The sequence below is a fragment of the Miscanthus floridulus genome, chromosome 5, assembly GCF_019320115.1.
Source record: "Miscanthus floridulus cultivar M001 chromosome 5, ASM1932011v1, whole genome shotgun sequence".
NCBI lineage: Eukaryota > Viridiplantae > Streptophyta > Magnoliopsida > Poales > Poaceae > Miscanthus > Miscanthus floridulus.
Genome location: NC_089584.1, coordinates 19,137,919 through 19,209,383, shown reverse-complemented (window position 1 = coordinate 19,209,383; position 71,465 = coordinate 19,137,919). Strand labels below are relative to the sequence as shown.

At 45.5% G+C, this 71,465-nt stretch overlaps 3 protein-coding genes and 2 pseudogenes across 5 annotated transcripts in view; 3 read left to right on the top strand and 2 right to left on the bottom strand.

Moving 5' to 3' along the window:
* LOC136449617 (LEAF RUST 10 DISEASE-RESISTANCE LOCUS RECEPTOR-LIKE PROTEIN KINASE-like 2.5) overlaps positions 1-1,557 on the top strand; it is a 2,574-nt gene extending 1,017 nt beyond the window's left edge. Inside the window, exons 2-3 of the mRNA XM_066449723.1 lie at positions 1-30; positions 159-1,557. The exon at positions 1-30 is cut by the window's left edge and continues 3 nt beyond it. Of these exons, the coding sequence (XP_066305820.1) occupies positions 1-30; positions 159-1,261 (1,133 nt within the window). The 3' untranslated portion in view covers positions 1,262-1,557. The remainder of the gene's footprint in view (positions 31-158) is intronic.
* A 13,208-nt stretch (positions 1,558-14,765) lies between these two features.
* Positions 14,766-20,945, bottom strand: LOC136449614 (putative receptor protein kinase ZmPK1; annotated as a pseudogene).
* Positions 20,946-25,685: 4,740 nt separating this feature from the next.
* LOC136449618 (PR5-like receptor kinase) lies at positions 25,686-50,054 on the top strand (annotated as a pseudogene).
* On the bottom strand, positions 26,021-34,304 carry LOC136449613 (uncharacterized). Of its 3 annotated transcripts, none has more exons than XM_066449714.1 (3): positions 32,068-34,304; positions 30,387-31,966; positions 26,021-29,525 (listed from the first exon to the last, which is right to left on the bottom strand). In XM_066449714.1, exons 1-3 carry the CDS (start codon positions 32,959-32,961, stop codon positions 29,324-29,326), a joined length of 2,676 nt encoding a protein of 891 aa, XP_066305811.1. In that variant the 5' UTR covers positions 32,962-34,304; the 3' UTR covers positions 26,021-29,323. The 3 variants fall into 3 exon arrangements, with proteins under 3 accessions (XP_066305811.1, XP_066305812.1, XP_066305813.1); XM_066449715.1 differs by having other exon boundaries at positions 26,021-29,519; XM_066449716.1 differs by having other exon boundaries at positions 26,021-29,531; positions 30,825-31,966; positions 32,068-34,303.
* Positions 40,291-41,809, top strand: LOC136451169 (COP1-interactive protein 1-like). The gene is made up of 5 exons (XM_066451926.1): positions 40,291-40,403; positions 40,487-40,880; positions 40,965-41,187; positions 41,265-41,350; positions 41,426-41,809. The coding sequence occupies exons 1-5, from the start codon at positions 40,291-40,293 to the stop codon at positions 41,807-41,809; spliced, it is 1,200 nt and encodes a 399-aa protein (XP_066308023.1).
* Positions 50,055-71,465: the final 21,411 nt, after the last annotated feature.

The following is a 71,465-nucleotide window of genomic DNA, read 5'->3' as shown; positions in this document are numbered from 1 at the left end:
GAAAGCGCACGCGCAAGTTAGCTCTGATTGGTAAGTATATTGCTGCAACATACGAAGTTTATAATCTATATCAAATGTATATGATCTAGTGGCTTCATGCTCAGTTGCTCTGTTTTTTGCTGAATCTTTTTTTTTTCCTAAAAAATGTATATTTTCAGTGTCGATGTCTATCGCGGCTGCTACCTTGGTTTTCATTTGTCTAGCTTGGCTGATTTACCGTCGGAAGCAAAAATTCAGATCAGGTTTCTGGCGAGCCTACTCTGCCGACCAATCAAATGAAGAAGAAGTGATAAAAAGGTGTGGTTCTCTTGCTCCACAAAGGTACAAGTACTCGGAGCTTAAGAAAATAACCAAATCTTTCAAGGAAAAGCTGGGAGAAGGAGGTTATGGAGTGGTATTCAAGGGAAGCCTTCGAGATGGCCGGATCGTTGCTGTGAAGCTCTTAAAAAGTTCCAAAGGCAATGGAGAGGATTTTGTAAACGAAGTTATGAGCATCAGTCAGACATCTCATATAAACATTGTTAACCTGCTTGGGTATTGTTTAGAAGGATCAAAGCGGGCGCTTGTCTACGAGTACATGCCCAATGGTTCTTTGGAGAAGCATATTTGTTCAGAGCTGGTGATTGGATGGGAAATGCTGCTCAAAATCGCCATTGGCATTGCACGAGGATTGGAGTATTTACACCAAGGGTGCAACACTCGCATAATCCATTTCGACATCAAACCTCACAACATCCTTCTGGATAATGAGTTCTGTCCGAAGATTTCAGATTTCGGTCTGGCAAAGCTATGCCGCCTCAATGGAAGCATCCTTTCGACGGCAGAAGCAAGAGGGACTGTTGGTTTCATTGCACCAGAAGTGTTCTCTAGAGCTTTTGGGGCTGTCTCAACAAAATCAGATGTTTATAGCTACGGAATGATGCTCCTGGAAATGGTCCGGGGGAAAACCAACATGAAAGGATCTGCAGACAACTCAAGTGAAGCATTTTTTCCACATTTGCTTTACGATCATCTCGCGGGGGACATGCAGGGTTGCCAAGTTGAAGATGGAACTGAAGAGGTTGCAAGAAAACTGACCTCGGTTGGTTTATTTTGCATACAAATGGCACCTGATGACCGCCCTTCCATGAGCAGAGTTATAGAGATGTTGGAGAAGAGCGCCAGCGAGTTCGAGATGCCACCGAAGCCATTCCTCTACTCCCCATTTCAGTCAGCAAATGCTTCAACCATTACAACAGTCATGGTATCGATGTCTTCGTGATGATATGGTTGTCGTGGCATAAAATTGACATCAGGATAGTCTGGTTGTTGACTTGTTGTGGCATAAAATTGACAGCAGGACAGTTCTAGTTCTCTTTATTACTTTGTTACCGGGTGGTGCATGTGGTGGATATGTGTAACTTCAACTTTTTCCCTGTTTCATGGCTGTACTCTAAGCCCTCGTTTAGCTGCCCCGAATCGGCGGTGGGTAGTGCACTGCAGCGCACTGTAGTGCACTGTACCATTCGTTTGTATTTGGTAATAATTGTTCAATCGTTGACTAATTAGGCTCAAAACGTTCGTCTCGCAAAGTACAACCAAATTGTGCAATTAGTTTTTGATTTCGTAAACATTTAGTACTCCATGCATGTACCGCAAGTTTGATGTGACGGAGAATCTTTTTTTTGCATAGTGCCAAAGTTAGGATTTTGGAGTAACTAAACACCCCTAAGATGCACATTGGAGCGAACGGGTAGGTAGCCTACTTGTGACTTGTCACAGGAGTCTTAGTAGCACTTATGCGAGCGGATTTAAACATGTCTGGGTTCACCCTGGGCATTCGGTCAGACCGAACCGATCGGTTCGGTTCCTCGGTCATTCGGTCAGTTCGGTCATCAGAAACCTGGGACCGATCAGTCTTTGCAAAAAACGAAGACCGAGGAAGTTCGGTCTCGGTTAGTTCGGTTCGGTCTCGGTCACGACCGAACTAACCGGACCTGAGTAGCAGCCACAAATAATAGCAGAATCTATAGCAATTTTCAACAGCATGCTTGCTATTTGAAGGCAAAAAAATAACAACACAATATATAAAACAAACCACACATTATTATGACAAGTTATAGCACACAACTTTCTCAGTTCTCACAAATCACAATCACACATTACGAACGAAGTCTACAGAACTACGGTCAGTTCGGTCACTTCGGTTAACCGACACATATGACCGAACTTCTATCGGTTACTTCGGTTAGTTGGGAGCCAGGACCGAACTCATGACCGAACTTTTCGGTCTCGGTCTTTTCGGTCTCGGTCTCGGTCTTTTCGGTTCGGTCTTCAGTCTTCGGTTAATTATGCCCAGAGTGAGTCTGGGTTACAAAAACACCTCTTGTCAGCTGTGTTTTCTTGTGTTATACATGTAACCGCCATTGCCGCTTTTAGCGAGATGTACATGACCGTAGGCATGTATCCTGGATGCTCGGTGGCGAATGGCGATCATATACATCTACAGAAATAGTAGGAGCATTGCCCTTCACTAATTCAGTTTAGGGATAGTTCATCTACTATAATAGTCGATTTTAAAGTTCAACAACATCGACGATGTACTGCGACTGCGACAGGTATAGTCAACTGGAGCAGCAGAAAGGAAAATAAAGATGTATATACTCCCTCTATTCCAAAAGTTTAAAGTTCAACTATCTAAAGTTTGACCCAATTATACACTAAAATACTAATATTTATTACCAAATAAGTATCAATGAATTTATCACATATTTTTATAATATACCTATTTAGTGTCATAAATATTAACAAATTTCTCTATAGATACGATTAAATTTAAGATAGTTTGATTTAAGACAAAACTTAAAAGTTTTCTTTTTTTTTTTCTGACCGAAGGAGCAACAGATGTGAACTCTTGCCGTGTTCCTTCGCGTGCCAGGCCTGTGCACTGAAAATCTGTCACGTGGCTCTGTTCAGCTGCTCGTAAAATCGCTTGTGCTGATTTATACGGTTAATTTATTGGAAGAGAAAAATACCGTATTATAGCTTATAAGCCGATTTATAATGGTAATAATGGTAGCCGAACACTCCCACGTTATCACCGCGCTCCTTCTAGACGTTCCACTAAACCTACATATGCCCCCGCTGTTCGTTGGGCCACAGCTACTGTGGTGTACAATCAGCTCACCAAGTTTGACCTGACCCTGGTGTGTATGTTGGTCAAGATTCTATGGCAAGTTGATAATCAAAATTGCACAGCGGCAACTAACATCTTGTCTCGTTCGGCGGATTACCATGACTCAGCTACTGATATGCGAAGACTGAAGAACGTCTTTTGGTGTCAGCAGTTCTTTTTTCTACGGAAATCTTTACTTGTATAGAAGTCGGTCGTTGTCTCTTGCCTCTTGGTGAACTTTTGATGGTTATCACGGCTGCTCTCTCTCGATCTCTCTCGATTCGTCCTAGGCTTCTTGAATCGGATTGTTCTAGTTAGCCGTGAACTTGCCTGTTAATCTCTTTAAAAGGACTAGCGTCGGGACGTGCGGCCGCTGGAGACGTCCGAACGCTGCTCCTGTCCAATTGCATCCACCGCGCCCCGTCCTGTCCATGCGTAATAGAAGCGCTCCCGCCTGTTCTCCGTAACAGAAGCACGCTCATAACCCAGCAGCTGCGTCGTAACCGACATGAGCGCGCTGGCCTCACTCCGCCTGCGGATACGCGCCGCGGAGGCGTCTGATGGCCTCATGCGCTCGCACGGTGATCTACGGTGGCGTTTCAGCAGCAGCAGCAGCAGCAACATGGTGGATCACATTGCAATATGTGTAATATCTTATCTACTTTTGAAATATCTAGATGCAATAATTGCAATATATGTCTGAAGACAGATAAAACACTTAAAACATACGTCTGAAACACTTAAAAAGCATTTGAAAACCATTGTAGAACATATGCAACATCCAAATAAAACACTTGCAACATATGTGTAAAACATATACATCATCCAAATAAACACACTTGCAACGTATGTATGAAAAAACAGATGAAACATTGGAAATATAAGTTTGCAACAGACGTATACAACCATTGCAACATATGCAGCATCCCGATCTACTTTTGCAACATCCATAGAAAATAATTGCAACATACCTTTAAAACATCTGAAACACTTGAAACATATACTTGCAATATGCGCTTTAGCAAAACATGACAGACAAGCAGAGCATTGCAGAGCGAGATCTAGCGCTAGGCTGCGGTGAAGAAGGAAGATGTCAGTAGGTAAGCGGTTGCGTGGCCCTGACGAGCGGCACCCGCAGTGGAGGTGGCAACTACGATCGGGCATGTGTGGCCTCATGTGGCGAGGCGTCCTCGTGTTGAAGAAGGTCGCGGCGGGCGGGTGTTGTGCCCGGGGAGGCGCCCCTGCGTTGGAAAAGGCAGTGGTGAGCGACAATCATGCTAGAGAAGACGAGCGGGAAGCAAGCGGTGGGGAATGCCGCGACGGGTGTGCGAGTTGGGAAATGTCGCTGTCTTATTTTTTTTTCTTTTTTTGAGAAGTCGTGAAGGAAGGTAGAGGGGAGCAGGCCTGTTGGGCTGGTAGGGCTTAGGCCTCGGAAGCGCGGTGTTTAGACAGACGAACGCCCGCACACCACAGCATTTCCGTATTCTCTTTGCTTAATAAATGAGTTAATTAATTTGTCATAAACGCGTTTGGCTGGGCTCCGGCGGCTTCGGCTCCTGCCTGTCGGCCGCTGGGCGGCCGACACCCGGCACTGTTCACCGGAGCCGCTTTTCTCTCCCCTCCTTTTCCTCTCTCACAGACGCTCACGTCGACAGCCGGAGGCGGAGAAGCTCGTTTTCGTGGCTCCGTGGCTCCGGCTCCTGCCTCCTGTCGGCCGCCCAGCGGCCGACACCCTGCTACAGTGGTCGGAGCCGGAGCCGACCGGAGCCCTACCAAACGCGTCCTAAATGCTTCTCTGGATGCATCCGTGAAACGTTTGCACTCCGCGCATCACACACACCATCCTCATTCGTCAGTCATACTATCGCTGAATCATGCTATAAACTGATTGTGACTACAAATAAATTCAGGTATCTTAGGAGAGTTCTACACTACACCCAGATTTAATATGTTTTGAAATTTGAGTATTTTAGATGAGCTCTACCTAATTTTTTACTATTTGATTTTTTTGAAGAAAATTTATGTTTGGTCCCCTAAGAGACTTAAACTTATCTTTGGACCCTGGGGTCGACGCCATGAGTCCTGGCGCCGAGGTAACACGTCTGGAATTATGATTTCTTTCTTGGAATGATGGCATAGGTGCAAGTATTCAAATGACCAGGCCAAGCAGTCCTGGAGTGTACTATTTTTTATGAAGCCATACCGTTTTTTATGAATCAAGGAAGGGATGACTGTTTGCAGCCTGTTGGCAAGAATTTTGGTGATTATTTTCATGGAGCAATTGAGGTGGGAAATGGTCTGAAATCAAAGACACAAGAAAAGCTACCAACTTTAGGTACAAGAGTGATGAAGGAAGAATTGATGCTTTGGAGACAGACATTGTTACCGTGAAAGGCCCAGCACAGTTCATAGAAATCAATCTTTATGGTTGGCCAGCATTTCTTTATGAATTCATTACTGAACCCATCTGGACTAGTGGATTTATCATTGGAGAGCTTCTTAGGCCCTGTTTGGTTGGGCTTTTGGCTTTGGCTTTTGGCCCCAAAAGCCAAAAGCCCAACCAAAGGAGCTGTTTTTGGAGGGTGCTTTTTCAGAAGCAGCTGCTTTTCCGTAGTTTATTTTTGAAAGCTGGTTTGACCCTGCTTTTGGCTTTTGGCTTTCTGCTTTTCGAAATTGGTGGAATAAAAAGCTCTTCCATAGTTGTTTCAAGAGAGATAAAGATAAAAGGTATATTTTATACTTGTTTAACCAAACAGCTTTCAGCTTTTCTACAGCTCACAGCCCACAGCAGCTTTTCCACAGCTCACAGCCCACAGCAGCTTTTTCCCACAGCCACAGCCCAACCAAACAGGGCCTTAATGATGTCACCAATTTCATCAGTTGAAAATTCATGTTCAAGGGAATCCAAACCCTGAGTTGGGCAGATGAAGGAAGGCAGGTCAAAGAGGATGTCCCTATATTCGGTTTGTCCCAATCTTTGTTTAAATGTCTCCCAAATAATGAGTTCCTTATCAGCATGCTCAGTTTTGAAGTTGCCGGCTTCATCTTTGATTTTTGTTATTAGGTTGTTTCTATGTCTAATGGTGGCATTGGCATGGAAGAATTTTGTGCCAGCATCTCCCAAGGTCACCCATTTCAAATTACCCCTTTGCCTCCAATAAGTTCTTTGTTGTTCAAGCAGGGAAACCATTTTTTCTTTGAGGATACTCCTAAAATTCCACTCTTCTAGACTTAAATATCTATATTCCTCAATAATGTCAAGCCGTTGGATGGTTGTGGAAACATTATCAATATTAGATTTTAGATTAGAAATTCTGGAACTCCAGGCTCTAAGAGCACCTCTCAAAGACTTAAACTTTTTTATAAGGTTTCTAGCTTTATCATTCAGTGAAGGGTAGTTGTTCCAATTTCTAACAGAAGCTCATTGAAGCCCTGCCTCTGTAGCCAAAAAGTTTCAAATCTAAAAATTTAGGCTTTAGGAATGGAGGTTGAAATAGAGATTACTAGGGGGTTGTGGTCAGAAGTTTCCCTGACAAGAGCTTTGCAAGAAGTGTTTGGGAAGGCCAGAGTCCAAGAAGCATTTGTGAATACCTAGTGAATTTTCTCAAGGAGGGGGAGACTGCATATTGGTCCATGTGTATTTCTTCCCTTGGAGTGGAATTTCAATAAGACCTAAGTGATTGATGGTACTATTGAAAAGGAACATGTTTGCATGATCTGCCCCTGGTCTGTTTCTGTTCTCTAGGTGTCTGTACATATTGAAGTCCCCAAGTAAAATCCAGTCCTCCTCTTGATTGAAATCAACTGATTTTAACCAGTCTGTGAACTCTCCTTTGCCATCATGGGTAATAGGAACGGGGGTTCCGATCTTTCGTTAGGTAGAGGTAACTATCGTTGTGGTGGAGAATGACAAACCGATCCGGCTTTAGATCAAAAGATCGAACCCTGCAATCTTAGCACCACAACTCCTCTGGTTATCAACCGAGACACGCATCCGGTTGACCTCGCCAAGAAGGCTAATCCTTGCCTGCGCAACGAAGAACACAAGCAAGAACAAGAAAGAAAGCAACCAAATTGCAGATGATTGATTAATCTCACGAAGTTGGGGTCTCACAAACCGATGAACGACGAAACTGTTCTTGACAGATTAATCTAAGCAAAATCCAAAACCTAATGACGGCAGCGGCGTATGATTATAATGGTCTTAGGGTCGTCGCCTACCCTGGATGCGCCCCTAATGGGCCCAAACACGATACACGGTCCAACGGACTAAAAGACGGTGTCGCAGCACCCTAGCAGATTCTGGACGCTGACTTGTTTCAACGATTCCTATTGATTATGAAGTCCTTTTGACGTTAGACCACTTGAATTGGCTTCCTTATCAAATTAGCTTTACAACCATATGTGGATCGTCGAAAACGGAGTCCGGATGCGTCCTGGGTGACCAGTTTAAGGCAGACTAGTCCTAGAGGCTGAGTCTGACTCAAACTTGAGTTGCTTTGGGCCTCCACCTCGGGGACTCAAACCGAATTAGCCTCGGGCATCCTTCTTGACTTGGACACCCTTGCTGGCCTCCTACCCCTCCATACCATGTGCCAAATATGGTCATATGCATGGGTGTCATGTCCTCATCATCCTCCCCTTCTTGACGAAAAGTCGTCCTCGGCGTCGATTGTGTTGAAACTGATCCTGCACAACATAAAGGAGAACGGGGTTGTGAAGACAAAGGGAACTGAAATAAGTGTGAGAAGGAACGTGTCCATGTTTCCAAGAAATTTCAGCAAGCATGTAAACTCCATGATCCGAATGCACACGATGTATGTCAGCATTATCCTACAAAAGATTAGAACTAACCAAAGACAATGCAGGAATAGATGGTCTAGCAGAAATAGGTAGCCACCAACAATGCTCCCTTTCTTGGAAGTGAACTTGTTTCTTTGAGGAACATGAGAAAATGTTTGTATTATTATGGCTGCCCTCTAAACGATCATAACCTTGTACAACAAAAGGAAAATTCATATTACTACGAATGTATACTCGATGTATCATATATTGTCCCTTTTATTATATTTGCCAATAACATGATATGTGTGTTTAGAAAACCAAGGCAAATCAGCATATTTAAAAAAGGCTCTCCTCCAAACAATCTAGGTTACACAAAATATCAAATTCAATGTAACCCAAAGTATGTAATGAAGACAACAGTTTAAACTCATCAGTTTTATTAGCAATATGAATAACATGTTTATTTTCAGCACAAGTGACTGGTTCCAAAACATGTAAAACTAAAGCATCATCAACCAATTCATCTTTATCACAAGGAACTTCAAGCAGATTATCATGGGACAGAGATAAATCAAGAGAGGGTTCCACTAACAATTGCTCTATGATAACATGGTTTGTGGAAAAATTTAGTACATTAAAATATTTCTCACCTTCCGTGAGTGTAGCACCATGAGCATTACCTGTGTTCTCAGCAGGAGTAATAGGTGCATTGTGAAGTGATGGTTCTGAATTTGCATATGAGGTTGTGAGCTCCTCATTTTCTTCCATGTCATCCTCTCGCTTATGGACATTATCCTACAGAAGGCTAGTCATAGCAAGAGGAATAACAACAGACCCTTCCTCTAAATGGTGCATCTCAGCATATGAAGTCAAAATAGAAGGTGGATTAAGAAAGGTTTCTCGCATAAGGAGTTTCATATCATTCCAAGTTTGAGGTTTATCAGAAGGATCTAAAGACTCCCACCAAGATAAAGCAGAATGTCACAAAACACTAGCTGTATTTTTTACCTTCCTCCTTGACACATAAAACGAGTAGCAAATATGTTATCTATGGTAATTTCCCACTCCATGTACTCATCAGCACCTATACCATCATAAGTCGGTGGATACGAACAACCTGTCATTGTTAGAAGACAGCAAAAGATAACATAAAAGTATTATCCCTATCAAATGACTATGTGGTTGTCGTGGTGTCACTTTTCACAGCAAGTGGAAGCGTCTTATCAAGCTCTTATAGAGTTCTTACCAACACAAGCAGTGAACGGTACAACCGACGGCTGGTTCGTGATACTTGTGAGGCAGTGATACCGAGATTGCAAGGCCCTTTTTCTGTACTAATCTGAAGAGTTTGTGGAGCTTGGAAGGCACACAAAGAATAATATATCTGGCACACAAGTTAGTAACAGAAAGTAATACTGAATTATAGTCCAAAGTACTTGTTCTCGTTGCTGGTCTAAAATGTTCCAAGTAACAGGTGTGTAATAAACAAGTATGGTGGATAGCAAGATGACAGGGGTGTGAAAAACAAGTATGGTGGATGGCAACAGCAACACAAATAAGAAACCAGACAGCACACGCTAACACAGCTTACTTTGGCCTTCTCTATTTGCTCCTCTAGATATTGTTCCTCTTTTGCCCCTCTCTTTTTCTATTTTTTTTGCTGTCGTTATTTTTTTGGGAAATCTTGACTTTTTCTTTTTCTTTTTTTGATATTTTTCCTTCATATAGGAGCACAAAAGAAGTAACCACAGAAAATATGAGCCTAAACAAGTGAAAGGTGTGGAATGTGGAAATTTCAGAAGACGTGCTCAAAAACGATAAAAAGCTTTTGACCAAGAAAAGAGGATCTTGTGACCAGTTTTTGACCAAAATAAAAATTTTCGACCCCAACAACGTGGGGGATGGACGGATCCAAAAAAAATTTCTGATCGATTTTGATATATGGAACGTCGAAATCGGAGTTCGTATGCGAAAACTAGACCAGTTTTAAGAACGGACTCCGAATTAGAGGACAAAACGGGAACAATGCGTGCAAAATTGGTCACGCCAGCAATAATTTGATGGAAACAATGGGGGAAAACACACGAACTGGACTCTAACATGACCTAACCAGCAACAGGACCTCGATCAGGACACAAACTCAACCCGACGAACTCTGAAACTGAAATATGCAAAGGCTACGACGCGGAAGGTTCTAGGACAGGAAAAAACAAGTATGGCACTAGACGATGGGACGAATGTGAAACACTCAAAACTAGGGAATAAATGTGAACCTGACGGTATACCTTAGCTCTGATTACCACTTAATGGGAATTGGGGTCCCGATCTTCTGTCAGGTAGAGGTAACTATCATTGTGGCGGAGAATAACACACCGATCCGGCTTCAGATCAAAAGATCGAACCCTGCAATCTTAGCACCACAACTCCTCTGGTTATCAACCGAGACACGAATCCGGTTGACCTCGCCAAGAAGGCTAATCCTTGCCTACTCAATAAAAAACACAAACAAGAACAAGAAAGAAAGTAACCAAATTGCAGATGATTGATTAATCTCACGAAGTTGGGGTCTCACAAACCGATGAACGACGAAACTGTTCTTGACAGATTAATCTAAGCAAAACCCAAAACTTAATGACGGCAGCGGCGTATGATTATAATGGTCTTAGGGTCGTCGCCTACCCTAGATGCGCCCCCTAATGGGCCCAAACACGATACACGGTCCAACGGACCAAAAGACGGTGTCGCAGCACCCTAGCAGATTCTAGACGCTGACTTGTTTCAACGATTCCCGTTGATTATGAAGTCCTTTTGATGTTAGACCACTTGGATTGGCTTACTTATCAAATTAGCTTTCCAACCATATGTGGATCGTTGAAAACGGAGTCCGGATACGTCCTGGGTGATCAGTTTAAGGCAGACTGGTTCTGGAGGCTGAGGCTGACTCGAACTTGAGTTGCTTTGGGCCTCCACCTCAGGGACTCGAACCGAATTAGCCTCGGGCCTCCTTCTTGACTTGGACACCCTTACTGGCCTCCTACCCCTCCATATCATGTGCCAAACATGGTCATATGCTTGGGTGTAATGTCCTCATCAAACCATAAATATTTGTCAAGTTCCAACTATAGCCATTGTGTTTAGAGGTGAACTGAATCATCAATGCAAATCTATTTGAGAATTTTAAGATACCTCCAAACAGGGCTGACTTCCAAGCTACTAACAAACCTCTAGAGGCACCTTTAGAGGGAACGAAGAGGAAGTTATCAAAACTGGCCAGGAGGATTTTCCTGATGAAAGTTGGTTGGAAAGAGACCTTTTTGGTTTCCTGAAAGCAAGCTATTTCACGGTTGGCATCTGTTACTTTGTTTCTGACAGAATCCCATTTTCTAGCAGCATTTAACCCTCTAACGTTCCAACATAGGACACTCCAAGATCTATTTAGATGTGTGCTCATGATTAAAACTTATAAGTAACTGGTAAATTCCCAACCATGTGGGCTTTAATTGAAGATCCACGGTCTGACAAGTTTCAGCCAACTTACAACAAAGGTTCTTAGATGACATTACATCCAAAATAAACTGATAGCAACAGGGATCCACCAGCCTACATGACACGTTACAGGTGGGATTAGAGTACACAAAAGATGCTTCAGGCTTCTTTGTCATTTGTCATCTTTAAGCTTCATTTCCAGAAGCTTGCTGGTCCTGGTGATCCTCCAATAGCTGGAGTAGGGCATGGGTTCCTTCTTCTGCTGCTTGCTCTTCTTCGTGGTTGTTCCTTGAGCCCTCATCTGCATGCTGGCTCTAGTTGGGCTGCTGCACCACGATCCTTGCTCTTGCAATTGGGTGGGTTTTCTTCCTCTTTGACTGCAAAAGGCCATCACTGATTTCAGCTTCATCCAAATTACAGAAGTCAAAGGCTGACTTTTTTATTACTTCATTTTTAATAATAGGAGGGTCTGATGCATAGGCCTGACATTTTTTTGTCTATGTAGCCATTTGATTTGAAACCTTTATTTGCATCTTTCAGCCTTGTACTTCTTCTTACCTGTGTTTCAACAACTGTTGTTCCCCTTTTACTTGCTCTCTTCCTTGTGTTGGGGGTGAGGAAAGATCCTTCAGCCTCCACTGCCTGGTCTTCCTCTTGCAGGGGATGGTTTTCAGCTGTCAAACAGGAGAAGTCATTTTTGGGGCAAGTGGAAGGAATGTCAAAGAGTATACTGCCACTGTCATTTTGTAGAATTTGTGGTATTTTTGCGGATATGATTTTTTATGAATTGAAAATTACTAGAAGACAGGAGCTGAACTTTGAAAAAAGTTTGCGCAAGAACTTGGAATTTGAACTTGAAGTGCATGGTTAATACTTGAAAAATATTTTGCCCAAAGCCTTGTAGCTTCTACATCCTTGGCTCTATTCCAAACAGGGTTCAGTTCTTCCATTCTTATCAGAGCCATCCCAATCTGAATGTTATTGTTGTGTTGGTTGGGTGGGTGTAGCTGAACTTCATCGATCATCATTGCCTGCTGAACTACACCCTCATCAGGTATGTTCTGCTCCAAGGGCTCATCTGGTTCTACTTCATCCTGTTGATTCTGGATGTACTAATCAGCTTCCTATTGATCTTGCATCAGCTGTCCTACTAAGAATGGTTCTGCTAGAGCATGTTCAGCTTCAAGAAACTCCTCTTCTCCAAGCTCAATCAATTGATCAAGTGGTATTTCATCCACTTGGAGGTTGACAAGAGAATGGGGGAGTGCAGAGACATTAAGTAGTAACTCTTGTTCCCCTTCCTGCTGCTGTTCAACTGTTGCTTGCATCAGTCCTTCTTTAAAAGGGTTCATCATGTATACCTCATTCTCTAGTTATAACAGGTGCTGCTCCATCACATTCTGCTGCTGTTCATTCAGATCAATGAGTTCATCTCCTTGAGGTTGCACAACCGGGTTGATGATAATAGGATGAAGATCAAGGTTCAAAGGTGGGGGTTGGTTCAGATCAATAGGTTCCTCCATATTTGGCAGCTCATTGAGGTTCTGAATTTGGATTGGGCCATGCCTGTTGCATTGGTTGATCTTGGGCTTGAATTTGAGCAGGCCACTGATCCCAGGCATCTTCCCGCTCTTGGTCCTCCTGAAGGTTTGGTCCATTGACTAGCTGCCCCAGACTAAAGAAATCAAAGGGCACTGCATCTTCCATATCAATGTTCTCAGGGATTGGGTTCTCCACTGGTGGTTCATGCATATTGGGGTGCTGAAGCATTACTTGACACTAAACCATCCATGACTCCACATCCACAGTGTCTGGGTCAGCATAGACTATGAACTGAGGAACTTTCTGCAAGTCTATGACCCTTGCCCTTACCAGCAACCTAGACAGAAACCTTTCATCAGCTTCCCAGAGCAACACTCTGGCGAACTCCCCCACCACACTATGGATATGCCTTTCTGTCCAATAGTCATTGGGAAGACCCAGCAGCAGTAACCAGCATTCATGGTTAAATTCCGCCCTTCTCCAATTTCTGCCTTGATCATGCTGACAGACTGATACAGTGACTTTGTCAAAGGGGATAGGGCTTTGACGAATCAAATTATCACGATCATAAGCATGACCAAACTTGACTAAAGCTTGACCCAAAGGAGTAGGCTGGATATCTCTATAGGCTACTCTCATCTCTAAGTTGAGGAAATCTCTAACAACCGCCCTAACAGCTGCAAAGTTCATGGCATTACCAGTTAGGGGGTCGAAGGTGATGATGCCGAGGTTTTCATTTGCCGCCAGAGGCCGGACTGGTGCCACCGCACGCACCATGAACAAACGGCTGGGAACATGTTGATACTGACAACCTTGAGGCACAAAAGGAAGCGGGTCTGCGCGCTGGAAGGCCATGGAAGATGGCAAAGGTTGAGGTTGCAGCGATTGAGCACCGCTGCAATGGAGTGAAGTGCCACTGCAATGGAGTGGAGGAGAGGGGTTTGCTTTGGCTACAGTTGCCGCACAAGGAGTATGGCAGGAAGGTGAAGAGGCATGGAGCTGCCAGGAGGCTGGGTCTACTTCAAGGGCAGAGGTGGGCTGCAGTTGCCAAGGAATAACTGCGGCCGGCAAAACTTCCTTGTTGGCCCAAGAAGCGAATTAGGCCTTGAACATTTCTCCAGACGAATTAAAGACAGACGGTCTTATTAGTTGCACCGGATTCAAGAAACCAGCCTGGTTTGGAGATTACAGCAGCTTTTTCCTTAATGTTGCCGGAATCGTGTCTCGATTTGAATCGAATGTGAGAGGGACACGCCGCGGCAACATGCCCCCAATTCCTGCACGCGTGACATTTAATTGGGGCGCGACAGTTGACACGGAGATGACCACTCGCCAGGCAGAAGCTACAGATATGTGTTGCTCTATGAAAGATCTTGTCCGAAGGCCGGTTGAAATGCAGGGCCTGCGATTGGCCAGACAATTGGCGATCAAAGACAGAGCGGGGACCTGGTTGAGGGTACTCCGAGGAGAAAATTCAAGACGCTCAAAAGCAGAACGTCTATGAGCAGGGGCTTTAGGTTGCCAAGGTTTGTGCTTGCCGATGGGGATCAAATTAGCACCAGAGAGAGATGGAGATTTAACCGCATCGGCATAAGACTTATGAGTTGTTTTGGCAGACGTCCAAGCATTTTCTTCGAATTCAGTCCCTCTCCTCTCCATTCTTCCGCTTAAGTACTAAACTAACAGACAGGCCACTCTGGGCCACTAATATTGGAATTGGGCTTTCGAGTCCTCATAGGCCGGATAGCTGGGCTCGGCTGCTCTTCTTCATCCGCTTCCTTGCTCGAGTGGTCACAACTCACGACCGGTAGGCCGGGTGCTCGTCCTCGTCGTCACACGCCGTGAGAAGCTTGGCAATGTCGTCCATCGTCGGCCTGTTGCTGCTCCTCTCCTCCATGCATAACAAGGAAATACGAACCATTTCCATGGCCTGCCGGGGATTGAACTGCCCCTGCAACCTCCCATCCACCAAGGGCACGACTTCCCCGGTATCAACCACCTGCCTCAGCAGCTGAGCGATCTGCGACATCTCCAGCCGCTCACCATTGGCTGTCGTCTGGTCGTAGATCCTTCTCCCGATCACGATCTCAAGAAGCACGATGCCGTAGCTGTACACGTCAACCTTGGCATTGATGGGCACGTTCAGCGCCCACTCCGGCGCCATGTACCCCGTCGTCCCTCTCATGTGGGAGAGTAGCATGCTGCCGCCGGGGCCGGGGCCGTCCCTCTTGAACAGCTTGGCCAACCCGAAATCGGCGATCTTGGCGTCAAACTCCCTCGTCAGCAGGATGTTCTCCGGCTTCACGTCGCAGTGGATGACCTACTCGAGGCACTCATGGTGGAGGTAGGCGAGGCCCCTGGCCATGCCCAGCGCGATCCGGTATCGCTCGCGCCACGGCAGCGTCCTGCTGCTGTCCGTGTCGAACAGGTGCCTGTCCAGCGACTCGTTCTCCACGTACTCGTATACCAGCAGCTTGTGCTTGCCGTCGGAGCAGAACCCCCAGATCCGGACCAGGTTGATGTGGTTGATCCGCCCGATCACCGTCATCTCCGCCCATAACTCCTCGCCGCCCCGGACCAAGTTCGTCATCAGCTTCTTCACGGCCACCTTCTTCCCTTTGTCGAGCACGCCGCTGTACACGACACTAGAGCCTCCCCGACCGAGCTCTTCCTTGAAGTTCCCCGTCGCGTCCTTGAGCTCTCGGTACGTGAACCTCCTGAACTGGCCGGTGACCATCATCCTGTATCCTGCCTCCAGTGAGCTGGGTATGCTCTGCTTGCTGGAGAGGAACCAGCACCCAGTCAGGATGAAGATCAAATCGATAACTCCCAGTGCTCCGGCGAACGCAAACAAGTACACCCACTTGGCGTCGTTTCCGTGTCTCGGGATCGTGGTGACGTTAGGATTGCAGGCGATGCCTGCGATGGTGCTCCGCCGTGCGGCCTGGATCAGAGGCGCCGAGGCGTTGAAATCGATAGGTACTTTGAGGTAGATGGTCCCGGGGAACGATGAAGACGTATAGCCATTGAACAGCATGCTTTTAGGGTAGCAGATGCCTTGGCCTTGAGGTTTGTAGGAGAAGCCGACGCACGAGCACCTCTCCGAGCAGAGTTCCTTGCAATACTCGAACGTGACGGATTGGTTTGATCCCATATCGTAGCCGTAGAAATCAGTGTGCGGCATCTTGATGAACTTATACTGCTGCTGCTCCGGCAGCAGGCTGCAGTTGTTGACGCTAACATCGGCTTGCAGCCTTTTCGCCAGTCCCGCGTGTCCACCATCATGTACCCCGGAGCGCACGAACATCTGAGGCTCGGCTGGTAGATCGCATTCTGGCCACACACACACCGTGCACGGAGCACGGCTGCGCCAGCGCCGCCCATGTCACCGTCCAGCCCCCTGTCGACGCGTTCATGCTGTAGATCCTCAGGTTGCCATCCTGCTCGATGGTCAGCCGTCTCTTGACGCCGGGTTGTCCTAGGTCGGAGGCACGGACCACCAGGTTGTCACTAGAGAGAAACACGCCGGTGTCGTCGAGGACACCGACCCTCGACCTGTTGTATGTTGTCCGGCCGTTCTTGAGTGGGCCGTTGTCCGGATTTGGCCAGTAGATGCTCGATGTGTCGAGGCCGTCATAGAGGAGCCGCAGCACGTTGTCGTTGTCGTAGTACAGGCTGAAGTAGGCAGCGACCAGCTTGTTGTGCTCGGTGAGCGGCTGCGACGGGACTAGCGTGTCCGTCGGCCAGTCGAAGCTCTGCCACACGTCGCAACCGCCGTTCGAGATGACGAGGTTGCCGGTGTCGAGGAGAGATATGGTCAAGGAACCACCACCGCCGCTCGTCTTGCTCTCCCACACCGTGCTCCCGTTGGCGTCGTCGAGGGCAAGGCCCCCGTCGCGGCGGAACGAGATCCTGGAGCGCCGGCCGTTCTCGGGGGCGCCGGGGTTCGCCGTCCAGATGGCGGTCTTCTCCGCGGCTTGGGCGTACCAGACGGAGAAGGAGAAGGCGTTGTCGCCGGCCTCCTGGAAGCCGCAGGAGAATGTGCCGTCCGGGGAAGTCAGGAACGGACTCCCGTGGTCTTCCACTGACAGAGAGGAGCCGGCGCCTATATCTGGGCATCGGGCGGCACGGCACGATGGCTATCGGGCCAAGGAGGCACGCCGTGCCCTGCGGGCCGTGCTTTATCGGCCTGCGGGCTTGGCCTTCGGCCCAGGCACGGGCCTGTGGGCCATTTTTCGTGCCGTGTTCGCCCGTGAGGCACGGCAAAAATAGCAGGCCGTGCCAGCCCACAGCCCGTTAAATCTAAAACACCTCCAAATAAACATCTCAATCCATTTTTTTCAACCATAAACACATAAGTATGAATTTTGACCAACACAATTTTTTCACACTTAGCCATTTAGGACATTTAGGCAATAAACAACAGCAACAGCAAGATGAAGACAACAGATTTAAATATCAAAAAGAGCTGTTTTGTGCAATGCTGCCTCATTAAAAACCTACCTAGATAAAACTCATCCTTGTGAGAAACCTTAGGCAGGAAAAAAGAGTACAGCCAGCTCCAAATGTCTTAATCTTACATAGTTATTACAGACCATTGTTCAAATGTTCAAATGAAAACTAAGCAAGTGAGTGAGGGACACATCCACTCTTAACTCACACGAAAGTACTCCAACACTCCCAGCCAACCAATGCCACTCTCGGCCACCAAATACATCATCTTCACCTTCTGGTTCATCCAGGAACAGATTCTCGAATGCATCTTCAATTTTCTTGGTATCAGCAGCTTCATGTTGTTCCCTCTTCTCTCCTAGCTCCCAGTCCTTCAACAAGGTCAACATCTCAACATGTTCTGGTTTCAAGCTCCGGCGCCGTTCTTCTAGGATCCTCCCTGCTAAGCTGAAACAAGACTCTGAAGAACAAGTGGAAACAGGAACTGACATGATATCTCTGGCCATAATAGCCAGGATGGGATAGGTTAGTTTGTGGTCCTTCCACCACAGAAGAATGTCAAAACCATCCTCATAAGCAGTTATGCAGTCGCTGTCCAAATAGCTTGAAAGTTCAGAAGCAGTAGAGTGAGAAGAAGAACAGGCAGTGCCACTGGAAGGAACAGGCAGACCTGATCCTCCAAAAATTACCCCCCAAGCCTGTTTTCTCTTACCAGTGGGTGGGGTAGGACCAACAACCCTTTGTGACCTGGTTGCACCAAACTTTCTCAAATATTTCTCAAACATTTTATGCAACTCAGTTTTCAAATCAGCATAGTAAGTAGTGTAATCAGTACCAGTATATTCAATAAGTAAATGGAAGACCCTTTGCATACCTCTGAGCTTAGCTCTAGGGTCAAGAATGAATGCAAATGAGTATAAGAGAGGAATATCCTTTCAATACTTAAGAAATTTATGCTGCATAGGGTACACAAAGGGTCTAAGATTAACATCCCTTTCACATGCATGCAAATGGGTTGCAATCTCCAGAACATGGTGCAGCATAAGAGGACTGGTAGGATAATAAACACCAGACAGTGTAACAGTAGAGTCATAAAATACTTCTAGGAACTCCAATATTTTCCCAGCCACGTGCCAATGGGCTGGAGACAACAGTGCAGAACCATAATTTGAATTTATGAACACAGAAAATACTTCACTGTAAGGAACCAAGTGTTTTAGCATGAGATAAGTAGCATTCCATCTAACATCCATGTCTAAGCCAAATTTTCTAGGTCTCATACCTTTAGCTTCATAGTAGTTTCTAAACATAGCAATTCTTTGATTAGAGGAGTTCAAGAAATTAATTGCAGTTCTAAAATCCTCTATATAAGGTTTGATTCTTTTTAGTCCAGATTTGACTATCAGATTAATAATGTGACAAGCACAGCGTTGATGCACAAGATTGTAACCAGGTGCAGGATCATCAGGTGCAGGATCACAACCAAGATAACCAGCAAACATGGGTATTAAAGTTTCCATAGCCTTAGCATTAGAAGATGCATTATCTAAAGTGATAGAAAAGATTTTATCAACCAAGCCATACTCCTCAACAACAGATGCAATGGAAGCAGAAATGTTTTCACCAGAATGCTTAACTTGAATCAACCTAAGACCAACAATCTTCTTTTGCAATTCCCGATCAGCATTCACATAGTGAGCAACAACAGATATGTAATCCTCTTTGGCATTACTAGACCATATGTCAGAAGTCAAAGCAACAGATGCAGAAGCATGCACACAGTTCCTAATCATAGCACGACGTTCAGCAAATAACTTATCCAGATCTCTAGTGGTGGTTCTTCTAGATGATCTAACAAATCCTGGGTTATGAGAATTTTTAATATATTCCTCAAATGCATCAGTGTCACCAAAACCAAGAGGAAGATCAAGCCTAGCAATCAATCTACACAGTTCAGTTCTAGCAACAGCAGGATCATAGTTCCAATTATGCAAAGACCCATCAGCATTAAAAGCTAGTCGAGACTGAACCCTAGAAGCATTATCAAGTTTCTGTTTGCAAAATTTTTGGTGCCTAAGAATATGACCAGTACCAGCAGCAGATCTAGCACTCAACATAGTTCTACACATCTTACATATAGCTCTAACACGCACATCGACACCATTAATCTTCTCATAAACCTCCTCAAAGTCACCCCAGCACTTAGACTTGCGCTTACCAAGTCCAAAAACAGCACCAGAGGAAGGAGTACGAGTACCATTACCATCAGCATTACCATTAACACCAATGCTGTTGGAGTGGGTGTTGGAGTCCACCGTCCCTGTCCCCGTTGCCCCTGCATCAACGGCATCGACGTCGATCGCCGGCTGTGTCCCACGGGTGGTGTCATCAAACACCGCAAAGGGGTCACGGCCGTCGTTGTCGTGCTCCGGGGACAGCCCAGCCGCGACCAAGTCATTGTCGCCAGTCACAGGGAACATGGCATCATCGCCCTGCGGGTCACACGTCTTGGGGCCCTCGGCCGCGGACGGCTAAACTCCAGCACCGTTCCTCAACGGTGCGCGGCTACGGCTTGGCCGCGGTGCCATTGCCCGTCGTCCGTCTACGCCAAGGCTAGTTGATGACGAGGCATCGGCAGCAGACCTGCAAAGAAAAAGAACACGAAAAGAAGAAAAGGATGAGAAAATGATCCCAAAAACAGAATCAAAACACTAAGAAACGTATAGATCTAGGGGCTAGGGTTAGGGTTACGAATGGGGATGGACTTGCCTGCGCAACCGGAGCCTGGCGCCGGAGAAGACGAGGGCCACACAAGGGCAAGATGGGATTAAGAAGGACGGCGAGCGACGGCGGAAGAGAGACGGGGAGGCGGACTCACATGTTCATCGACAAACAGAGGAGAAGGAGTAAAAAGGAAGACGGAGAGGGACTGAGGGAGCAGGGAACTCAAGGAGAGGTGATGGAGCGGCGGCGATATCACCGGATCCAAGGACGACGGTCGCACCGGCGGCGAAGATGGATCGACGAGAGGAGGCGAGTGGCGACGAGCGAGAGCGACGAGCGACCGAGCGGGTGTCGAGTGCGGCGGCGGTTGGGAGGGGAATGGGGTTAGGGTTAGGGTGGGGGTGGGGGCCGGGGGGGGTCGCGGTTTATATATGGGGAGGAGGGGGGAGTTCTTGGGCCGCCGGCCGCCGGCCTGCTTGCCGTTGGGCCACTACGGGCCTGCCGTTATTTTGCGGGCCGTGCCGTGCCGGCCTGTGGGCCTAGGGTGCGGCCCAAGCACGGCCTGCACCCCCGTGCCGTGCCAGCCCGGGCCCATTGACCTTCGGGCCGGGCCGGGCTAGGGCCGGGCCTAAATAGCGGGCTCCGTGCCGGGCTCATGGGCTCGGGCTTTGTGCCCAGATATACTGGCGCCTAGCGTGTGCTGCGCCGACGCCGACGAGCACAACAAAGGAGAGAGCAGCAGAGTAATCAGGACGGCAAGACAGGTGGATTTTCCCAGCATTGTACACTGTTTTGCTGGCATTATTGAAACTCCATAACATAGGTATGTTAGCCAGGAGGTGAATGCATGGCCAGCCATCTGGTCGGTCAGGGGTGTTTTATCGTTAGGCGAACCTTGCTAGTTGCTCGTACAAAAGGATTAGCGACCTTCGAGCTACTTTCCGTGCCTAACTAAATTCCATATTGTAATAATGTTCACTTACTACTATTACACGTGACTTTATACTGATGTGCGTGGGCCCGCGTGCCAGAGAGTTAGGTGAGGTGGTCAAGGTCAATGTCCTTTTTCTCTAGGTATAAGTGCACTTCTAGGTATGAAACCACCTAACTCTAGTTGTCTTTTTCTTTTCTTTCCTTCCAAAGTGCAATGATCATATTTTTATAGCGGTGTATATGTATTTTTTCACTAATATTGATTTCTTCACTAAAACTCTAGAAGTGTGTTCATTTTGGGACGAGGAGTACTTTCTAAAAAAACAACTTGATCAGATAGGAAATGCATGAACTTTCGTTATAGGACTCATGACGAAGCAAAAAAAAAAAATCTCAAAATACCATGATTCTTTTTTGGGCTGCCGGGCGAAAGCGAAACTCTAGGACTGGTCAAAATTGGCCTCATATGAAAGCGATACATTTTGACTGACTAGTGTTGAAGAAGACTGGTCAACAACCGGCCAATCTGGCGCATCCGTACCGAAACCGCATAGCGAATTTTCCAAAAAAAATAATACGGAGTAAAATAAAATTGCGTAAGGGCACGTAGAGCCGTCTGTATGCCACCAGTTTTGCAGAAAGACCCCCGGTGGAGCTAAGAGACAGGGAGGCCGTCGTCTCACAAGAGGATGACTTCGGCTCGTGCTCCGAGAAGAAATTTTCGCCTGGAGTAGACGGCCTCGATCTCGTGCGGCGGGAGGGAGCAAGGATGGCTCCAATCTTCAGCGCCAAACTGCTCCTTTCTCATCTCGTTCCCTGGCTGCCGAAAGCACGCCGAGGACCTCTGACTAGCCGTGATCCTCACGTGGGCGAGATCCGCCTGGCTGTTGCGAGCCGCCCGCCGCGCCGGTGAGCTCTGCCGCAAGCTTCGCGTGGGCGACCTCCGCCCCACCGCCGAGAGCCACACAGTTGAGGAGGCGTTGAAGAAGAGAAGTGTTTTTTTGCGGTTGAAGTTGACTAGTCGAGTATTCAAAGGATAAGAATGTGCAGCGCAGTACGTACCACTGCACTAGGAGGAGCATATGAAGTGCAGAGAGTGCCGTACAACTTTTCAGTTTCTACAGACTATAGTGGAGAGAGCAAACAACATGTACTAGGAGTAGTAGGCTAGTGTGTGTTTGCATTTTTTTTTGAAAAGTGGAGAGTTTGCATTCTGTTTGCAATGCAATTTAACTGTTAATACGTAGTTGTATTATGTTTTATTTGATTTATGAAATTTTTGTTCTATTATGTTTTATATTAATATATCATTTATATTTATGATTCTCAAAAATATTGTAACCATGATCATTTTATTTATGCTGGATCTTTTTATTATCAACAAGCAACACAATGGTTACATGAATCATATTCATGCTTGATCATGGCTACATACAAGTATTAAAGAATTAACAGATAGATAAACATACAACCTATTGTATGTGCTGTCTATTTAGCCATCTGTATAGAATATGACATTATCATACAGACAACAAGCTGTTCATGGGTAGTACATGCCCTAATGAGTTAACGACAGCGTTCCATATCCTTTTCCACTCTTTGCCCTGCTCGTTCAAAAATCTTCGCCTTTGCCATCATTTGTGCGTACTGTAGCCTTCATGCAAGATCTATCGATAGCTACGAGCCTATGGCCCAAACGCAGCATGATTATCAGGGCCATTAGGCCATTCCTCATAAGCAAAGCCAATAAAGAGCTTCTTCAATCTTCCCACGGCCTACTGATCATCTATGTTTTCTATTCATTGATTCGATAATGGTTTAAGGTACTATTTGGTAGAGCTCCACCAATTCTAGATTCATCTAAACTAGTTATAGATCTATTTTTTTTTTCAGCTAAACGCTTTTGAAACCAGTAGCTCCAGCAAGGTTCTACTCCATCAAAATGGTGGATCTGCCCCAAGATTCACCAAATTGGTGGGGCAACTCAGAGGTGACCACTCGTTACATGCAAATAGCAGGTTCGCTCGTGTCTTTTCTTTTCTCCTGAAGCCCGACGCACCGGCAATCTCGCCGAGCTCGCCTCAACCATAGCCGCACCCTCGTCGGCCGGCCCCTAAAGTAGCCCCAACATATTAGTATGTGGCAGAACCTTCCAATTTAATTTAATTCTTAATGTACTCATCAGCCATTTGATACTAATTACGTTGTTTTGTCCTCTGTACTGCTGCGGAGACATCCCATTCCCGGCCTTTGTGCCATTGTGCTCACTGCTCACGTGCGACCGTGGGCTGCCATGTGTAACGGGTTCCGTTTTGAGTGGCCGACGGTGCGAGACTGCGTGGCGTCAATGCGTGCAGGCTAGCTGGCACAACTTCCGTTCATGTGCTTCTGCTCTGAATCTCACGTATATATGCATGTACACTAATAAACATACATTAGAATATCTTGAAAAGACGTCCTGCCCTTACGAGCACTCTTAAAGGACTTGAGTTTATTTGAGATTAACAGAGCCACCGAAGGTACGGAAGTTGATGGGCACAGGTGCCAGTCAAAAAACTATTACTGTTAATTCATAATAAATTTAGAAAAATATAAACACCTATTTCAATGACTTAAATATCAATAAACAAGTTCCATCATGAAAAATCTAACATGTTGAACTACGTGCGTCCAGTGTAACGAGATCACTCTCTGATTTACCGAGAATTCAAGACCGACAAACGAGGATCTAATAGGGAATAGGCATAGCAGTGCATTTGGACTAGTCAAGGTTTTTTTGGGACTAGTCAGAGTGCATTTGGACTCTTCGTTGCTAAGCGGAGACTTTTAGACACTGTCTAACCCGAGCAACCTTTTCTTGCTTACGTTCCAGTCCTGCTGGTTGCTGCCGCTGGACTGGAACGTTCCAAGGTCGTCAATGTGCAACCTTTTCTTGCTGGTTGCTTACGTTCCAGGACCTTGGCAAGAATGTGCGTACACGCACCGGCCACGCAGCAACCCCGGGTAAACGCGCGTGTGTGGTTCCGGAGCCGTGGAGTGCACGAGCCGGGCCTGGTGTCTGTCTGGTGAGCGTCACCTTCACTTCACCTGCCATTATTTAGCTCTCCAGTCCTCTTCGCCTATGATTGTTCTCGCTAGTGCTCCGACGCATCAACGAAGAATATGAATACTTCACTGAAACTTTTTTTTTGAAACATTACTTAACTGAAACTTTGGTGGCTCTGTCGTCATCAGTAAGTTGCGCAGCGCCACTGATCGGCGAACATTAGCTAGGGAATCCAGCGAAACACTTGTTTCTATTTTGGGACTGCTACGTTCATACCTCCATTTTGGTGTTCAACGATAGTTCTGCTCTTATCTTTAAAAAAAAAAAATTATGATCTTTCCCCTGCTATTTGAAATTGAAAATTCAGTTTACTCGTATTCTGTTAAGAGCATATAACGGTGTCAATTTAGCTTTAGAAAGACCATTTTCCCCAGATTTGAACTTGCTCATGAGAGCTTTGTGTCTTTACCACCATTTTAATATCATGTTTTGAATAGGACTAAAAGTATTTCGAAAAATTCAAATCTAAACACATCGCTATTCATAATTTTCACAGATTTTTTTAACCTGTACGAACCGGGCATAGACAAAATGGTCAAATTGACAGAAACTTGTTCAGAGCGCGTTCAGGCGTGAGACGGATGAGTCAAGGTGGGGGGAGACGAAGGTGGTGGTGCTATCATGGCCGAGGCAGAGGCGAGGCGAGGCGGCGGCAGTGCATATGTTGGTGCGCAAAGGCGCTGGGAGGGTCCAGGGTCGAATGGATAAAAATGGGAGAGAAAGAGAAGAAAAGAGAATTAAGAGGCGCAAAAAAAGGAAGAAAAAGAGAAAAAAAGTAATGATATTATAAATATTATCCTTTTATCTATTTTAAACAATAGAAGAAACCGTTTCATTGAACATTTTCCAATGAGATAAATTTGAGAAAAAATATTTCTCCAAAAAAGCTGCAGCCAAAGCCATTTTTGAGAAGGTACCTAGAGCCCTACTAAACACAAGTACACAACATTTGTTGTGTGCTGAAAGATGTTCTACAAATGCAGTGGTCAAGAAATAGTCAGACAATCCCGTACAAGTCCACTAAGTCATTGTCCTTCACCTATTTCCGTGGAACTCGTCGCTCTTTAACTCTTCCTTCCTCTGTAGTGCAATCATAGAAACCGTGTTACACTTACACACACACAAAAAAAAACCACGCTCCCATGGCTCCAAGCTTGTTGCTCTTCTTCATCTCCCACTCATGATCTCCCATCATCGATTCTGAATCACCTTCACCACTTGTGAATTGTGATGCTCCCATGGCTGTGGCTCCGTCCTTGTCGTGGCTCTCCCTCGTCTCCTCGCTCTGGACGGCATGGGCGTGGTGGTCGGTGCCTGTGATGCTCGCGACGGCGGCACCGACGACGGCAGCGGACCGGCAAGGAGGAGAGCTCTGCTCGCCCGCGCTATGCGGCGGCATGAACATCTCCTTCCCGTTCGGGATCGTCGCCGATCACGCAACGGAGACCAACTGTGGGATGATCGGGTTCCATTTCCAGGTTCTCTGCTCTAACAACACCCCATACTTCGGGCCGAGTACATATTCGCCACGGATTCTCGACATCGTCTACGACAAATCCTCCGTGCTCATCGCCGATCTCCACAAGCTTGAAGACTTCCATAGCTCCGCCTCCAAGCCCTGCCACTCCCCGCCGAACAACAGCTCCACCTTCTTGATCAGCCCAGTTAACCAGAACATGATCTTCTACGACTGCGTGGAGCCGCCGACGCAGGCAGAGCCGCGGGCTTGTGGACACGGCATGCGGGAACAAGACGTTGGTTGGCATCACCAAGGGTCCCGATGTGTCCGGCAGCTACTTCCTGGAGGGTTGCACCGCTACCGTCGTGCCGATGCTTGCGAGGTCCGGCGAGGTGAACCCAGCAAACTACATGGAGCTCATCAGTGAGGGATTCCTCTTGACATGGCAATTGTCGCCGTCACCGTTGTCACCACGGGCAGGTAAGTTTATATTTGGAACAATAGCATAGAGAGAATTGCATTCGTTGTGCACTGGGTAGCGAGGCGCCAGACCGTCACACCTAACACCACACACACCACAAGAACATGAGCCTCCTCAGGATAGATCGAAAAGCACCGACCTGGCAACACAAACCACCAAGCAGCTTGTTTATCCACTGATTTGACAGGGGCATAGCGAAACGCCTGTTGTCGTTCCCAACCGCGGTGGCCGGTACTCCCTCCGTGTCCATAAATAAAGTCGTTTCAGACATCGACACGGTCTCAAAAACAACTTTGACCACTATTTTTTGCTATAAAATATTTATAAACTATAGTCAACATATACTTTTATAAAACTACATTTCGAGATGAATCTACTTACATCACTTTCATATCTTTAAACTCAACTAAAAAGAATTTATTTGTAGTTAAAGTTTAAAATATTTGACTTGATAACCTCAAAACGACTTTCTTTAGGAATGTAGAGGGAGCAGGCGTTTAGTCTAGCTGCCGCCACTTCACTGTCCGGAGTCGGCAGCACAGAAGTTAATGAGATATCATGCTATACTCGTATTAAAGAAATTCAGAAAGAGAGAGAAAAGAAAACGAGACTAATCAAACACTTGGAGGGCACGTGGAGCCGTGGACCGTCGACCTGTCAAAGTTGTCATCATCAATTCATCATAAGATCCCTGATCCGTCCCGTCCGGCCGTCCCTCGTTCCATTCCCTTCCTTGTTCACTGTCCGGGTCCGGAGGTGAGAGGTCCCTCACTACCTGACCGAACTCTGAAATCCAAGCCACTCTGCTGCTGACACCCGCTCCATCCCCAATCCGCTATGCAACCACTCCTCCTGCTACTCGCTTCCTTCCTCCTCCCGCTGCAGGGGGCCAGCGCGGCAGAGTCGTCTGGCTGCTGGCCCAAGACATGCGGGGACCTCAACATCACCTACCCGTTCTGGCTTGAGGAGCCCGGCAAGCCACCTTACGGACCGCCGTCCTTCCAGCTCAAATGCAACAACAACCGCACGTTCTTGACCAAATCCGTGTACCAGGCGTATGAGGTGCTCAGTATCTTCCCCCAACAACTCCTCCTTCCATGTGGTGGACCACAACCTCCCCCTACGCAGCGGCTGCCCAGCGCCAACGATGAACATCTCGCTCTTCTCGCCCGCATTCGTGTTCAGCAAAACCAACAAAGAATTGCTCTTCCTTGGGGTGTGCATGGGGTTACCACCGGTGAATTCGTCGGGGTTTCACAGACTGCCTTGCAACAACCGTGGTGGCTCTTCCTCCGTCCGGCTCGGCGACGGCCGGAATTTCTCAAGCCACAGCATCCAGGGAGGGATTCCGCCAGGCTGCCTCTTCACTGTCGTGCCGTTTCTCGGGTTTCCCGATGGAAATGGCGACGACTACATCACCAGCATGAAGAATGGGCTTCTCGTGGAGTGGAAAGGGGTGCCAGATGATTGCCCAAGTGCATGGCATGGGGCGGGGAATGCAGGTACTACGGTGTGAGACCTAGGGAACGAGGCCCAACACTGTAGCAACCGATCTTTAGTACATATCGAAAGTTGAAGAGCTGAACCAAGTTAAAAGCCAGCACTTGGGAGGCTGTTAACTCCGGATCGATCCTTTTGCGCGAAGCGAAAACGAAAGCACAAGAGAGTTAATTAGCAGGTGTGGTTCATTCAACGTGTAGAGTGGGCCTTAGCCGTCTTCCTGGGTCGGGGTGTTACAAATGGTAATCAGATCCAACTCTCACGGTTTTACGGTTGCGTATGGTCTGAAAGCCTAGACATGTTGTGCATGGCTACTGTGAGGGTATGACACTTGGGTCGGAGAACTGGAAATACGAGGACGTCGAATTTCCTAAATGGGGGAGTATGTGAGACCCCGGGGAATGAGGCCCAACACTGTAGTGACCGAACTTTAGTACCACATCAGAAGTTGATGAAGAGCTGAACCAAGTTAAAAGCCTGGACCTGGGAGGCAGTTAACTCTAGATCCATCCTTTTGTGCGAAGCGAGGACGAAAGCGCTAGAGAGTTAATTAGCAGATGTGATTCATTCAACGTATAGAGTGCCGTCTTTCCGAGTCGGGCGATACATATGGCGACAACGGCACAAAGTTCGCCTGTGATTGCTCCGGTGACAAGTGCGGTGAGTTAAGGAAATTTAAAACGCACATCAATTTCACCTAGTTTTTTTTTGGTTGGAAGTAGCATTAGTTTGCTATCTGGAAGTAGAAGTAAAGTTGGCCTACGCCAAATTCTAAGAGATGGCAGAACACTCAAAACACACATTTTTTTTAAGAATAGGAGGCCGAAAAATATATGGAGATCAAGCTAAAGTAACAACGTTTTGCTTTATACTCCGCACTCATTTTATTTGTGAATTCTTATTAGATCATGTATTGAAAACTAGGCAAGTGGCGTAGTACTAGTAACGGATTCAAATATCAATTCCATGGTATCTGTTTGGTTGGCAATTATGGTCCTACTAGTGACATATAGTCGCTATCAAGAATAATTGAACACGTCGCCTTTGTTACAGTTAAGAAGAATCGATTTCGTCATTATTCCAGTCTTCAACCTATCCAAACCAGCGGCCTATATACACTCATATAAACATACCATACACCAATCAACTTTAGACAGTAGCATATAGTACAGGTCAGCACAAGGGAGTTGCATGTTTCAAATTTCATATGCAAAATATTGAATCGTTTAATATCATTCCTTCCTTTTACAAAAACAATCATTATACCACTACTTATTTAATTGGGGCTATTGCGTTCTTGCCCCAATTTTGACGTCCAATTGTGATTTTACCCCTGTTTCTGTCATCGTTGTGATTTTACCCCTATTATTTGAAAACGAAGCTTAAGTATACCCCTACTCTGGTAACAGCAAGTAACGGTGTTAAATGGGCTCAGTAAGGACAAGTTTGCCCATGCGAAATTGCCCCTACTTATCTGAATACATTGTGATTTTACCCCTGTTTTCTAAAAAATTTGACAGCATAATTACACAACTTGTTACCTATGATTCCACACAACATGCAAATATAGATAGATAATATCACATCAAATAAAAGTGTAGCAAAAGTATCCATACAATACAAAGCCTCATCCAACATACAAGTCCAACAAAAGCGGTAGCTAATAGTGAGATATTACATGTTCAGTGTCATACATCACATTCATGCATCTATTCCCAACAGTGCACCCAACCTCCCTCCTCTTCCTCTTCCTCTTCCTCTTCCTCTTCCTTCTGTTCCAGCCCCTTCTGCTCCTTCTGTTCCAGGTCCTACACTTGCACTTCCTCTTCCTCTTCCTCTTCCCCTTCTCCTTCCCCTTCCCCTTCCCCTTCCCCTTGCACTTGCACTTGCACTTGCACTTGCACTTGCACTTCACATGAATGGAGAAAAATGGTTCAGTAAACAAGTTGACTAAATAAGCATTTTTTTCAAACAATAATAACTTTGTAATAGAAATTCTCTACTATGAAACTTTGTAAAACACTGAAACATCAAAACAAGCACAAGTTACAAATGACACATAAACAACCTAAAGATATGACAAGGTAAACCATCAACACTTAGAGCACTGAATGATCACTTCAAAACAATCATAGGCACTGAAGGTAGCTCGGTGTGGCAATTTGACTGTCAGGCCTTGTATCAAGGCAGTCCAGCGGCAACTGAGGACCAGGGCCAGACGGGTTTGGCCCAAGCTTCTATCTTGCAGCCTGGGAAACGGTCAAGAATAGCATCATGTGCTTCATGGATGCCTTTCACAGAGAAGAAGTGCAACTGGAAAGGGTGAACAGATCATACATGGTATTGTTGCCAAAAAAGCCTGGATTGCTAGCCCTGATCATACCTGACTACAAGGCTGCAGTCACAAATCAAGAAGCTTGTTGATCTAGACCAGACTGGATTCATCCAAGGTCGATCCACACTGCTCGATCAGTTTGCAAACGCCACTGGACAGCAAATCAACTATAACAAGAGTACAGCTGTGCCCATTCACATGGATGAAGAGACTGCTGGCTCTACTGCTATGCAAACAAGGCCGACTAACCATCAACATTTAAGCTGGGCTGGTTTTAGTTGGTACTTCTATTATTGATTTAAATTCAAGAAATACTTGCAATTGAATAAAAATCTACAGCTGTAATGATCTTTTGAGTAGTCATTTAAATATGACAAGCAACAGACACTAATGAAATCCTCTTTTGAAATACAAATGAGCATGACTCACATTGTTTGTGAAGATGGTTCATTTTGAGAAGATGAGCGATTTCTCTTTTGACTAGCAGTTGGACCTCCTTGGCAATGCTTCGCTATATGGCCTAGTTCATTACATTCAGAACATGGTCTCCTTTTCTTACTGGTGGTGGCCTCATCATAGGACTTGATCCTAGAATTTCTTGGTCTTCCTGGTTTCCTTCTCAGTTTAGGCTTCTTGATTTTATAGGCCAAATCAACATGTGGCCAATTATCCTTGGATGTCATTGGATTGAAAGAACATGCATATGCCTTTTTTAACCGATCAACAGAGAAGTATTCATGCACAAAGTCATCCATTCGTACCTCTCTACTAATCTTAGAAATGAAAGCTAAAGCATGGGTGCAGGGCTGTCCAGTTACTTGCCAAGCCCTACAACTACATGTTTTTTGTCCTAAGTTGATTGCGTACCTGAATCTGTTCACAGTTACTTCAGCTGTTCCAGCCCCACATATCAATACCTCATGGCCCTTGATACTCTTGGCTTTAGCATTTAGAGCATTGGTCACAGCTGGAATGATTGTGCCTGACATTTTACTAGCAAGCTTGGCTCTCAAAACAAATTTCTCAATGATCATTTGTCTTATCTTGTCATGCATATCCACAATTTGAAAATTCTTGGTTTTGGATACCCAATTGTTAAAGCTTTCAGAGAGGTTGTTGTTGATGTAATCTACCTTGCATTCTTCCCCAAATTTGCTTCTACTCCACACAAATGGATGGTTGTCATCCAACCAGGATAGTGCACTAGGATCCTTCTCCTCTATGTTTCGCATGAAGTACTTGAACTTGTCATTTGTGAAGCTCTTGGCAGCTGCCCACATATTCTTACCATAAAGCTCACCACTGTACCCATTCTTCTTCATGTTCTTCCACAAGTGCCTCATGCATTCTCTATGTTCCACTCCTGGGTACACATCATGTACAGCCACCTCAAGTCCTTTGCCCGCATCTGTACTAATGACCAAGCCTGTAGGAGTACCAATAGCCTTCTTTAAGTTTGTCACAAACCAAGTCCAACTTTCTTTAGACTCGGTCTCAATCACACCATAAGCCACTGGAAATAAGCAGTTTTGACCATCCACTGCAACAGCTGCTGCTAACTGACCCCTTCCCCTTCCAGTCAAGTGTGTGGCATCCATGGCAATGTAAGGCCTACATCCTTGCAAGAACCCATCAATGCATGGTTTAAGAGCAACAAAGAACCTACTGAAACACAAATCACCATTGTCATCTTCTTCAGTGTCTATGTCAACTATGCTGCCAGGTACTACTTTTAGAAGCTCAGCTTGATAAGTTGGTAGCAAGTTATAGCTATCATTCCACTTCCCATATATGATGTCCATTGCCCTTAGCTTGCCTCTGAAAACTCTATCGTATGGAACTTCTATCGAGTACTTCTTCTTGAGCCTATCTTGCAACTCCTTTGGTGTCATTTCAGGGTCTTCCCGCAGTAAATCGACAACTCTTTTAGCTACCCATTTATTGGAGGCCATTGTTTCACCACAATTGTTGAATGAACCACAAGTATGCTTTGGACCACTAGTCTTAACCTGCAACAAAAAACAGCAAGAAAAGAACCATTTTATTAGTAAATTGCTACACACTAATACTTCTTACTTGATGCTGAATGTTACAAAATTTTTGAAATCACCTTGCACCCAATGTACTTTTTACTTGTAGATGCAAAAAACTTCCAGTTGCAACCCTGATTTGCTCTCTTGCATATGGCTCTAAATCTGCTCTTGTCCTTTTTCACAATATCAAAAGCATGATCATTCAAGATGGCATGATGTGTAACTGCAGATTTGCACTGATCCACGTCTGGAAACACCACATTTACATCAATACATGGATTATCAACATCGTATGAGAAGGGTGGAGGGTCATATTCATCATCATCATCAACAACTGGTTCATCGGGATTAAACTCAGGGTCAGAGCAATCATCACAAGAATCAGAGGATGCAGCCAAGTCACTATCATAGCTGCTATCACTTGCTGCCACAAGTGAATCAGTGTCAGAATATATGCCCTCCTCATCAACTCCTACACCCTCATCATGATGTGCACCTTTTGCTTTGGATTTGGTGGCTCTCTCTTTTTTGGTGGCTCTCTCTTTTTTGTTTGTGGATGTGGCTCTCTCAACAGTGTTTGTCTCATTGGTGGGCACTCTATTCCTTACAGAAGGGTGGCACCTACGTTTTGTTGGTGAAAATTGCAATGGACCCTCAAAATCATTAATTTGGGCATTAATGTACACCTTTCCCTTCTCTTTATTGAGTTCAAACCACTCAAGCAACTGCTCATCAGTTTTAATCTCAATAGAAGGTCCTCTAGAAATTTCATCCAATGCACGCCACAAACTTATGTACTGTTTTGAACCCCACATGTAGTGCTCAGCTATGAAATTAACTAGCTGCAGTAGGTCAAAGCTATGCATGTCAACAACTTGAGTAGGCAAGGTTCTACCCTGTTGCCATGATTTTGGTCCCTCATCAGGCAAACTGAAAAATGACAGAACTCTAACAACAAGACTCATATCCATGCGATTTGGCCTACAAATCACATCACCGAATACACAGTTAGCTAAATCGCTCTACAGACGGAAACTTATTCTTCCTACAGATTGATACTAATTTTCCTAAAAACCAAATCACATGAGCTCTAAATCTTACCTAGTCTCTTCACCAACGTCGCATAAATCCATTTCGCCGGGCTCGCTGCTCCTGTCCTCGCGTGGCGTAGCGCCTGGAGGCCTGCCCGCTTGGGGCGCCTGCCGCCCGACCACGCTGCGGCATGCCAGAGTGCCCACGGTCAGGCGCAGGTGCACTCTCAATTTAGTGATTCACACGGCCATACATGCAGTGCATTGCAATGCAGTTGCAGTGCAGTGCAGTGCACGGCTCCGCGTCGTCAAGTCAAGATAGCAGCAAAAACAATAATAAGAATCAGAATTCAGAATGATGGCCCCAAAAGATATGGTTTTTTGCAGGATTAGTTTCTTGACCATTTACTACACGTCCTCTCATGACTGCCTAAACAAGCTTTGCTTTAAATTCCAATCATCCCATCCCGGTCTCTTCTTCCTCCCTCTCCTCTCTGGTCACATCGTGCACACGGATGCCATCTCTCTCGTCTCTCTCTCCATTGGCAGGTTGCAGGCGTATATCACTAGCTAAGCAAGCAATCAAAGCACTACTACTGCCTGTCGCAAGTAAAGAGCTATCGGAGACGACCAGCACAGTGAACTAGCAGCTGCCTACATGCACCAGCTCGTCTTCTTGATCCTCTCCCTCTTCCTCCCCGATGCAACATTCTCCGCACCCGCCGGGTCGTGCAACCGGCAACGCAGCAGCACCACGGTGCCGTACCCTCCAGATCCGAATATGAATACTAATGTTAGGGCTTGGGCGCACGGTTTCGCACAGCAGGAAGAGAAGACCAAGGGGAGGGCGTACCTGGTGATGCTCGTCGCCGGCGAAGGGGCCGAAGTAGCAGTGACGGCCGGCCCAGTCGTCTGTGGATGGGGGGTTGCGCGCTCGCCGCCGCCTGCCGCCTGGCCCCCGTGCCGCGTACTCGCCAAACGGCGCCCCGTGCCGCCCGCCCGCGCGCGCGCTCGCGCACCCACGCGCCAGGTGCCCTGCTGCTGGCCGACGAGAGGGAGAGGGAGAGAGATGCGACGGGAGCTGAAGGCTGCTGGCCGACGGGAGGGAGAGATGGGAATGGGACGGCAGGAAGAGAAGAGTGAATAGCGAGAGAGAGAACGAAGAGATAGGGGCAATTTAGTCTTTTGCCTTTGTGTTTAGATATTTTGATTTTTTTAATTTATTTTTTTCCAAGTGCATTTAACGGTCATCCAAAACAGGGGTAAACGGAGCTTTCATTTCATCAAAGTGAGAGCAAAATCACAATGTTACAAAAAACAGGGGTAAAATTACAATTAGACTCCTGAACAAGGGTAAGAACACAATTTCCCCTATTTAATTTCCATGCTATTTAGGTATCAACGGGAATGGCAGGAATGAGAGAGCACTAATAGGTATGCTTCTTTTGACATTACTTCATACACCGTATCTAACAATCCAAATTTCAGTAGTTATATATAGTTATTTAATGCAATAAGTTAATGTTTAGTCTCAGATATTGGAACCAGGAAGACCTTCGAAGAACTACAATAAAACTTCTTACATATATATATTTTTGCACATAGATACAAAAATGTAAATTTTAAAGAGAGAATTCCTTATTTGACACTGGGAAAATGAGTCGTTCCTTTCTCGGCCCTGAAATTTTCTTCGTTCCCTATTTGACACTTCAACTTTCGTTCCTAATTTGACACTGCCGTCAAATCCGTTAGCTAACGGTGTTAACTGGCCGTTAAAAAGACGTTTTTGCCCCTAGAAAAAAAAAACGGCGAAGCAAATTTGAGAGGAAAAAAAAAACCTGCGCCTTTTTTTTTGTAGCTGGGCGCATGCATCAGAGGCGGGCGCAGGTTTTTTTTCCTCTCAAATTTGCTTCACCGTTTTTTTTCTAGGGGCAAAAATGTCTTTTTAACGGCCAGTTAACACCGTTAGCTAACGGATTTGACGGCAGTGTCAAATTAGGAACGAAAGTTGAAGTGAGTGTCAAATAGGGAACGAAGAAAATTTCAGGGCCAAGAAAGGAACGACTCATTTTCCCAGTGTCAAATAAGGAATTCTCTCAATTTTAAACAAAAACTACATGATTTGGAGCAAAATATGTGATCATTATAATTTATTTTCATATTTACAATATAGACTGTTTATGGCCTCTAAATCTGAACGCTCATATTTAACACCTCATTGTTTTGTGAGAAGAAAATAACATCTACTATAATTTCAGTTTCGATTTCAGTGGCTGCAAGCTTGCTCCTACCATGTATATATGTGTTGGTATGGCATAAGCAAAAACTAAGGTTTTTTCTATGCAAAAAGACCAGCAGCACCACAGAAGAGAACATTGAGGCCCTAATATTATTACATGGGTCACTAGCTCCAAAACGATACAAGTACTCCGAAGTAACAAAGATAACATCTTCCCTTAATAATAAGCTTGGGGAAGGTGGTTATGGCATGGTTTTCAAAGGAAGGCTAGATGATGGTCGTCTAGTTGCAGTGAAGTTCCTGCATGACTCCAAAGGTGACGGTGAGGAGTTTGTGAACGAGGTTACTAGTATTGGCAGGACATCTCACATTAATATTGTTAGCTTATTTGGGTTTTGTTTGGAAGGCTCAAAGAGGGCCCTCATATATGAGTATATGCCAAATGGTTCTTTGGATAAGTATATATACTCCGAGAATCCCAAAGCAATTTTAGGATGGGATAAGCTCTATACCTGAGCAATTGGGATCGCTCGAGGATTGGAATACTTGCACCATAGTTGTAATACACGCATAGTGCATTTCGATATCAAGCCTCAAAATATCCTTTTGGATCATAACTTTCACCCAAAGATTGCTGATTTTGGTTTGGCCAAGTTGTGCCATACCAAGGAGAGCAAGCTTTCTATGACCGGTGCTAGAGGAACACCTGGGTTTATAGCTCCTGAAGTGCATTCTCGAACTTTGGGAGTTGTTTCAGCAAAATCAGATGTTTATAGCTATGGAATGATGTTGCTGGAGATGGTTGGAGGCAGAAAAAAATGTTAAATCAATGGCTCAAGAGTCAAGTGAAAAGTATTTTCCACATTGGATTTATGACCACTTTGGTCAAGACGATGGACTACAGGCATGTGAAGTTACACGTGAGAACAAAGGAAAATCTAGAAAAATGAGTGTGATTGGCCTGTGGTGCATCCAAATATTACCAGTGCATCGCCCTGTCGATGTTTTACCACCGATAGCCTGCCACGGGGGTCCCCGAGGCAGTGTTGTTCGGGCTTCAGCATATGCGGAACTCGACGGTGAACACAAGAGACAAACGATTTATCCTGGTTCAGGCCCTCGATCGTGGATCGAGTAATAGCCCTACGTCCAGTCGGCGTTAGCCTTTGCGTTGGATTGATTGTCAAGTGTTGTGTTATACAATTGTCGTTCTACTTTGTCTAGGAGCCCTGCCCTCCTTTATATAGTCAGGAGGCCAGAGTCCTAGTCGGTTTATAATGAGAGTTACTAGTAGGATGACTGAATAGTACTACTACTAGGATTACAAGGGAAGAATCCTAGTTAGACTAGATCTTCTCTCTCCTTTGTGGGGTATCTTGTGGGTCCCGTATCGACAAGCCCCCGAGCACTTCATGGTTGAGCTCTGAAAGTCTCGTTTTGCTCCTTCAGGTCTTGATGAGTAATAACAAACGTCATCCGAGTGCTTTCTGGAGTGAAACCTTGTAGCGCTTCTTGGGACCTTCGAGTGGTGAGTGCTTTTTTGAAGAAAAAGTACATCCATCTGGTTGTAGCCCCCGAGCCTCTTGCTATTTGGAACAAGGAGCTGGAGGATCTTGTCTTGAAGTTGCTCTGTTTGTTCATTGAAGTTTTATAAAAAAGAACTCGAATATGGCTCGTTCCGGGTTCTTTTTGTCATAATGTCTTGAAGTGGTCTGCGTTGAGGAAGTCTTTTGGTGACGTGCGCTTTTTCGAAGAAAAAGGGCACTCATTGAGTGTAGCCCCCAAGCCTCTTGCTATTTGGAACAAAAAGTTGGAGGGTCTTGAATCTTTATGTTGTTTGAAAATTTATGTTCTGAAGTAGTTCCTAAGAGTTGGGTTATGTCATCATCTGAGTAGTTTTGCAGCATCTTTTCGAAGCAGCCCTTTAGTCTTGGATTAAACCATCATCCGAGTAGTTTCGCAGCATGCAGCCTCCGAGCGTATATCCTTGTTGTTTTGTTCAGGAAGAACTTGGATGCGAGGTCTTGGCGTATTCTTTGATAGTCTGCTGTTGTCAGATGTAGTTGTATGGTGGTGGTTGAGTGTAAATGCCTTTTGTTCACGGGTTGTACTATGCTGGTATATTCTTCCGAATATGCCCGTCTTCGAGTACTGTTCCCTCTCGCCTAAGTCATCCATTATTGAGTCATGTCTTTTCACTGTGTCCTTTGTTAGGCTTATTTCGTTGGTACTCCTAGTCCATGTGCACCGCTCCATTGGACATTCTGTTGAAACCTTCGTGGTCATGAACATGGTAGTTTGTGAAGTAGAGCAGCCCCCGGGCATATTTTGTAGTTCCTTTGCGCCTTGTCATAGTTGGAGGAAGTCTTGTGATAAGGATTAGAGGTAGGCTAATCCCGCGACAGCATTGTGCCAGGATGTACGTGGCGGTAGTTGGAGGAAGTCTTGTGATGTGGGCTTCGTTCCTTCATCTGGCAGTTCTGGGTTAATCCTCATCGCCTATCTTGAGACTGTCCGGTGCAGATCAACACCATATCCAGCATCACATTGGTCTTGGGTAGACAGATGCCCGCCGGCCTTCTCTGCTCCATGTTGCCTTGCCATGCTGCCGATTTCCGCCTTGGATGCACTGCGTCCATCCTTTGAAGAAAATAGTGTAGCTGATGGCGGTTTGTCCTTCCGAGTAGCAATTTGGGACACGTAGTCGTTCCAGAGCCTAGCCGTGTCTGTGTTCCTCTTTGCTACTTTGCTTTTCGTGGTACCGAGTTCGTTGAGTCTTGTAAGATTTGTAATCTTCTATTTTTGAAGCTGCTTGTAATGGAACGAATCTTGTCTTCTGAGTTGTCTTTTACTTTTCTGCTGTGATCCCTGTCGTTCATGAGATTACCGAGTTCTTTCTTAAATAACCGGGTTCCTTTGTTCCTTGTGAGGTAGCCCTTTCTTTCTTCTTGGTTTGATGAGTTATTCTTGTAGCGATCTGATAACCCTGCCATGGCGCTGGACGGATAAGTTTGAAATCTGCCCGTTGGTTTGTACCGTTGTGTGGATTTGTGCCCTCCGTCATTTTAGCTGCGTCGGTAAATGGACCGTTGCGTTCTCACACTGTGTTTTAGCGGGCTTTGTGGGCTGTTTTTATTACTGAAAAATCTATTTAAAGACCTTTTATCTTCCTTTCCTTTGCTGCCTAGCTCTTGCCTTTAAACCCTAGCTTTCAGAAACCCACCGCCGTCATCGTCGCTGTCACCCGAGCACCATCGTCCTAGCTTCATCTTCCCTAGTGCCTTTTTGCTTCCGCCAGTTCATGGGAAAGAAGAAAACCGCAAGCAAGTCCCAGGCGACCTTCGTGGACGAGGAGTCATCCCTTTCTTTGATCGAAAACCAAGAGTTCGTGGCCATGAGGGCTGCTCAGAAGGTTTGGCTGGCTCCAACAACAAGCGAAGATCAGCTGCGCGAGCTCGTCAGCGACGGCTTATCCAAAGCAAAGTCATCGCTGAATGGAGAGTTCCGGGCGAGCATCGGATTCCAGCTCCGGGTCTTGGTGAGATTGTCCTCTTCGTTTCCTTTGTCCGCGCTGGACTTTGCCTTCCTGCTTCCGCCTCCCTTCATCAGTTTCTTGGTTATTTTGGGGTTAGTCTAAACCATCTAACCCCTAATGCCGTTCTCTATCTTTCTGTTTTCGTTCATCTTTGTGAAGCTTTCCTTAGAATCCCTCCTTCTCTATCTCTTTTTCGCTTTTTCTTTCGTCTGAAACCTCAACCCCGCCGCGAAGAAACCAGCGTTCTTGGCGGTTGTGGGATTAAGTTTTGCCAGGGTCTCAAGATTAAGTTTTTTGACTATGACCTGGTCGATTCTGTAAAAGATTGGCGTGCTGAGTGGTTTTACGCTGCCAATTTGATCCCTTCCCTTGTCGTCCACTCTGGATCTGGTCCTGTGGTGAATGATCGATGGGAGAAGAAACTTGAGTCACCTACTGAGATTCAAGTGATCCAGCCACTCCTTGATAGGATTAGTATGCTAAAACAGCAGGGTTTGACCGGCTTCGGTATTGTTTCGAGCTTTCTTCGTCGCCGAGTTCAGCCTTTGAAAGAGCGGGAGCACCTTGGCTTCGAGTATTCTGGGGCTGAGGATCCTTCACGCATGGTCCCAGCTCTTGAGCTGACCAGTGAGGAGGTACTCGAGCGTCTCCAGAAGATGCTGAAAGGAGTGAGCGTCATTCCTCCTGCTGTCTCCGAGTTCTCTGCCAAAAACTCGTCCCCAGCTGTGAGTTGTCTATCTCTTTGTTTGGGTACTTTATGTACTCTTGCTACATCCATTTTTGCTTAGCTTTTCTTTGTCTTGGTGTTTTATCCTTTTTCGCAGGAGCTTGGGCGGAACTTTGTCGACCCGATCCCTCTTGATGTTCTCCCCGCCATGGCGGAGACTGGGGATAAACTTGCTGGAACCTCTGCAACTAGTAAGTCCCAAACCTCTACAACCCTTCCTAGGGTTTCTTCCAGATTTGTTGATGTATATGAAGAATATGTTCCTCATCTAGTCCCTCGCGGTCCTCACAGTGTCCCGAAGAGGGGGCGAACGGATGGGTCTTCATCTGGCCTGCCTGTCTCCAAGAAGCCTCGCAAACCAAGTACTCCCTTAGGTACTCCAGTTGTTGCTAGCATGCTCTTAGGTGAGCACATTTAATACTCTTTGTTCCTTTGTTTTCCTGTTTCTCTTGAACCGAGTATTTTTTATTCTTTTTTCAGCAGGTGCTCTAGTTTTCTTGGCTGAGGGAGAGGAGGATGATGAAGTACCCCTCATCATGCGGCGGTGAGTTGTTTTTCATATTCCTATTGCATTGAATTTCTCTTCTTTGCCTTGACTTTTAGTCTTGAACTTTTTGAAGTAATCGAACGTCGGGTATGAGTTCTTCTGAGGCTCCCGCGCTGACTTCTTCTGAAGCTCCGGTGTCGAGTTCTTTAGTAGCCTCGGTACCTAGCTCCGCCGCTCCTCTAGTGCAGAGTTCTTCTGTGGCTCCAGCCCCGGCTTCTTCCATGGCTCCTTTATCTGCTATCCCGCTCCCGTTGTCGGGTGGCGGGGATGTTTTCGCCGTCGTGGTTCCCCCTACGAGGCCTTCTTTTGGCTTTGTGAAGAAGAAAGTGGTTGGGTGAGTAGATTCTGGCTTCATCTTTTTTGCTTCTGTCTTCCTTCTTCTGGTTCTCATCGGTGCTTCCTTTTATCAATTTTTAGTGTTTCGTCTTCTCTCGTTTCTTCATCGACTTCTTCTCAGCCTTCCACCGTGCCATCGAGTTCTGAGCCTCAGGACTCACAACATACTGTTGATGAAGTTGCTGCGGGGGCTTCGGAGCTACCTGGCGAAGTTGCGAACTTGGCCGCCCCGGAGGTGACTGTAGCCGTCGTGTCGGGTCCTTCTGAGGGATTGGCTCCGGCTTCCCTGGAGGTTGCTTTGGTCGTTCCTTCTTTGCCCCAGCCGGCCTGTCCTTCCCCTTCTCTTGCTTCCGGCGGTCCCTCTTTTACCGGTGACGTGGTGCAACAGTTCGATGCCACCCATCGGCTATCGGAGCTGACCGTAGCCTGGGGGAGCTTGTCGACCCTTGCGACTTCTTTTGGTGAAAAGCTCCAGGTAAGTTTTACTGCCACTCCTCCTTTGCATGCTCGTTTTTCTTCTGTCCTTATGCCTTGTTTCTCTTTGTCTCTTTTTGCTCAGTCTTTCTCTCGTGATCATTCTGGCTTCTTTTTCTCATCTAAAAATGAGAGAAAGTTGTCTTCTGAGGTGAACGCTCTGAAAGCCGATCTTGACCTCCTCCGAGCTGAGTTGGAGACAGAGCGTCAAATGCACCAAAAGGAGGAGAAGACCCTTCGTGCCCGGGTAGTAGAGACGGAGAAGCAGAGAGATGCCGCGGTGGAGTCTGCGAAGAATGAATGCAAAGGTGCCGTGGGTTCTGCTGGTTTCTTCTTGTATTTTGACTTCTTTTTTCGCTGACTTGTTCTTCGGTGTCTTGTCTAGTTCTCCGAGTTGAAAAGCAGAAGCTCTCGGAGAGTATCGATGAAATGAAGGCTCTTGTCCGCTCTAGTCATAACAAGGCTGAGGAGGTAATTACTCATGCTGAGGAAGAACTCGCCCTTGCTAAGCTGATTAGGTGTGGAGCTGACAGAGATCTTGTGCAGGCCCAAAAAACTATTGAAGGCTTGTCCGGGAAGCTAGCGACGGCTACTGAAAATTGGAACATTTTGTGGAAATCTTTTCATTCAGTAGCTGATGTTCTCCGGACTCCAGTGGATGACGGGCAATCTTGGGCGCAGTTCATTCCCCGGATTCCGACTCATTTCCAAGAGTTCGTGAAGAAGTGTGCTCAAGTATATACCAAGAATGTGCTGGCCCAGGTTCGGGTCCTTGCTCTAGAGGCGCCTCTGTCCAAGATAGCAGAGGAAGCTGATAGCCAAGAATACCTTGATGCCGTCGAGAGGATGGAGCCTGAGGCCGAAGGTTTAGCCAATAGGGTTGTAGACAGTCTAAATATTGATATTTCCCTTCCTGATGACAATGCCTGATCCAATTGACCAGCCTCTTGTAATATTACACTCCTCTTTAAATGAAGATTCTTTATTTTCGTTGATGTATTCTTTGCCTGGGTGTGGTCGGAGTTACTTGACTTGCTGAGTACTTTGTCCCATTTTCGTCTCTGCTCTATAAACAACTTCGTGCGTTATCCTGACGAAATCCCTCGATTTGTCATGTACTTTTCTTTTCTTCCTCTTTTGTGATCCGTCGAGTGCTCTGTCCACGCTATGACTTGTTAGATGTAAATCTTTGTGTTGACAACCTTCCATCCGCGCTATGTAAAACGACTCGGCATAGAATGTTGCCTTGACAAACTTCGGCATCCGAATGCTTTCTTGAGTGGCGCTTGTGCTTTTCTGAGGAAAAAGTATTCCTATCTGGATGTAGCCCCCGAGCCTCTTGCTTTTTGGAATGAAGAGCTGGAGGGTCTTTTGAAGCTCAATTTCGGTCGACTAGTTTTAGGTGTTAGCTTTTAGCTACCCTCATCGGTGTGCTCAAGCGTCTTTTCAGCTATTTTGCTCTCAGCCGGGATGCTCAGGTATGTTTTCTGCCATTTTGCTTTTTATTTCGGGTGTTAGCTTTTAGCTACCCTCATCGGCGGGCTCAAGCGTGTTTTCAGCTATTTTGCTCTCGACCGGGATGCTCAGGCATGTTTTTAGCTATTTTGCTTTTTGTTTCGGGTGTTAGCTTTTAGCTACCCTCATCGGCGGGCTCAAGCGTCTTTTCAGCTATTTTGCTCTCGGCCGGGATGCTCAGGCATGTTTTTAGCCATTTTGCTTTTTGTTTCGGGTGTTAGCTTTTAGCTACCCTCATCGGCGGGCTCAAGCGTCTTTTCAGCTATTTTGCTCTCGGCCGGGATGCTCAGGCATGTTTTCAGCCATTTTGCTTTTTGTTTCGGGTGTTAGCTTTTAGCTACCCTCATCGACGGGCTCAAGCGTCTTTTCAGCTATTTTGCTCTCGGCCGGGATGCTCAGGCATGTTTTCAGCCATTTTGCTTTTTGTTTCGGGAAAACAACTCGTTGAAAGTCATGACAAGACATGCTGTGGATGAATATCATCTTTATTGATCATGAATATAGACTAATACATATGTTGTCAAAGAATATTGTCCTTCGTCGATTGTGAACGTTGGTCCCTTGTGGCTTGCATATCTGTTTTTTCTCGAGTTGTTTTTACACGTAGAATCTTCTTAGCTGGCTGATGTGCCATGTATTGCTGACTTCTTTTCCATCTTCGGTTATTAACTTGTATGTGCCTAGTCTGGTGACTTTTGTGACAATGAACGGACCTTCCCATGGACTGAGTAGCTTATGTCGTCCATCAGTCTTTTGTATCCTTCTTAGCACTAAGTCTCCGACTTGTAATGATCAAGGATGGGTACTCTTGTTGTAGTGTCGTCTTAAACCTTGTAGGTATCTGGCTGATTGGAGGGTAGCGTTTATTCTGACTTCTTCTAAGATGTCGAGTTCTAATCTTCTTTTGTGTTCTGCTTCTCCTTCATTGTATTGTTCTATCTTTGGTGATGTCCAGATCAAGTTGGCAGGCAGTACGGCCTCTGACCCGTAAACTAGGAAGAAGGGTGAGTAGCCTATTGCTCTGCTTATTTGAGTTTGTAGCCCCCATACTACTTTCGGTAATTCTTCAATCCATTTGGACCCATAGTCCACTAGTTCTTCGTATAACCTTGGTTTTAATCTGACTAGTATGAGTCCATTAGCCCTTTCTACTTGTCCGTTGGCTTCTGGATGTGCAACAGACGCATAGTCTATACTGAAACCACAGTCTTGTGCCCAGCTTTTGAATTCTATAGCTATGAAGGGGAGCCTAGATCTGTCATGATTCGATTGGGCAAGCCGAAGCGATGCATAATGTCTTGGATGAACTCGACTGCTTTGGTTGCGCTGTATTTCACGAGTGGTTTGTATTCAATCCACTTGGTGAACTTGTCGATTGCTACAAAGATGTACTCAAAGCCGCCTTTTGCTTTCTTCAGGGGTCCTACTAGATCCAGCCCCCAGCAGGAAAAAGGCCAAGCAGGTGGGATGCAGATAAGATTGTGAGCTGGTACATGGGCTTATCTTGCAAACATTTGGCAACCTTTGCATTTTCTGACAAGTTCTTCTGCGTCTTTCAAAGCGGTTGGCCAGTAGAATCCAGTGCGAAATGCTTTGCCAACCAGTGTCCTTGAAGCGGCATGATTTCCATAGCAACCTGAGTGTATTTCGTCTAGGATCTCTTTGCCTTCTTCAAATGAGACACATTTTAGGAGTACTCCTGATGATGCTGCTCTTCTGTAAAGTCTATCTCCTACTAGAACATAGTTTTTGCTTCTGTGAACAACTTGGGTCACTTCTGCTTTATCTGCTGGCAATTTATTTTCTTTGATATAGTCGATGAAAACTTGGCTCCATGAAGTGTTGATTACCAAGATCTGAACGCCTTTAGCCTGAATTTCATGGGTTGTTTCACCGGGTTATTTGATAGAGGGAACTGATAGCTCTTCTATGAATACGCCGGGTGGAACCTTTGCTCTATCTGATCTGAGCTTGGCAAGGACATCTGCTGCAATGTTGGAATCACGCAGGACGTGTAAAATTTCTAATCCTTGGAAATGTTTTTCAAGTTTCCGTATTTTAGCACAGTAAGCACCCATGTTTTCTTTGGTGCAATCCCAATCTTTGTTGACTTGGTTGATGACTACTGCTGAATCATCGTATATGAGTAATCTATTTATTCCAAGGGTAATTGCCACTCATAGCCCATGGATGAGGGCTTCATATTCTGCTTCGTTATTTGTAGCTTGCCATAATATCTAAAGGACGTACTTGAGTTGTTTTCCTTCTGGAGAAATGAGGAGAACGCCTGCACCGGCTCTGCCTAGTTTGAGTGACCCATCAAAGTACATCTTCCAGTGGTCAAGGATTATAACTGATAAAGGCTGTTGAATCTCTGTCCACTCGGCCACAAAATCGGTAAGGGCTTGAGATTTGATTGCTTTCCGTAGGGTGAAATTGATGTTAAGAGCTACGAGTTCGACTGCCCACTTTGATATACGTCCCGTCGCATCTCTGTTGTGTAAGATGTCTCCGAGCGGGAAGTCTGTCACCACTGTGATCTGGTGGCTTTCAAAATAGTGGCAAAGCTTGCATGAAGTGATCAATAGGGCGTAGAGTAGTTTTTGTACATGCGGGTACCACATTTTTTATTCAGATAATACTTCACTGATGTAGTATACGGGTTGTTGTACTTTATACACGCGTTCTTCTTCTTCTCTTTCTACGACTATTGCCGTGCTGACCACAGCAGTAGTCGCTGCAATGTATAGCATCATATCTTCGTCTTTCCTTGGGGGTGTAAGAATTGGTGAGGATGTGAGGTATGCCTTAAGTTTCTTGAAGGCTTCGTCGGCCTCCTTTGTCCACTCAAACTTGTCTGTCATCTTTAGTAGTTTAAAGAAAGGTAACCCCTTTTTGTCGAGTCTTGATATGAAACGGTTGAGGGCTGCCATGCATCCTGTTAGTTTCTGCACATCTTTGATACTTCTAGGTGGGCCCATTTCTGTTATAGCTCGAATTTGCTTGGTGCTGGCTTCAGTCCTGCGCTGACTGGCCTAAAATCCGAGTAGTTGTCCTGAAGGAACTCCGAATACACATTTATTTGGGTTCAACTTCCATCTCCATCTCTTCAAGTTTTCGAATGTTTGCTTTAAATCTTCAATCATAGTGTCTGGGTTCTTTGTTTTCACCACTACATCATCCACGTATGCCTCCACATTTTCACCAATTTGATCCCCAAGGCAAGTTTGGATAGCTCTTTGGTATGTGGCGCCGGCGTTCTTTAGTCCAAACGACATGGTCTTATAACAGTAAGCACCAAATGGAGTAATGAAAGACATCTTGCTCTGGTCTTGTTCTTTTAATGCGATCTGGTGATACCCTGAATAGCAATCAAGAAAGGATAATAGTGCAGACCCTGCTGTTGAGTCGACTATCTGGTCAATACGTGGTAGCCAGAACGGATCTTTTGGGCAATGTTTATTGAGATCTGTGTAGTCGACGCACATGCGCCACTCGTCCGTGTTCTTCTTCTGTACAAGGACCGGGTTTGCTAGCCAGTCTGGATGAAGGATTTCTCTGATGAATCCGGCTACCATCAGTTTTGTGATTTCCTTTTTAATCGCTGCCTTTTTGTCGGGTGAGAATCGTCGTAGCCGTTGCTTTATAGGCTTGGAGCTTTCATTAACATCAATTCCGTGCTCAGCCAACTCTCTTGGGACACCTGGCATGTCGGCCGGCTTCCAAGCGAAGATATCTTTGTTGTCCCGAAGAAAGTTGGTGAGCGCGAGTTCCTATTTTGCCGAGAGGTGAGCACTGATGGTTGCTGTCTTGGAGGTATCGCTAGTACCCAGGTCGATCTGCTTGACGTCGGCTTCTTTTGGTGGCATGATGATGCTGGGCTTTTTAGCCGGTATTTCCAATTCTTCTTAGCCCATCTCTACAGCAACTGTGGCTATTTCTTTTCTACTTTGGTCATCTTGTGCTCTGGCTACAATCTGGATTGCTTGAACATTGCAGTCAAAAGCGTGTTTCAAGTCACTTCAAAGGAAAAGTACTCCATTAGGTCCTGGCATCTTGAGCAGCAAATACGGGTAATGCGGTATCGCCATGAATTTTGCTAGTGCCGGTCGTCCGAGAATTGCGTGGTATGATGACTCAAAGTCCGCCACCTCAAATTTGATGAATTCCATACAGTAGTTTGAGGGTGTTCCAAAAGTGACTGGTAGAGTAATTTGTCCGAGCGGCATGGCTGCTTTGCCAGGTACTATTCCATAAAAAGGTGTGCTTGTTGGTGTGATCATCCCAGCGAGTTGTAGTCCCATCTTCCTTAGTGTTTCTGAAAAGATGATGTTGAGTCCGGCTCCCCCGTCGATTAATACTTTGGTGACAGTCATACCAGCAATAGTTGGATCTAGAACCAGTGGATAATGGCCTACGTTTCCCACGCTAGTCCATTGGTCTTCTCTGGTAAATTGGATAGGATATTGTGACCAATTGAGATATCTTGGTGTAGCCGGTTCTGCTGTCATGATAGTCCGTAGTGCTAGTTTTTCTTGATGTTTGCTTCTGCAATCTGGAGCCCCTGAGAAGATCACTGCTACCATTCCCCTGGGTTTTTGGAATCCTTTGTCCTCGTGGTTGTTTTCATCTTTTTTCTGATTGTCCTCTTTGGTGTTCTCCTTACTATCTTTTCTTATGTATCGATAATTGAAAGTGTAGCAATTTCCGATGGTGTGTCTCCCATTGGGGTGCAATGGGCATCGTATGCTTTCAATGTCATCATATCTTCTGGGTTTGGAAAACTTCTTTGATTTATCGGCCATTGCCACAGTATTGTCTGGTCTACGTTTTCTTTCTTGATGTCTGCTATTTCGATGATTTTGCTTGTCCGGGTTGTCCTAGTTGCTTCTATCCGAGAACCTCTCCCGTGTTTTTTCTTCTGCAGTAATCATCTTTTCCACTGTTCGCCTGAATTCCTCATTGTTTCTCGGATTTTCTTTGCAGAAATCTTGAAATTGCCACCCAGCCATAATTCTGTGAGAGAAAGCTTCAATTACTTCTCATTCGGTGATGTCATGCACTTGAGCCCGTAGTTCGCCGAACCGTCGATAGTAATTTCTGAGACTTTTGCCTCCCTTTTGCTTGAGTCCTTTCAATTCTGCATGAGTGATTGGGTGTGTAATGATTCCTGTGAAATTTTCACAAAAAGCTCTTTGCAAGTCCTCCCAATTTCTGATAGATCCTGGATTTAATTTGTCGAACCATTGGAGGGGCATAGCTTCTAGTGCCATGGGAAAGAACAGGGTCTTGATATCGTCGTCTCCTCCGGCTAGTTCAATTGATTGTGAATATATTCTGAGCCATTGCCTTGGTTCAGTTTTGCCATCATACTTAGAGTGGTTAGACGGTTTGAATTTATGAGGTAATCGCACCGATGCAAGCCTGATCGCAAAACAGGGGAATCTATCGTGTGTTCCGGTTTCTTTGAATTCGGATTCGGCACCTCCTTCTGGCCAACTGTTGTTTTGATGGGAATAACTCTGCGAGGCTGTCTGAATAGGTACCCTACTCCTGGTCTTTCTTGGTTGTTCAAATTGGTGGCCTTGATTATGTTCCTTCCTACTTTCTCCGTTATGGCTTCCACCTGGCCCAAGTCTTTCGAAAGCGGACTTCCTTTGATTTTGATCTTCTTGCCTGTGGGTTGTTGATCTAGCGGGTAGTCTCGATCGGGCTCTCTCTTCATGCGTTCTTGGGATCATCGACCGAAGCAAGTCCTAGAGCTGTTCATACTTCTCTCCGTGATATGAAGTTGCCCTGAGTTCTTCTAATGCTTTTCGAATCTTATCGTAAGGCATATTTACCGTGCGTCTTTCTTTGACTTCTTGTTGTGATTTTCTTTTGTCGTATTCAGCCAACTCTGACTCGTATCTGATCCAGGCTTCCCTGCGCTGCCTAGCGTGGTTTTGGCGCCCTTGCTTCAACTTGTTTTTCCTTTCTCTAGCCTGTTTCTGACTCTCGGTTTCTCCATCGTAGCCCTGGGCAAAGGGTGATATGTTGGATTCTGATTCATCTGATGACCTGACATTGGGTGCTTCTGGGGGATTTAATGGTGACCGAGGACGTCGAACCATGAGTACTTCTCGTGTGTGAGCCGTTCTATAATTGGTGTTAGTTTTCATAGAGTTGCTGATGACTTCAGTAGACGCCTCGATGTCACAGATCGAGTCTCCTTCTTGGTAAGGTAGAATAGCTATTGTTGTTGTGCCGACTAGTTGGGTTTCGCTATCTTTAGGAACGGAACCTGGCCAGTGGATGATATAGTCTTGCGATGTTATCGTTAGCACAAGACCCTCCTAGGCTCCTATCAGTGGTATCCCAAGCATTGGATTGAAAGACCTTTCGATCTGTCCCTGATAGGATTTTGCCGTGTTGTCGAGCCCAAATGGAAAAGAACTCGACTTTTTGAAAGAACTCTGAGGGTAATCCGAGTTGTTTTGGGTTGTGCTCTGGAATCCTGACAAAAAAGAACTCGGTTTCTTGAAAGCACTCGAATTAGACTTCACCTTGGACATGGAGCTTGAATTCGAGTCGGATGCGCGTAGCTGTGAAATCTTATTCGAATCAGATATTATGAGCTACGCGAATCTTCTGGTGAGCTGATCCGTCGTAGTTGTCGAAATAGGAAATTCTTCATGACGATCCGGATCTATGAGGAGACGTCTTTGAAGCTTGCCGTAGTTGTTTGCCTCGCAGATCCATGAGCCGAAGATGAAAGTTGATCCCGTCGGGAAAATCATGTTATCGAGGTCCATCGAGCTCTCGGATGCAAAGTCGCCGAAAGCCCCTACCTGGCGCGCCAGCTGTCGATGTTTTACCACCGATAGCCTACCACGGGGGTCCCCAAGGCAGTGTTGTTTGGGCTTCAGCGTATGCGGAACTCGACGGTGAACGCAAGAGACAAATGATTTATCCTGGTTCAGGCCCTCGATCGTGGATCGAGTAATAGCCCTACGTCCAATCGGCGTTAGCCTTTGCGTTGGATTGATTGTCAAGTGTTGTGTTATACAATTGTCGTTCTACTTTGTCCAGGAGCCCTGCCCTCCTTTATATAGTCAGGAGGCCAAAGTCCTAGTCGGTTTATAATGAGAGTTACTAGTAGGATTACTGAATAGTACTACTACTAGGATTACAAGGGAAGAATCCTAGTTAGACTAGATCTTCTCTCTCCTTTGTGGGGTATCCTATGGGTCCCGTATCGACATGCCCTACCATAGGAAAGGTCTTGGAAATGTTTGAGAGAGGTTCAGATGAGCTAGACATGCTACCAAGGCAAAACTTCAGTCAAATATTGTAAGATATTATTTGAGACACATATATATTTCAACAATCATTCAGTATCATTTACATCAATGTTGATATAACTATATTTTTCATTCTTTTGCAGCAACGATCCAGCTTACAGTTTGAATGCAGAAAGTTCGAGCATGATTAGTGGTACGAAAACAAAAGTTTCTAGTGAAGTGCTAAAGATGAAGGAGATAAGTGTCGTAAATTCAAAATCTTACAATGGTTACCAACTCTATGAAACGGTTACCTAGAAGTGGAATTTGGCATTAAACTTCTGTAGATATCTCTATGACTATGACAGGTTTTTTCTGAAAGGCGGCAAGAGGTTGCCGAATTTATACTAATAGAAGGGGCAGCTGGTCTACTAATAGGATATTTGTTTTGAAACAAAACGCTACTGGTCTACTATGATATCTTTTATTTGAAGTTATAAAGATTAAGGCTTTAAAAGTGGCTGTCTGGATACCAAGCAATGTTAGGCCTTTGTGAGCAAGCTTTTACATTGCTTCTATGATAGAGCCAAAATGGTTCTCTTTTTTTTCTCGAATATGTACGAGTGTGCGTATGATTGTATTAGAAGAAAGCAAGTTTAGATTGCAAGAGTAAGCGACCGAAGGCTGCGCTGAACATAGGGGCTACATTGCTACATAACAACACACGACTCTGGGAGAGGATCTGCCATGGCTAGCGCCTAACGAGGCTTCCAAGGCCTTTTGCTCCGGCCTGAATCCATCGGTCCCCTTCGTCCTTGATGAGCTGCATAAGCTCAGTTGTCGAGGCCGCAGACCCGCGAAAACATCTTGCATTGCGCTCTTTTCACACATGCCAAGACACAAGGGCGAACATAGAGTCCATGCTAGCTAGCTGAAAGTTGTTGCAGCCTGGTCGAAGATGCTTCCACTAGCTAAAAGTTGTTGAGGCGAGCTGTGGAAACGGTCTGTGCAGCACTTGTAGGATGCGGTGCCATACCTCGTGTGAGTAGGAGCATGAAGCGATGATATGATTGATGGTCTCCACCTATTGATTACACAGGTAGCACATTTCCCTTGCCTCAAGCCCGTGTCGCAACCTTCTGTCCCCAGTCTAATGGCGCCACCGAAGGGCCAGCTAAAGGAATTTTTTACCTTAAGGGGCGCCCACGTCTTCCAAACTAGATGATGGCCTTTGAATTTGATTAATCCAGTGTGCAGCATCTTGTATGCAGACTGAGCGGAATATGCTCCATCTTGAGTCCAGCGCCAGATAAGCTTGTCTGCTTGACTGCTAAAGCGTACGCCGTCGGTTGCCTCCCATATGTGCAGGTATTCGACGATAGTGTCAGCAGACATTCTGCCCGAGATACCCCGAACCCATTGCCTTTGCGTCAATGCTTGCCTGATAGTTAGGGTCGCGCGAGTACGCGTGGGGATCAGTTGGTAGAGGCATGGAGCCACTTCCTTCAGCGGCGTTCCATTGAGCTAGCAGTCTTCCCAGAAGAGAGTCATGTGGCCATCTCCGATCTCCATGAACATGGCTGAAGAACGCCTGAACTTGTGGCGCGGTCTTGATTGGCAGCTGGCTCCAAGCCTGGTCCACATCAGTCTTTTGCAACCATAGCCATCTGGTCTAGAGTGCATATCCAGTTAACTTGAGGTCGCTAGCACCAAGCCCTCCTAGCGTTGTTGGCTTGCAGACAATCGGCCAGGACACCATACATTTCCCTTTCACTGAAGCATCATTGCCTGCCCAAAAGAATTTCCTATAGATGGCATCAACCTCATTGCATGCCCAGGTTAGCAAGTCTTTGGCCATCATCGTGTAGATTGGCACTGCACGAAGCACTGTTTTCACCCAAACCAGGCAACCACTCCTGGCCATGAGCGAGCCATGAGAGGGTGGTAGCTTCTGGGCAATGGATTCTACTACCTCCTAGAAATGTGCCTTTGGGATTGTTGGTACTCAACGGCAGTCCAAGATATTTGAGAGGAAAGGGCTAAACCTAACAACCGAGAATACTGACTATACTGTCAATATTGTCTTCCACACCATATATCGGAGTGATTGAGCATTTTGACAGGTTGGTCTTCAGTCCTGACGCCTCTCCGAAGATGGTTAGGATTCTCTTGACCGCCCGGGCTTCCTGGACTGTTGGTCAAATGAAGAGGATCACGTCATCCGCGTACATGCTGCATTGATAACGGACTTCGGACAGCTCCAATTTCCAAAACACTCTATCATGGGCGGCCTTGATGAACAGCCTATGCAACACATCCATGGCAATGATGAAGAGCATCTGTGATAATGAATCCCCTGCCGCACTACCCGCAAGTGCTTGATCGGTGGTCCTTGCCGTCCATTAAGTAGGATCCGTGAAGACGTTGTACAGAGCAGGGATTCGATCCATCTACGCCAGTTGTCGCCAAAACCCCATGCCTAGAGGACCTCCAATAGGAATAGCCAGGAGACAGTATCACACACCTTCAAGATGTCCAGCTTTAAAAGCAGCATTGGGATCTTTTTCTTCCTGATCATAACCGCCGCCCTCTATACATATTTGAAGTTGTCGTGTATGGTTATGTTCCTGATGAAAGCGTTCTGGTTCTTTGCAATGATATGCTAGAGCCAAGGCGCAAGATGCAAAGCCATCAGCTTGGACACAAGCATGGCAAAGCTATGCACCATGGTTATTGGCCGGAAGTCTCCTGGTGGCGAAGCGCCCACCTTCTTTGGCAGCAGCACAATCAGAGCGTTGTTTAGCCTATGCATCGACCTAGTCTCATGTTGTGTGAAAGCTTGTATCGCCTCCATGACCTCCAGCCGAATGAGGTGCCATGTAGATTTGTAAAATGCGCCGGTGAAGCCGTCGGGGCCCAGCGCCTTATCCGCCGGCATTGCCTGGATGGCTGCCCACACTTCCTCCGTGGAGAATGGGACCTCTTCATCAGCTAAATCAATTGGCTCGATACCCAGTGCCTAAAAGTTCAACGTGTTGCCTGTGGACACGGCAGTCCCGAACACTCCTTCAAAATGTGCATGGAGCGCAGCTTCCATCCCGTCGTGGTCTGCAACCAAGTGGCTGTGCACATTAAGGGAGGTTATGAAGTTCCTCCGCTTCCTTCCCCTAGCAATGAGATGGAAGTATGCGGTGTTCGTGTCCCCTTCCTGAAGCTGCCTGACTCTCGCCCTTTGTCTAGAAATTGTCCTGTCCAAGGATGAGAGACCGAGGCAGCGCATCTTCATGCGTTTTCATAGTTCTGACTCCTCTGGCGATAGTTGCCGTTGCTCTTGTGCAGTGTCCCGGAGCAGTACTAGCTCTCTAGCTAAAGATGTGCATGCAGCCCATGGGCCAAAGGCCCAGCCTAAAGCACGATTATTGGGCCTGACCCGAGCACGGCACGGCCCGAACCCTAACCAGGCCCATGCCGGCCCAAAGCCCGTAGCAGGCCAGGCTTGGGCTGAGGCCTCGGCCCGCCGGGTGGCATGGCCTGGCCCGTTTTACAACGGCCGGCCCGGTGGAGGCCCGGCAGCTGGAGGGGCTATATAAGCCCCACCGCCCTGGTGGACCCCCACAGTCCCCACCTCACTCCGCCCTCAGCCGTTCCCCCTCACTCCACCCACGCCCACAGCCATTCGCCCGCCACCCTCACCTTTGAGCTCTGAAACCCTAACCCTAAACCCCACCTCGCCTCGCCTCTCGCCGCCAGTCGCCGCCCGCCGCCCACCGTCGACCACCTCCCAGGCTACCACTGCCGTCATCCTGCACTCTGGTGAGGTCTCCACCACCGGATCTTGGAGATACCTCGCCGAATCCCACCACTGCTGTCTCCTTCATCTTCATCTTCATCTTCATCTTCCCCGTCTCCGGCGATGATGGTGACCGCCGACGCCGGATGTTGAGATCTCCTCTTCTCTGATCTCTCCCCCCTCCTCGTCTCACTTCTTCCTCCCTACCTCTCTGACTAGTTTGACTCTCTGTCTCTCTCTGACCGGATCTTGGGATCTCCTTTTGTCTCCCCCTCTTCTCCGTCTCGTCTTCATCTTCTTTTCCATTTCTTTGGCGCTGGGCTTCGTCTCCATGCAGGCAAGTACCTCTAACCCTAACCCTAACCCTAGGTCTAGTAGGCAATCACACGAACCCTAATCCATTTCTTGGTGTTTTTGGTTTGCAGGTCGCCGATGTGTAGCTGGTGCCGCAGGAGGCGTTGAGGGATGGTGCTGGTTGGGTGGGTGCCATCTGCCATGGCCGGCTCTGAGTTCACTGATGGTGACAATGGTCCAACCATCAACGATGAGCTTAGGGCCACAGGGCAGATCCTCGATGACGAAGATGACATGGGAGACGCTGCTCATCTCTTGTTCGGTAGGAGTGCTGCTCCGACCAACCGAGACGATGCAGCGGCTAGTGCTGCGGCCACCAGCGATGCAGCATCTCTGGCTTCGTCCACCACTAGTAAGCGCCGATCCCCTGTCTGGGCTAACTTTGATGAAATCATAGAGATAGTGGACGGTGAGGTACATGTTGTTGCTATTTGTAAGCTCTATAAGTCTCATTTGTCTAGTAAATCTGCTAATGGCACTGGTCATTTGAAAAGACATATGCTCTCATGCAAGAAGAAAACAGAACATGCTAATTTGGTTCAAACTAGGCTTTCTTTGAATCCTGATGGGTCTTATAGGAACTGGGAATATAGTTCTGATGTTGCTAGAGCTGAGCTTTGCCGTTTGATTGCTAGATTAGATCTGCCTTTATCTATTGCTGACAATGATGCTTGGGATGATTACATTCAGTGTGCTCACAATCCTACATACAAGAGAGTGTCTAGATTCACCACATCTAGAGATCTTTCTAAGCTTTTTAATGAAAAACTGCATCACCTAAAAAATGAAGTAATGCCTGGTGTGCTGTAACAGAACCGACCAAATCATAAGAACGTAAGTACAAAAACAATCACCGAAGCGATCAAATTCCTGTACTTAAGCTCCCATAATCCCGGTAGTCCGGAAATCACGAAGGATTTCAACCAACTCTCGACATACAAACCAAGATCGTAGTGATTCAACACAACACATCATCCGTTACAACATTTCACAAGTAGCATTCGGATTACATCCATCAGAGTGGAAATAGAATATTACAATCCAAGTTTGAGTGTGCGGAAGCAACATAGTTTAGTACAAAACATCATGATTTTCAAATACATTGCCAAGGCTGAGTCATGTCCCACAAAAGCATTATCAGGTACGAGAACTAGTAGAGACCGTGCCCAACGGTCTAGTCTTCATCCCCAGCTGGGAGAAGGCAGTACTTGCAGCAACCAAAGTAGAACTGGTCATCTGCAACAGGTGGGAGATAAACCCTGAGTACGAGAAGGTACTCAGCTAGACTTACCCGACAAAATCAGAAATCAAGGACACCAAGGATCATGCAAGGCTTTTCAGGTGGGCTAGCTAAACATAGTTGCATAAAAGAGCTTAAGATTATAGTAACCAAATTAAACTTAGCATCAAGCTTATCATTATTTACCTGTCCACTAGATTAGCACCTGTACTAGAGCACTCACTTATTAGGAGCAAACAATATTAACCATAGTAGGTATAATAAGGCTGTCATCATCATATCATCATTTCCGAACCATTATGTTATTAAGTGTATCTACATTGGAGATAAGCCCGTCAAGTTCTCACTAACCGGGAGAGACGGCGATTCGAATCGAATTACAACTCAGCTGAGGGGGTATTCCTAACTCTCACCCTGGCATACTTAGCAAGAGTAGCCGTGGGTTACCTTTGGTACAACTCAGGAACCAAATTCGCGGGTTCGATCAGCGCCAGCGCTCTCAGGGATTACCCTTCTACCAGGACGATCAGGACTTTTAAATCACCTGCCCTTAGACTCACGCCTACGGCTCCCTTCTGAGGCGTACTTTATAGTTATCGACTCTCGGCCTGAGTTGAGCTACTCGGCTTCGCGGTCAGTCTCCAGACCCGGCCAACTAAGAGAGAGGCATGCGTTCAACATGAACAGGAAAGGCTCCAAGAATCAGTCCTTAAGCGACGCAGATGGAGTCACTGCAAACCGGCAAGCCTCCGTCCGGTCTTCATTTCAAATTAAGACTGGTTCTTTTCCACGATAGCAAATATAGCCAACCGTGCCACATGTATATTCCTATATCTCGCAGGTGACAGGAAATCACCCGACTTCTACCGCGTTTAAGCAGGGCTAAGCACTACTCGAGCCTGAGCTACATAGGATTCAGAGTAACAATATCTGGACAAGGAATTGGGTAACCAATGCAGCAATTGTTTGCATCCAACACCTAAACTTAATGCAACAATATATATATATGTAACGATAATATTGTAACTGCATTTCAGAAATTAGGAGGCTTAATATGCTCCGGGGCTTGCCTTTCACAAAGTTGCAAGGACGGTGATCTGGGCACTCAACGGCGACCTCGTCTGGCACTTCTCCTGAAGGCTGCTCCTCCTGAACCTCCGGCGTCGACTGCTGCTGCTCGCTCGGTTCCTCGAATTCTAGCAGGGTTACTCCTTCCGGTGCACCTATTGCATGCCGATGCAAAAGATAAATATCATGGATGCATAAGGAATGACATGATGCTCATGATGAATGGATCACAGTGAGTGTTTACGAAAGTATCACTGGACACTCGTTTACCGAGTAATTAGCTCTATTCAAATCACTTTAAGCATGTATCTACTTAACTTAAAGACAAGATCAACTTACCTAACTTGCATAACCTAAGGTAAAGATGCTCATCTTCAGTTAAAGGCCTAACACCTAGGAACATTACCACAACTTAGAAATAATAAAGGTATACATAATTTAACATTTAAGTTTCATATGCATACAAGTAGTCCCTTAATTAAATGACAACTAAAGTTCTACAATTCCAATTGACTTGCATGAGGACATGCTGGAAAGCTTATGAAATTCTCTACAATTCATTTGTAAACATCACAGCATGATTCTTACGTGAATCAAACTGAATTCCAGTAAATCTAGAATCTGTCCAGAAATGACAGGGTTACTAACTTAATTATTTAATGATGATGCAAAAGCCTAATTTGACCAAACCAAGTTTACCAACTTGTTGCACACCCCAGAGGAACACTAGAAAGTATAGTGCCAACTTCTAAATAAATTATTTAATACCATTTTCTAATTTATTTAGTTAATTAGGTGATTAAAGCAATATATAGTAAAACTGTTCAGAAAAATCTACAAAAGTTACAGTAGCTATCTCATGCTGCATATAGACTACCATAAAAATTTCAAAGCCATTGAGTAAGTATAACAGTCTACACAAAAATGATAAGGCATACTGGCTTAAAATGGCATAATTAAGAAATCCTAATGAAAAGTGTCAAGCAACATATTTCACATTTTTTTTCTAGCATCATTCTAGCATAAGAATAGTACCCACCAAATTTTACCTTTACTAGATCTATAGAAAAATTATGAAAATTCACACAAGATCCACCCATTAATAAAAGGAAATTCTATAACTTAAAAACTACACATGCATTGGCTCTGAAATTTTAACCAGAGACTCTACTAAACCAAAATAGAGGACCCACAAAATTTCATAATTTTTGGACCACAGAAACTCAAGATAAAATTCAAACAAGTTTGCATGCTTCTAAAAACACATTTCAAACTCCTATTTAATTCAGCCAATTTTTCTAAAACATGTGCTCATATACTATTTTTGTTAAATACTAGACAATACTAAGAACTCAACAAAATTAGAACCATGGCATTTGGATCTATATACTAAGAAATACAGATTTTTGAATATCAATACAAATCTGTGAAATAATAAAACAAAATAAATAAGGAAATAAAACTCAGCCACAGTTGGGCCGGCCCGAAGGAATAGCGGCCCGCGAAGCGCACTGGCGCGGCCCCAGCTGGGCTCCCGCCTGAGCCTCAGCGGCTGACAAGGCGGACCCGCTCGTCAGTGAGCGAAACAGGGGAGGAGCGACGACCGGTGGCGTAGCTCACCGCCGGTGGCTTCTCCGGCGAAGGTAAGGGTTTCTATGTGCTCGCCTCATCCTAGCGGACCTAGGGGAACCCTCATTCGTAGCTATTGACGCAACAAGGAGGGGTGGCGATGGCCACGGCGGCGCTCGGCCACGGCACGGCCGGCTCCGGCGACGATACGGCGTCGCAGCCCTAATGGTTGGCGCTACGGGCTTCGGTGGTGCTCATCGGACCTAGCTACAGGTAGAGGAGGGGTGGAAAGGTCACGCGGATAGCTGGCCACATGGAGCGCCAACTCCGGCGAGGTCCCGCCATGGCTGCGGTGGGGGAAAACGGCGAATACGCCCTTACCGAGGCTCAATCGACTCGATTGAACGGTGGAGGTGATGGAGGGGAACACGGCGAGGCTCTGGGCGAACGGAGCAACGCGTTTTTGCAAAGGTGAGCAAGCGAGGCGAAGGCGAAGGTGCGGCTAGCAATGGCGGACGGCTGCGGTGGGAGGCGAGAATGCGAAATGGGACGGCGAGTGCGTCGGGTAGGCGCTGGGGTGGCTTCAAGACGCGGCTGCAACGCCAGGACGTCCGTGGAACGTGGCCTGCGCGACAGAAGGCCAGCGATGAGTGGCGGACATGCGGCGTCAAGCCTCTGAGCCGGTCGGCCACGGCGACTGACCGTTTTCTGAAAACAAACGCGATTCAGTGTTTATCGGCGATGACTGACAGCACGTATTCGACGATCATCAACTCCTAATCCGTGGTGATCTAGGCCATGCCATAGTTAACAAAGTTGCTCATCTACATGTGAACTACAACTCTTTCCACAGGAGCTCAAGCTGGTTTGGCTCGGTTAGGGAGATACATGTCTCCAAACATGTGTACACGAAACTGTACTACACTTTAGGACTTAGAAAAAATTGCTAAATATGAAATCAGCATGTACTTCTGACTTGTGGGCCATGTTTGAGCATGTTCTATCCATTTTCATGAGTTGGTCATAAAACAACTTTTGTTCCTTGCTAAATTAGCTACAACTTTTGTAAAGAGTGTACAGCCATGCAACGCTTCCAAGTTGGACTTTTTAAATAGTCAAACTATGACACTCCTAGGGTCAATTCAAGTCAAACATGCAATTAAGGGCATTTTGGTCATTTTGATCTACATGAACAATGTCCAAACAAGTAACCTAAGTGTAGTTAAGGTGTAATAGACCATGATCAACCATTTTACAAAATTGTTATACCACTTCTAATGATCACATGTAATAAAGAAAGTAAAACAAGCAATTCACCCAATGTTGCAATGAAATGTTTTGCATGTTTCATGACCTTGTTGTTATCCTAGACTTGTCACATTACTACCATGTTGCCATGTTTCAAGGTATGAGAGTTTCATGTTGCATTCCCATGTTGCACTACTACCACTCTAAGCAATCCAGCATGAAACACATAAAATTTAAAATGTTGCATACGTATGTTTCAATGATAATGGCATGATGACATGGATAATGCACATGTTTATGAAATGACATGCAATTTAGTGGAAGCCTAAACACCTAGGGTGTTATAGCCCTCCCCCCTTAGAAAAATCTCGTCCCGAGATTTGGAAAGCGTACCATTTAGTATAGAAAGTTGGATGATTTTCCTTTAGATAATCTTCCCGCTCCCAGGTTGCATCCCGTTCACTATGATTACTCCAAACTACCTTGTATAATTTAACTACTCGTGTACGAGTCACTCTTTCTTGAGTATCTAGGACTTGCACGGGCTTTTCTTCATAAGAAAGATCAGATTTCAAGTTGACTTTCCTTGTTGCTATTCTCTCCTCAGGAATACGAAGACACTTCTTAAGCCGGGACACATGGAATACCGGGAATATAGCCCCCATCTCCCATGGTAGATCGAGCTTATAGGCTACTCTTCCACTTTTCTCGATAATGCGGTAGGGTCCAACATATCGAGGCTCAAGTTTTCTTTTAATTCCAAAACGCTTGACTCCTTTCATAGGGGATACCTTCAAATAAACATGATCACCTACTTCAAACTCAATAGGTTTTCTTCTCTTGTCAGCATAGCTCTTTTGTCTAGCCTGTGCGGCAGTCATATTCTTCTATATAGTTCGGACTTGCTCTTCGGCTTCTTTTACAAAATAAATTCCATAGAATCTTCTTTCTCCGGGTTCCACCCAGTTCAAAGGAGTTCTACACTTGCGGCCATAAAGAGCTTCAAAAGGAGCCATTTTGATACTCTCTTGATAACTGTTGTTATAAGAGAATTCCGCGAGAGGTAACCAGTCTTCCCAAGAGCCTTTGCAAGAGATAAGACAAGCTCTAAGCATGTCTTCAAGAATTTGATTCACACGCTCAGTCTGTCCTGATGTTTGCGGATGATAGGCAGAACTGCGGATTAGATGAGTGCCAAGATTCCGATGTAAGCACTCCCAAAAGTGAGCCGTGAATTGCGGCCCTCGATCAGAAACAATGGATTTGGGTACACCATGGAGATGCACCACTTGTTGAAAATAAATCTCAGCATAATTGTGAGGATGATAGGTAGATTTGACTGGAATAAAGTGAGCAGATTTAGTTAGACGATCTACGATAACCCAGATGGAATCACAACCCCTTTTGGTAGTGGGTAATCCAACAATAAAATCCATGCTAATTTCTTCCCACTTCCAGCCAGGAATAGAGAGTGGCTGTAATAGTCCAGGCCTTATGTGAATAGCCTTGACTCTGCAACAGTTATCACACCTTGCCACGTAAGCTGCGATTTCTTTCTTCATCTTGGTCCACCAATAATACAGCTTGAGATCTTGATACATTTTACTGCTACCAGGATGGATGGACAATTTTGAAGAATGGGCTTCATCCATAATTTGATTTCTAAGTTCTTTATCTTTGGGTACCACAAGCCTATCATTAAACCAGAGAATTCCCTTGTCATCGACTTTAAAGTGCTTGGTCTCTTTCTCTTTCATTTTCCGCTTGATGTGAAATACACCCACATCCGTCTTCTGGAGCTCGATAATTCGACTTCTAAGAGAGCAATCCACAGTGATACTGTGGAGTACTACAGGATGAAGGAGGTGTGCCAGATGAAAGTCTTCACTAACTAAGGAATTGCAATGGGCCTTTCTGCTTAGGGCATCAGCAACCACATTTGCCTTACCAGGGTGGTAGTGCACTTGAAGGTTGTAGTCTTTGATCAATTCTAACCATCGTCATTGACGCATGTTCAACTCAGGTTGAGTAAAGATGTACTTGAGGCTTTTATGGTCAGTATAGATGTTGCACACATTACCCAGCAAGTAATGTCTCCAAATCTTCAGGGCATGAACAACTGCGGCTAGCTCTAAGTCATGGGTAGGATAGTTGACTTCATGCTTTCGGAGCTGGCACGAAGCATAAGCAATTACTCGACCCTCCTGCATAAGAACACACCCCAAACCGGTGCCACATGCATCACAGTAGACATCAAAAGGCTTCTCGATGTCAGGTTGTGCCAATACAGGAGCAGAGGTTAGTAAGGTCCGCAAAGTGTGGAAAGCCTCTTCACACTTCGGAGTCCACACAAACTTCTCATCCTTTGTAGTAGCCGAGTCATGGGCTTGGTGACCTTTGAGAAATGTGGGATAAAGCGACGATAATAGCTAGCCAGACCTAGAAAACTTCGGACTTCTGTGACCGTAGTAGGTGCCTTCTACTCCAGGACTTCTTGCACCTTAGTAGGGTCAACCGAAATTCCATCACCAGATAATACATGACCAAGAAAAGGTATCTTGTTCAACCAGAACTCGCACTTGCTGAACTTGGCATAAAGCTGGTTATCACGTAACCGAGTTAAAACAATTCTCAGGTGTCCAGCATGCTCTTCTTCATTCTGAGAATATACCAGGATATCATCAATGAACACGACGACAAATTTGTCCAATTCCGGCATGAATACAGAATTCATCAGGTATATAAAGTGTGCCAGAGCATTTGTCAACCCAAATGACATGACGAGGTATTCGAACAAACCATAACGAGTAGAGAAAGCTGTCTTAGGTATATCTTCAGGATGAATTTTGATCTGATGGTAGCCAGACCTCAAATCGATCTTGGAGAATACCTTAGCCTTGGAGAGCTGATCAAACAGAATATCGATGCGAGGAAGAGGGTATTTGTTCTTGATAGTAACAGCGTTTAGGGGACGATAATCCACGCACATGCGTAGAGACTCGTCCTTCTTCTTCACAAATATAGCCGGACAACCCCAAGGAGAAGAACTAGGCTGAATCAACCCTTTCTTCAACAGCTCATTCAACTGGCTCTTCAGCTCAGCCAACTCATTGGGTGGCATCCTATAGGGCCTTCAAGAAATAGGAGCCGTACCCGGAATGAGTTCTATCTTGAATTCTACATCACGGTCCGAAGGTAATCCAGGCAAGTCATTAGGAAAGACATCTGGAAACTCACAGACAACTGGTAGATCCTTAATGGCTTTGGCTAGGGTAGCATTGGCGGTATTGTGGATAGAAATATCACGAGGTAACTGCACTAGAAAACCCTTCTTATCCACAGGGTCCCTCAACATAACCACACGGGTTGATGTATCGATCAACACTCCATTCCCACTCATCCACTTCATTCCTAGGATTACATCGATTCCTACCCCCGGTAGAACTACAAGATCCACAAGGAACTCTCGATCCCCAATCTCAATCTTTACATCTTTAACTACTTGGTTAGTCATGATATTATTCCCAGCAGCACAAATACAATAACCCCCCTTGACAATTGTAATCACATTCATCTGATGCTTAGATGCAAAAGTAGAACTCACAAAGGAATGTGAAGCACCAGAATCAAAGAGCACAACTGTAGGGTGATCATTAACAAGGAACTTACCAGCGGTGACCACTTCACCAGCAGGAATTTCCTCCACTGTAGTATAGTGAACACGCCCCTAACGGATGTTTCCTTGAGCATTCTTGGGAGGATGGGGACATCTATTTGCCCAATGACCAGGCTGGTTACAGTTCCAGCACGGCCTGCTTGCTGGTGGAACATTGGAGCTACTCTGCCCAAATGTATTCTTCGGCAAGGAAATCGTATACCCCTTGCGGAAACCGGTTTTAGCTTGGTTCTTCTTCTGAGGTGGGCGGTACCAGACATTAGCATTGGGTGGACGGTACGGGGCCTTAGATACCATTGGAGCCTTGGACTGGGAAGCACCAGCCTCAAAGTTCCTTTTACGGTTCTTGGAAGCAGCATATATCTTGTCATTGTTCTCCTGAGTCAGAGTGTCACTGATAAACTCATTGAAGGTGACACACTTGCAGTTGCCCATCGACTTCATCAGTTTTGGGGAAAGTCCCCTCTTGAAGCTAGCTATTCTCTTGGTGTCAGTATCGACGAACTCAGGAGCATATCTTGCTAGGTTGTTGAATGCCTGGAGGTACTCATTGAGACTCTTATTGCCTTGGGTGAGCTTCATAAACTCAGTATGCTTAATGGCCATGAGACTAGGAGGGATAAAGTGTCCCCGGAAGGCTACCTGGAATTGGTTCCAAACGATCTCAACGTTAGCAGGGAAGGTGGTCCTGTGATGGGTCCACTAGATGCCTGCAGGGCCTTGGAGCTGGTGTCCTGCATACGTAGCCTTCATGCCTTCAGTCAAACGGAGCAATCCAAATCTTTGCTCTATCGTGCTCAACCATTCATCCGCTTATAAGGGTTCTTCTGCCTCATGAAAGATAGGAGGCTTTGTGTCCATGAAGTCCTTAAAGTTGCTGTACTGGTTCGGCTCGGGTCCCTGGCGGACATGCCGATCCTCACGGTTAGCCATCTGGCGCATAGCCTCAGCTAGCATGCGCTGACTTTCCACAACTATCTGCATTAGCTCAGCTGGTGTGGGTGGTGGCGGAGGTGGTTGTTCCTCATTTCCCATGCCACGACCGCGACGAAGGTTATGAGCCATCTGCAAAAGGTATAGCCAATGAGCACTGACGATGTGGAAATTTTTGTAGATGAACTGTATAATTATGCCAAACTGAGTCCATTGGAGGGAATGCATTTAATAATCAACAGAGTAACAATCATTCATCACAATCACCCAACTCATCAAGCGCATCAATTGACATATAAATGCGATGAACTTAACCAACAATGAGATCCATAGACCGCAAAGGCGAAATTCATCAAAAGCTCACATACGTGGAGCATAATACGTTCGATAGGTTACATCCAAGCCATAGTGGTTCCAACTTACATCAAGGGTAACATAGGGTTTGATATTACACCCCAACGATTAACTTGCTACAAAGCTACTCGTTCATGCATGAGGATCAATAAAAGACTAGATCTAGCGCATTATCTCAGTAGTAAGCTAAACTACGCATCATCCTCGGAGTCAGTGTCGAAGATCTCTCCTCCATCTTCATCACTAGGAGGCTCTAACTCCTCATCTTCCTCCTCATCAGGTGGAGCGTCCTCAGGTCCATTGACCTCCATGTCATCATCACCTTCAGCCATGATGACACCAGAACCCATCTCATCCTCATCATTAGGTGGCAGGAGAGGGTGAAGTTGATTGTGTAACAGGTGGACCTCCTCATGGAGATTGTCTTTGTACTCTTCAGCAACTGCCACTTGCTGCTCTAGCTCCATCTGTCGCGCTCTCAACACATTCTCTTCGTGCCAGGCTTCATTCCATTGGTTCATCACATGAATCAACATGCGTTCACAGTTGCGGTGAGCAACTGTCAACCTTTGAAACTCAAGGGTCTCTTGGTCCCTTTCCTGTGTTACTTGCTCCAAACGGTGCTGCGCTGCAGTCCTTTCAGCAGTCACCTGGGCCAACTCCGCCCTCAGCCTTTCCACCTCAGTAGGCTCAGGACGGGGCTCACGAGGAGCCAAACGGTGACGAGGCGCCCTGCCTCCAGTGGACTTGCGAGCGGTGAGTTTCGTGCGCGCCATCTGTAGCAAAAAGTTACAACGTAAGGGGAGAATCATTTAAGGGATACGAAATTTAATTTGTTGGGACAATCAAATTTTTAAGGGAAGGAATAATGCAAGAAATGTCATGCATGCTTGAATCATGATGCATGCACGATCCGTACATCCTCACAAACCTAAAAAAAATTTTAAAGGCTAGCAAAATATACGGTGGCATACATACGTTCTCTCATACACGGTAGCTAGTCGATCTACAACGATACGTTGTTAGTGTACCTGCAGAAAAAAATTCATTTCAGCCCAATAATTTCCCAAAAAGCATAGAAAACAAGTAGTAAACTAAATACCTTCATACATACATCCCCTGATGCATATACTCTAGTATTATAGCTACCCGTCAGAGATACCCATAATTAAGTACTCTCATAGATACATGATCAAACATGTAAGTATGCGAGCAACCACAACTACTCTCCCCTAGACCGACGGTTGGACGGTCATGCTCTCACAACTCCCACTTACCAGAGCGTAGAGGTATTTTGATCCATACATTACCACCCAAGCGGATGGCATCCATACAATAGCACGCCGTATGGATGACGAAACAGAAACAAGCAGGAACCCCCAAATTAGTACTTTAATAAGCCACCTAAGAGTCCTTATTTGGGCATAAGGGATATGACCAATGGCAATACTTAGTATTTAATTTAGGATTTTCACAATTACTTGCGTTTTAAATACACAAATGATGTGTTTAGTGTCAAATCTTGCTCTGATGCCAGCTGTAATAGAACCGACCAAATCATAAGAACGTAAGTACAAAAACAATCACCGAAGCGATCAAATTCCTGTACTTAAGCTCCCATAATCCCGGTAGTCCGGAAATCACGAAGGATTTCAATCAACTCTTGACATACAAACCAAGATCGTAGTGATTCAACACAACACATCATCCGTTACAACATTTCACAAGTAGCATTCGGATTACATCCATCAGAGTGGAAATAGAATATTACAATCCAAGTTTGAGTGTGCGGAAGCAACATAGTTTAGTACAAAACATCATGATTTTCAAATACATTGCCAAGGCTGAGTCATGTCCCACAAAAGCATTATCAGGTACGAGAACTAGTAGAGACCGTGCCCAACGGTCTAGTCTTCATCCCCAGCTGGGAGAAGGCAGTACTTGCAGCAACCAAAGTAGAACTGGTCATCTGCAACAGGTGGGAGATAAACCCTGAGTACGAGAAGGTACTCAGCTAGACTTACCCAACAAAATCAGAAATCAAGGACACCAAGGATCATGCAAGGCTTTTCAGGTGGGCTAGCTAAACACAGTTGCATAAAAGAGCTTAAGATTATAGTAACCAAATTAAACTTAGCATCAAGCTTATCATTATTTACCTGTCCACTAGATTAGCACCTGTACTAGAGCACTCACTTATTAGGAGCAAACAATATTAACCATAGTAGGTATAATAAGGCTGTCATCATCATATCATCATTTCCGAACCATTATGTTATTAAGTGTATCTACATTGGAGATAAGCCCGTCAAGTTCTCACTAACCGGGAGAGATGGCGATTCGAATCGAATTACAACTCAGCTGAGGGGGTATTCCTAACTCTCACCCTGGCATACTTAGCAAGAGTAGCCGTGGGTTACCTTTGGTACAACTCAGGAACCAAATTCGCGGGTTCGATCAGCGCCAGCGCTCTCAGGGATTACCCTTCTACCAGGACGATCAGGACTTTTAAATCACCTGCCCTTGGACTCACGCCTACGGCTCCCTTCCGAGGCGTACTTTATACTTATCGACTCCTGGCCTAAGTTGAGCTACTCGGCTTCGCGGTCGGTCTCCAGACCCGGCCAACTAAGAGAGAGGCATGCGTTCAACATGAACAGGAAAGGCTCCAAGAATCAGTCCTTAAGCGACGCAGATGGAGTCACTGCAAACCGGCAAGCCTCCATCCGGTCTTCATTTCAAATTAAGACTGGTTCTTTTCCACGATAGCAAAGATAGCCAACCGTGCCACATGTATATTCCTATATCTCGCAGGTGACAGGAAATCACCCGACTTCTACCGCGTTTAAGCAGGGCTAAGCACTACTCGAGCCTGAGCTACATAGGATTCAGAGTAACAATATCTGGACAAGGAATTGGGTAACCAATGCAGCAATTGTTTGCATCCAACACCTAAACTTAATGCAACAATATATATATGTAACGATAATACTGTAACTGCATTTCAGAAATTAGGAGGCTTAATATGCTCCGGGGCTTGCCTTTCACAAAGTTGCAAGGACGGTGATCCGGGCACTCAACGGTGACCTCGTCTGGCACTTCTCCTGAAGGCTGCTCCTCCTGAACCTCCGGCATCGACTGCTGCTGCTCGCTCGGTTCCTCGAATTCTAGCAGGGTTACTCCTTCCGGTACACCTATTGCATGCCGATGCAAAAGATAAATATCATGGATGCATAAGGAATGACATGATGCTCATGATGAATGGATCATAGTGAGTGTTTACGAAAGTATCACTGGACACTCGTTTACCGAGTAATTAGCTCTATTCAAATCACTTTAAGCATGTATCTACTTAACTTAAAGACAAGATCAACTTACCTAACTTGCATAACCTAAGGTAAAGATGCTCATCTTCAGTTAAAGGCCTAACACCTAGGAACATTACCACAACTTAGAAATAATAAAGGTATACATAATTTAACATTTAAGTTTCATATGCATACAAGTAGTCCCTTAATTAAATGACAACTAAAGTTCTACAATTCCAATTGACTTGCATGAGGACATGCTGGAAAGCTTATGAAATTCTCTACAATTCATTTGTAAACATCACAGCATGATTCTTACGTGAATCAAACTGAATTCCAGTAAATCTAGAATCTGTCCAGAAATGACAGGGTTACTAACTTAATTATTTAATGATGATGCAAAAGCCTAATTTGACCAAACCAAGTTTACCAACTTGTTGCACACCCTAGAGGAACACTAGAAAGTATAGTGCCAACTTCTAAATAAATTATTTAATACCATTTTCTAATTTATTTAGTTAATTAGGTGATTAAAGCAATATATAGTAAAACTATTCAGAAAAATCTACAAAAATTACAGTAGCTATCTCATGCTGCACATAGACTACCATAAAAATTTCAAAGCCATTGAGTAAGTATAACAGTCTACACAAAAATGATAAGGCATACTGGCTTAAAATGGCATAATTAAGAAATCCTAATGAAAAGTGTCAAGCAACAGATTTCACATTTTTTTCTAGCATCATTCTAGCATAAGAATAGTACCCACCAAATTTTACCTTTACTAGATCTATAGAAAAATTATGAAAATTCACACAAGATCCACCCATTAATAAAAGGAAATTCTATAACTTAAAAACTACACATGCATTGGCTCTGAAATTTTAACCAGAGACTCTACTAAACCAAAATAGAGGACCCACAAAATTTCATAATTTTTGGACCACAGAAACTCAAGATAAAATTCAAACAAGTTTGCATGCTTCTAAAAACACATTTCAAACTCCTATTTAATTCAGCCAATTTTTCTAAAACATGTGCTCATATACTATTTTTGTTAAATACTAGACAATACTAAGAACTCAACAAAATTAGAACCATGGCATTTGGATCTATATACTAAGAAATACAGATTTTTGAATATCAATACAAATCTGTGAAATAATAAAACAAAATAAATAAGGAAATAAAACTCAGCCACAGTTGGGCCGGCCCGAAGGAATAGCGGCCCGCGAAGCGCACTGGCGCGGCCCAAGCCGACGGCGCGGCCCCAGCTGGGCTCCCGCCTGAGCCTCAGCGGCTGACAAGGCGGACCCGCTCGTCAGTGAGCGAAACAGGGGAGGAGCGACGACCGGTGGCGTAGCTCACCGCCGGTGGCTTCTCCGGCGAAGGTAAGGGTTTCTACGTGCTCGGCTCATCCTAGCGGACCTAGGGGAACCCTCATTCGTAGCTATTGACGTGACAAGGAGGGGTGGCGATGGCCACGGCGGTGCTCGGCCACGACACGGCCGGCTCCGGCGACGATATGGCGTCGCAGCCCTAATGGTTGGCGCTACGGGCTTCGATGGTGCTCACCGGACCTAGCTACAGGTAGAGGAGGGGTGGAAAGGTCGCGTGGACAGCTGGCCGCGTGGAGCGCCAACTCCGGCGAGGTCCCGCCATGGCTGCGGTGGGGGAAAACGGCGAATACGCCCTTACCGAGGCTCAATCGACTCGATTGAACGGTGGAGGTGATGGAGGGGAACACGGCGAGGCTCTGGGTGAACGGAGCAACACATTTTTGCAAAGGTGAGCAAGCGAGGCGAAGGCGAAGGTGCGGCTGGCAATGGCGGATGGCTGCAGTGGGAGGCGAGAATGCAAAATGGGACGGCGAGTGCGTCGGGCAGGCGCTGGGGTGGCTTCAAGACGCGGCTGCAACGCCAGGACGTCCGTGGCGCGTGGCCTGCGTGATAGAAGGCCGGCGACGAGTGGTGGACACGCGGCATCAAGCCTGTGAGCCGGTCGGCCACGGCGACTGACCGTTTTCTGAAAACAAACGCGATTCAGTGTTTATCGGCGATGACTGACAGCACGTATTCGACGATCATCAACTCCTAATCCGTGGTGATCTAGGCCATGCCATAGTTAACAAAGTTGCTCATCTACACGTGAACTACAACTCTTTCCACAGGAGCTCAAGCTGGTTTGGCTCGGTTAGGGAGATACATGGCTCCAAACATGTGTACACGAAACTGTACTACACTTTAGGACTTAGAAAAATTTGCTAAATATGAAATCAGCATGTACTTCTGACTTGTGGGCCATGTTTGAGCATGTTCTAGCCATTTTCATGAGTTGGTCATAAAACAACTTTTGTTCCTTGCTAAATTAGCTACAACTTTTGTAAAGTGTGTACAGCCATGCAAAGCTTCCAAGTTGGACTTTTTAAACAGTCAAACTATGACACTCCTAGGGTCAATTCAAGTCAAACATGCAATTAAGGGCATTTTGGTCATTTTGATCTACATGAACAATGTCCAAACAAGTAACCTAAGTGTAGTTAAGGTGTAATAGACCATGATCAACCATTTTACAAAATTGTTATACCACTTCTAATGATCACATGTAATAAAGAAAGTAAAACAAGCAATTCACCCAATGTTGCAATGAAATGTTTTGCATGTTTCATGACCTTGTTGTTATCCTAGACTTGTCACATTACTACCATGTTGCCATGTTTCAAGGTATGAGAGTTTCATGTTGCATTCCCATGTTGCACTACTACCACTCTAAGCAATCCAGCATGAAACACATAAAATTTAAAATGTTGCATACATATATTTCAATGATAATGGCATGATGACATGGATAATGCACATGTTTATGAAATGACATGCAATTTAGTGGAAGCCTAAACACCTAGGGTGTTATATGTGTCTTCTATTTGTTTGACATCTGATATCTGGTCTGGCAATGCTAAGGAAGATTATATCACTGTTGTTGCTCACTACATTACTTCTGAGCGGGAACTTAAAAAAAGCTGTTATTGGCTTTAAACTGATTGAAGCGACTCATAGTGGTATTAACATTGCTGAAATTATTGCTGGTGTGCTTGGAGATTGGGGCCTACTTGACAAAGTTTTCTCCGTTAGCCTTGATAATGCATCTGCTAATACATCTGCTATGCTTACTTTGAGTCCTTTGCTTGCTGGTTACTTGGGTTATGATATTGATCCATTGAATCCTAGAAAAAAGATCTACCATGTTGTGCATCAGAGATGTGCTTGACATATAATTAATTTGATTGTTAAATCTAGTTTGAAAAGGCTTAAACCACACATAGAGGTTTTTAGGACTGTAATTAACTTTCTGAATTCATCTAATCATTGCATTGCACAATTCAAAAATTACTACATTGCTAAGGGTATGAGGCCTCGTAAATTTTCTTTGAATATGGATGTTAGATGGAACTCAACCAACCTTATGCTAAAACATCTCATGCCATATAGATTTGTGTTTTCTGTGTTCATTAATTCTCAGTCTGGCTATCCTCTATTGAATGAACAACATTGGTACATTGTTGACAAGGTGTTGCAGTTCCTTGAGTTGTTCTATGATTCAACTATTGTACTTTCTGGTGTTTATTACCCCACTAGTCCTTTGGTACTGCATCACATACTTGAGATTGCATCCCATCTGCATGAATTTGAACATGATAATACTCTTGCTGCTATAGTTGTGCCAATGAAGAATAAATTTCTTAAGTATTGGAAGAATATACCACTATTATACTCTTTTGCATTTATTCTGGACCCAAGGGCTAAGTTGAAAGGTCTGGGAAATGTGCTTGACTTGCTTGCTCTAAGTAACAATATGAGTTACATTGATTACTTTGCTGAGGTTGCATAAACTCTATGACAAGTATGAATCTAAGTTTGGTGCTGCTAGGCCAGCTAGAACCACCCATCCATCTGGACTAACAGGTAAGAGAAAGCAGGCATGGGGCAAAATTTTTGGAGGATCAGTTTCGTCTGGTCCTTCAAGTGCATCTATAGGATCTATTGTGCCTCCTGGTCTCTCTGAGCTCACTGTTTACCTTGACAGTGACAATGTTGTGGCATATGATGATGACTTTGATATCCTCAATTGGTGGCATGAGCATAAACTAACCTATCCAGTTCTCTGTACCTTGGCTAAAGATATTATGACTGTTCCTATATCAACTACTTCTTCGGAGTCTACCTTTAGTCTTACTGGCAGGATCATTGAGGAGCGGCGATGACGATTGGG

Excerpts from the sequence above, each read along its gene's own strand:
- LOC136449613 (XM_066449714.1), bottom strand. The coding sequence starts at position 32,961 with ATGGATATGAGTCTTGTTGTTAGAGTTCTGTCATTTTTCAGTTTGCCT. Across the intron at positions 31,967-32,067 it reads AAAAGTACATTGGGTGCAAG|GTTAAGACTAGTGGTCCAAA; the intron begins GTGATTTCAAAA and ends TTTTTGTTGCAG. Across the intron at positions 29,526-30,386 it reads GAACCATCTTCACAAACAAT|TGCAAGTGCAAGTGCAAGTG; the intron begins GTGAGTCATGCT and ends GTGAAGTGCAAG.
- LOC136451169 (XM_066451926.1), top strand. The coding sequence starts at position 40,291 with ATGGCTCCTTTATCTGCTATCCCGCTCCCGTTGTCGGGTGGCGGGGAT. Across the intron at positions 40,404-40,486 it reads GTGAAGAAGAAAGTGGTTGG|TGTTTCGTCTTCTCTCGTTT; the intron begins GTGAGTAGATTC and ends ATCAATTTTTAG. Across the intron at positions 41,188-41,264 it reads TGCGAAGAATGAATGCAAAG|TTCTCCGAGTTGAAAAGCAG; the intron begins GTGCCGTGGGTT and ends TGTCTTGTCTAG.